At 48.6% G+C, this 70856-nt stretch overlaps 5 protein-coding genes and 1 long non-coding RNA gene across 7 annotated transcripts; 2 read left to right on the top strand and 4 right to left on the bottom strand.

The window, feature by feature from the left end:
* Positions 1-22920: 22920 nt before the first annotated feature.
* LOC103625905 (ankyrin repeat-containing protein At5g02620) lies at positions 22921-25157 on the bottom strand. Its single transcript, XM_008646301.3, has 2 exons — positions 24250-25157; positions 22921-24163 (listed from the first exon to the last, which is right to left on the bottom strand). Exons 1-2 carry the CDS (start codon positions 24881-24883, stop codon positions 23094-23096), a joined length of 1704 nt encoding a protein of 567 aa, XP_008644523.1. The 5' UTR covers positions 24884-25157; the 3' UTR covers positions 22921-23093.
* A 6221-nt stretch (positions 25158-31378) lies between these two features.
* Positions 31379-32475, bottom strand: LOC100275407 (uncharacterized). The gene has a single exon (NM_001149484.3). The coding sequence runs from the start codon at positions 32355-32357 to the stop codon at positions 31635-31637; it is 723 nt and encodes a 240-aa protein (NP_001142956.1). The 5' UTR covers positions 32358-32475; the 3' UTR covers positions 31379-31634.
* A 4987-nt stretch (positions 32476-37462) lies between these two features.
* Positions 37463-39107, top strand: LOC100284886 (uncharacterized). The gene is made up of 4 exons (NM_001157781.2): positions 37463-38065; positions 38170-38259; positions 38384-38661; positions 38798-39107. Exons 1-4 carry the CDS (start codon positions 37876-37878, stop codon positions 38993-38995), a joined length of 756 nt encoding a protein of 251 aa, NP_001151253.2. The 5' UTR covers positions 37463-37875; the 3' UTR covers positions 38996-39107.
* Positions 39108-39328: 221 nt separating this feature from the next.
* On the bottom strand, positions 39329-40416 carry LOC100281819 (ATP synthase F1, delta subunit family protein). Its single transcript, NM_001154797.2, has 2 exons — positions 40305-40416; positions 39329-40197 (listed from the first exon to the last, which is right to left on the bottom strand). Exon 2 carries the CDS (start codon positions 40188-40190, stop codon positions 39597-39599), a length of 594 nt encoding a protein of 197 aa, NP_001148269.2. The 5' UTR covers positions 40191-40197; positions 40305-40416; the 3' UTR covers positions 39329-39596.
* Positions 40417-42452: 2036 nt separating this feature from the next.
* On the bottom strand, positions 42453-43925 carry LOC103625904 (syntaxin-related protein KNOLLE). Its single transcript, XM_008646300.3, has one exon. It carries the CDS (start codon positions 43702-43704, stop codon positions 42760-42762), a length of 945 nt encoding a protein of 314 aa, XP_008644522.1. The 5' UTR covers positions 43705-43925; the 3' UTR covers positions 42453-42759.
* A 5531-nt stretch (positions 43926-49456) lies between these two features.
* On the top strand, positions 49457-53982 carry LOC103625903 (uncharacterized). 2 transcript variants are annotated; one of them, XR_002261874.1, is made up of 8 exons: positions 49457-49654; positions 50138-50259; positions 50353-50459; positions 51474-51520; positions 51639-51726; positions 51879-52025; positions 52167-52567; positions 53713-53982. It is a non-coding gene; the product is annotated as an uncharacterized lncRNA (long non-coding RNA). The 2 variants fall into 2 exon arrangements; XR_002261873.1 differs by lacking the exon at positions 49457-49654 and having other exon boundaries at positions 49959-50259.
* The last annotated feature ends 16874 nt before the right edge of the window (positions 53983-70856 follow it).

Below are 70856 nucleotides of genomic sequence, written 5' to 3'. Positions count from 1 at the left end.
GAAGCCTAAAAGAATTTTTCATGGGTCGAGCTCGTTACGAAAAACGGCCTGACACCGTGAAGGGGCTACTATTGGGGGCTGCTTCATCGCCGAAGGTCTTGAGAGAAGAAACACCTTTGGAAGGCCATAACACAATACCGAAGTTACCAGTCAGGGAGCTTCGTAGCGTATCTCCCGATGCACCGACTTAAAGATGAAATGACCAACTGGCCCATGACAACCTGTGTTATGATTATAACCATTTGTAAAGGACATGAATGTAATTTCTCATAGGCTGCGTCCTGTGCCTATAAATAGATGAACTGTACCCCGTACTGTTCACGCTTTTTCGCATCTTACTCTTGCCTCGGTCTTCTGTCAAGCTCAAGGTACAAATGTAATTTGATATTGTTTTCATGTATTCAAGATTAGTTCAGTAATAGATGTTCATGCTATTATGTTATTATTTATATTATTTTCCTATGTTTTATAAGCTTCATCCTTCGGTTATACATGTCAAATTTATGAAGGTATGTCCTTCATGACCTTCGTCCGAAGATCGTTATATCCTAAGGGAAATAATGCTTCGAAGGACGAAGGACATCTACATTTAACATTTTGTGTTGCCTTGTTCTTAATTCATAGCATTTGAGAACAAGTCCCCAACACACCTTATTATACTCCTCTCGACACAAGGAGGCGAGGAGTATAGTTGTGGCTTAGGAGTTAAAGTGTCGAATTTGGTCGGCCTCGTCCGAATCGTAGTCCTTGTCCCCTACCTTTGGTACCTGCGCTCCATACTCAACAATATCCCATATGCTTTTGTGGAGTGAGGTTAGGTGATGCCTCATTTTATCACTCCACATACAATAATCATCACCATAAAAATGGTGGTTTGCCTAGGGGAACAGAAAGTAATGGAGTGTGTTTAGAAATGTGAGGATAGCGGAGGGGCATCTTACTATACTTCTTGCGCTCATGGCGCTTAGAAGTGACGGATGACGATTCAGAGCCGGAGGTGGAGGGTGACAAATAGTCGGTCTCGTAGTAGACCACTTTTTTCATCTTCTTCTTCTTCTTCTTGTCACCTCTTCGTTATGACTTGATGGAGGAAGAGGATTCCTCCTTATGCTTGTGGCCGGACTCCTTCGAATGAGTTCTCCCCGAGCTTGCGGATTTGTCACCGCCGGTTACGATCTCTCTCTTGGCGTGATCTCTCGATATCACTTCGAGTGGTTAGACTCAAATGAAGCACCGGGCTCTGATACCAATTGAAAATCGCCTAGAGGGGGTGGATAGGCGGAAACTGAAATTTACAAACTTTAAGCACACTTCAAGCCGGGGTTAGCGTTAGAATAAAAGTTAAGTCCGAGAGAGAGGGAAAAACAAATCAACCAAAAATAAAGCGGATGACACGGTGATTTGTTTTACCGAGGTTCGGTTCCAAAGAACCTAGTCCCCGTTGAGGTGGTCACAAAGACCGGGTCTCTTTCAACCCTTTCCCTCTCTCAAACGGTCACTTAGGCCGAGTGAGCTTTCTTCCTTGACTTCACGGGTCACTTAGACACCGAAAGGACCACCACACAATTGATGTCTCTTGCTTCGCTTACAAGGCTTTAAGAGTAAGAATGAGAGAAAGAAGAAAGCCAACCAAGCAACAAGAGCAACAAAGAACACAAGACGATCTTCTCACAAGTCCTAAAATACTAGAGTTGAATTGTGGACTTTGATTGGATCAGAGGCTTTGATTTGTGTCTTAGAGTGTTGTGTATTGCTCTTGTATTGAATGAGGAGTAGTGAATGCTTGGATGGTTGGAGTGGAGGTGGTTGTGGGGTATTTATAGCCCCCAACCACCAATTCAACCATTGGGGCAGACTACTGTCGATGGGCGCACCAGACAGTCCGGTGCGCCACCGGACAGTGTCCGGTACGCCAGCCACGCCACCCAACCGTTAGGATTCTGACGGTTTCGACCGTTAGAGCTTTGTCGTCTGGTGGCACCGGACAGTCCGGTGCCGCACCAGACAGGTACTGTGCACTGTCCGATGCGCCTCTAGTGTCTGCTCTGACTTCTGCACGCACTGTTCTTCACTGTTCACATTGCAGGCGACGGTTGGAGTCGACCGTTGCGCTGCCTAGCCGTTGCTCCGCTGGTGCACCGGACATTCCGGTGAATTATAGTGGAGTGGCTCTTCTGAAACCCGAAGGTGGCAAGTTTGAAGTCGTACGGCCCTGTGGTAGTGTCCACTTAGATCTCCAAATCCTAACACATATTTTTGCAGGGTCCATGAGCCATCATCAGAAGAACACAAACCACGTGCAGACAATAAATAAAGTATTAACACACACAAATTATGTTCAGTTCTTAGCACAACAAAAAACTAACACCCAAAACAATAAAGGAACAACACAATAATTTTTGCAGTGACAGAAGAGTGGTTGATAGGTACATACAAGTGGTAGTGAAAGGGAATTAGGCTTACACCTAGTTCCTATATAATTTTGGTGGTTGAATTGCCCAACACAAATCTTTGGACTAACTAGTTTATTCAAGTGTATAAGTTATACAGGTGCAAAAGGTTCACACTTAGCCAATAAAAAGACCAAGCATTGAGTTCAACAAAAAGGCAAAGGAGCAACCGAAGGCTCCTCTGGTCTAGCGCACCGGACTGTCCGGTGTGCCACCGGACAGTGTCCGGTGCACCAGAGGACTCCAACTCCAACTCGTCACCTTCGGGAAAATCCGGAGCCGGCGCGCTATAATTCACCGGACTGTCCGGTGTACACCGGACAGTGTCCGGTGCTCCAACGGGACGCGGCTCTGGAACTCGCCAGCCTCGGGATTTCACGAAGGCTGCTCCGCTATAATTCACCGGACATGTCCGGTGTGCACCGGACTGTCCGGTGCATCCTCGGAGCAACGGCTACTTCGCGCCAACGGCTACCTGCAACGCATTAAATGCGCGCGCAGCGCGCGCAGAAGGCAGGCGCGCCCATACCGGCGCACCGGACACTGAACAGTTCATGTCCGGTGAGCCACCGGACATCGAGGCAGGCCCAGAAGTCAGAACTCCAACGGTCAGATTCCAACGGCACTGGTGACGTGGCTGGGGCACCGGACATGTCCGGTGTGCACCGGACTGTCCGGTGCGCCATCGAACAGACAGCCCCACCAACGGTCAAGTTTGGTGGTTGGGGCTATAAATACCCCAACCACCCCACCATTCATTGCATCCAAGTTTTCCACTTCCCAACTACTTACAAGAGCTCTAGCATTCAATTCTAGATACACCAAAGAGATCGAATCCTCTCCAAATTCCACACAACGCCCTAGTGACTAGAGAGAGAGAGATTTGCTTGTGTTCTTTCGAGCTCTTGCGCTTGGATTGCTTTCTTCTTTCTTGATTCTCTCATTGCGATCAAACTCACTTGTAATTGAGGCAAGAGACACCAAACTTGTGGTGGTCCTTGTGGGAACTTTGTGTTCCAAGTGATTGAGAAGAGAAAGCTCACTCGGTCCAAGGGACCGTTTGAGAGAGAGAAGGGTTGAAAGAGACCCGGCCTTTGTGGCCTCCTCAACGGGGAGTAGGTTTGCGAGAACCGAACCTCGGTAAAACAAATCCGCGTGTCACACTCTTCATTTGCTTGCGATTTGTTTTTCACCCTCTCTCGCGGACTCATTTATATTTCTAACGCTAACCCGGCTTGTAGTTGTGTTTATATTTGTAAATTTCAGTTTCGCCCTATTCACCCCCCTCTAGGCGACTATCAATTGGTATCAAAGCCCGGTGCTTCATTAGAGCCTAACCGCTCGAAGTGATGTCGGGAGATCACGCCAAGAAGGAGATGGAGACCGGCGAAAAGCCCACTACAAGCCACGGGAGCACTTCATCGGAAGAGTCCCGCACCAAGAGGAAGGAGAAGAAGAAGAGCGCCTCCAACAAAGGGAAGGAGAAGAAATCTTCTTCTCACCACAAAGAGAAGAAGGAGAGATCTTCCTCTCACAAGCCACATCGGAGTGGGGACAAGCACAAGAGGATGAGGAAAGTGGTCTACTACGAGACCGACACTTCATCAACATCGACCTCCGGCTCCGATGCGCCCTCCGTAACTTCTAAACGCCAAGAGCGTAAGAAGTTTAGTAAGATCCCCTTACACTATCCTCGTACATCTAGACATACTCCATTACTTTCCGTTCCATTAGGCAAACCGCCAACCTTTGATGGTGAAGATTATGCTAGGTGGAGTGATTTAATGAAATTTCATCTAACCTCACTCCACAAAAGTATATGGAATGTTGTTGAGTTTGGAGCACAGGTACCATCCGTAGGGGATGAGGATTATGATGAGGATGAGGTAGCCCAAATCGAGCACTTCAACTCCCAAGCCACAACCATACTCTTGGCCTCTCTAAATAGAGAGGAATACAACAAGGTGCAAGGGTTGAAGAATGCAAAGGAAATTTGGGACCTCCTCAAGACCGCACACGAGGGTGATGAACTAACAAAGATCACCAAGCGGGAAACGATCGAGGGGGAGCTCGGTCGCTTTCGACTTCGCCAAGGGGAAGAGCCACAAGACATGTACAACCGGCTCAAGACTTTGGTGAACCAAGTGCGCAACCTCGGGAGCAAGAAGTGGGATGACCACGAGGTGGTTAAGGTTATTCTTAGATCACTCATTTTCCTTAACCCCACTCAAGTTCAATTAATTCGTGGTAATCCTAGATATACTCAAATGACCCTCGAGGAAGTTATCGGGAATTTTGTGAGCTTTGAATGTATGATCAAGGGCTCCAAGAAGATCAACGAGCTTGATGAACCCTCCACGTCCGAAGCACAACCGGTGGCATTTAAGGCGACGGAGGAGAAGAAGGAGGAGTCTACACCGAGTAGACAACCAATTGACGCCTCCAAGCTCGACAATGAGGAGATGGCTTTAATCATCAAAAGCTTTCGCCAAATCCTCAAGCAACGGAAGGGGAAGGATTACAAATCCCGTTCCAAGAAGGTTTGCTACAAGTGTGGTAAGCCTGGTCACTTTATCGCTAAATGTCCATTATCAAGTGACAGTGACAGGGATAACGACAAAAAGGGAAAGAGGAAAGAAAAGAAGAGGTACCACAAGAAGAGAGGCGGCGATGCCCACGTGTGCCGCGAGTGGGACTCCGACGAGAGCTCCACCGACTCCTCCTCCGACGAGGACGCCGCCAACATCGCCGTCACCAAGGGACTCCTCTTCCCCAACGTCGGCCACAAGTGCCTTATGGCAAAGGACGGCAAAAGGAAGAAGGTAAAATCTAGATCCTCCACTAAATATGAAACCTCTAGTGATGAGGATGATACTAGCAATGAGGAGGATAACTTGCGCGTTCTTTTTGCCAACCTTAACATGGAACAAAAGGAAAAACTAAATGAGCTAATTAGTGCCATCCATGAAAAGGATGACCTCTTGGACTCCCAAGAGGACTTCCTAATCAAGGAAAATAAAAAACATGTTAAGGTTAAAAATGCTTATGCTCTAGAAGTAGAAAAATGTCAAAAACTATCTAGTGAGCTAAGCACTTGCCGTGAGATGATTGACAACCTTAGAGATGAAAATGCTAGATTAAATGCTAAGGTTGATTCTCATAATTGTAATGTTTCAATTCCCAATCTTAGAAATGATAATGATGATTTGCTTGCTAAGATTGAAGAGTTGAACATTTCTCTTGCTAGCCTTAGAGTAGAAAATGAAAATTTAATTGCTAAGGCTAAAGAACTAGATGTTTGCAATGTTACAATTTCCGATCTTAGAGATAATAATGATATCTTGCGTGCTAAGATCGTTGAACTTAATTCATGCAAACCCTCTACATCTAGTGTTGAGCATGTTTCCATTTGTACTAGATGTAGAGATGTTGATATTAATGCCATTCATGATCACATGACTTTGATTAAACAACAAAATGATCATATAGCAATATTAGATGCAAAAATTGTCGAGCACAACTTAGAAAATGAAAAGTTTAAATTCGCTAGAAGTATGCTCTATAATGGGAGACACCCTGGCATTAAGGATGGCATTGGCTACCAAAGGGGAGACAATGTCAAACTTAGTGCCCCTCCTAAAAGATTGTCAAATTTTGTTAAGGGCAAGGCTCCCATGCCTCAGGATAACGAGGGTTACATTTTATACCCTGCCGGTTATCCTGAGAGCAAAATTAGGAAAATTCACTCTAGGAAGTCTCACTCTGGCCCTAACCATGCTTTTATGTATAAGGGTGAGACATCTAGTTCTAGGCAACCAACCCATGCCAAGTTGCCTAAAAAGAAAACTCCTAATGCATCAAATGATCATGACATTTCATTCAAAACTTTTGATGCATCATATGTGCTTACTAACAAATCCGGCAAGGTAGTTGCCAAGTTTGTTGGGGGCAAACACAAGGGCTCCAAAACTTGTGTTTGGGTACCCAAAGTTCTTGTATCTAATGCCAAAGGACCCAAAACCGTTTGGGTACCTAAAGTCAAGAACTAAACTTGTTTTGTAGGTTTATGCATCCGGGGGCTCAAGTTGGATACTCGACAGCGGGTGCACAAACCACATGACAGGGGAGAAGAATATGTTCTCCTCATATGAGAAAAACAAAGATCCCCAACGAGCTATCACATTCGGGGACGGAAATCAAGGTTTGGTCAAAGGTTTGGGTAAAATTGCTATTTCACCCGACCATTCCATTTCAAATGTTTTTCTTGTTGATTCATTAGATTACAACTTGCTTTCTTTTTCCCAATTATGTCAAATGGGCTACAACTGTCTCTTCACTGATGTAGGTGTCACTGTCTTTAGAAGAAGTGATGATTCAATAGCATTTAAAGGAGTATTAGAGGGTCAACTATACTTGGTAGATTTTGATAGAGCTGAACTCGACACTTGCTTAATTGCTAAGACTAACATGGACTGGCTCTGGCATCGCCGACTAGCACATGTTGGAATGAAGAATCTTCACAAGCTTCTAAAGGGAGAACACATTTTAGGACTAACAAATGTTCATTTTGAGAAAGACAGGGTTTGTAGCGCATGCCAGGCAGGAAAGCAAGTTGGTGCTCATCATCCACACAAGAACATCATGACGACCGACAGGCCGCTTGAGCCACTCCACATGGATCTATTCGGCCCGATTGCTTACATAAGCATCGGCGGGAGTAAGTATTGTCTTGTAATAGTGGATGATTATTCTCGCTTCACTTGGGTGTTCTTTTTGCAGGAAAAATCTCAAACCCAAGAGACCTTAAAGGGATTCTTGAGACGGGCTCAAAATGAGTTCGGCTTAAGGATCAAGAAAATAAGAAGCGACAACGGGACGGAGTTCAAGAACTCACAAATTGAGGGCTTCCTTGAGGAGGAGGGCATCAAGCATGAGTTCTCTTCTCCCTACACCCCACAACAAAATGGTGTAGTGGAGAGGAAGAATCGAACTCTATTGGACATGGCAAGGACCATGCTTGATGAGTACAAGACTACGGATCGGTTTTGGGCCGAGGCGGTAAACACCGCTTGCTACGCCATAAACCGGTTGTATCTACACCAAATCCTCAAGAAGACATCCTATGAACTCCTAACCGGTAAAAAGCCTAATATTTCATATTTTAGAGTTTTTGGTAGCAAATGCTTTATTCTTGTTAAAAGAGGTAGAAAATCTAAATTTGCTCCTAAAACTGTAGAAGGTTTTTTACTTGGTTATGACTCAAACACAAGGGCATATAGGGTCTTTAACAAGTCCACTGGACTAGTTGAAGTCTCATGTGACGTTGTGTTTGATGAGACTAACGGCTCTCAAGTAGAGCAAGTTGATCTTGATGAGATAGGTGATGAAGAGGCTCCGTGCAACGCGCTAAGGAACATGTCCATCGGGGATGTGTGTCCTAAGGAATCCGAAGAGCCTCCAAATGAACAAGATCAACCATCCTCCTCCACGCAAGCATCTCCACCGACTCAAAATGAGGATGAGGCTCAATTTGATGAAGGACAAGATCAAGAAGATGACCACCTCAAGATGATGGCAATGATCAAGGGGGAGATGCAAATGATCAAGAAAAGGAGGATGAGCAAGAACCAAGGCCGCCACACCCAAGAGTCCACCAAGCAATCCAACGAGATCACCCCGTCGACACCATCCTCGGCAACATTCATAAGGGGGTAACCACTAGATCTCGTGTTGCACATTTTTGTGAACATTACTCGTTTGTTTCCTCTATTGAGCCACACAAGGTAGAGGAAGCACTACAAGATTCAGATTGGGTAGTGGCGATGCAAGAGGAGCTCAACAACTTCACTAGAAATGAGGTATGACATTTAGTTCCACGTCCTAATCAAAATGTTGTAGGAACCAAATGGGTCTTCCGCAACAAGCAAGATGAGCATGGTGTGGTGACAAGGAACAAAGCTCGACTTGTGGCCAAGGGATACTCCCAAGTCGAAGGTTTGGATTTCGGTGAAACCTATGCACCCGTAGCTAGGCTTGAGTCAATTCGCATATTATTAGCCTATGCTACTTACCATGGCTTTAAGCTTTATCAAATGGACGTGAAAAGTGCCTTCCTCAATGGACCAATCAAGGAAGAGGTCTATGTTGAGCAACCTCCCGGCTTTGAAGATAGTGAGTACCCTAACCATGTTTACAAACTCTCTAAGGCGCTTTATGGGCTCAAGCAAGCCCCAAGAGCATGGTATGAATGCCTTAGGGATTTTCTCATCACTAATGAATTCAAAGCCGGAAAGGCCGATCCTACTCTATTCACTAAAACTCTTGATAATGACTTGTTTGTATGCCAAATTTATGTTGATGATATTATATTTGGGTCTACTAACAAGTCTACATGTGAAGAATTTAGTAGGATCATGACACAGAAGTTCGAGATGTCTATGATGGGGGAGTTGAAGTATTTCTTAGGATTTCAAGTGAAGCAACTCCAAGAAGGCACCTTTCTAAGCCAAACGAAGTACACTCAAGATATTCTAAGCAAGTTTGGAATGAAGGATGCCAAACCCATCAAGACACCCATGGGAACTAATGGGCATCTCGACCTCGACACGGGAGGTAAGTCCGTGGATCAAAAGGTATACCGGTCGATGATAGGATCTTTACTCTATCTATGTGCATCTCGACCGGATATTATGCTTTCTGTATGCATGTGTGCAAGATTCCAAGCCGACCCTAAGGAAGCTCACCTTACGGCCGTAAAACGAATCTTGAGATATTTGGCTTATACTCCTAAGTTTGGGCTTTGGTATCCTAGGGGATCCACTTTTGATTTGATTGGTTATTCGGATGCCGATTGGGCGGGGTGCAAAATCAATAGGAAGAGCACATCGGGGACTTGCCAGTTCTTGGGAAGATCCTTGGTGTCTTGGGCTTCAAAGAAGCAAAATTCGGTTGCTCTTTCTACCGCTGAAGCCGAGTATATTGTCGCAGGCCACTGTTGCGCGCAATTGCTTTGGATGAGGCAAACCCTGCGGGACTATGGTTACAAATTGACCAAAGTTCCCCTTCTATGTGATAATGAGAGTGCAATCCGCATGACGGATAATCCAGTTGAGCATAGCCGCACTAAACACATAGCCATTCGGTATCATTTTCTTAGGGATCACCAACAAAAGGGGGATATCGAGATTGCTTACATTAACACTAAAGATCAATTAGCCGATATCTTTACCAAGCCACTTGATGAACAATCTTTTACCAAACTTAGGCATGAGCTCAATATTCTTGATTCTAGGAATTTCTTTTGCTAATCTGCACACATAGCTCATACGTATACCTTTGATCATGTCTCTTTTCTATGCTATGACTAATGTGTTTTCAAGTCTATTTCAAACCAAGTCATAGGTGTATTGAAAGGGAATTGGAGTCTTCGGCGAAGACAAAGGCTTCCACTCCGTAACTCATCCTTCGCCGTCACTCCAAGCAACTCTCCATCTTTGGGGGAGAAAGCAAAAGGACTTCGTCTTCGGTATAATCTTAACTCATTTATTTATGACCAAAGGGGAAGAAAGTACTTCGAGGGCTCTAATGACTCCGTTTTTGGCGATTCATGCCAACGGGGGAGAAAGTATTAGCCCAAAGCAAAAGGACCGCACCACCACCTAATTTTAAACTATAATTTTCAATTGTCAACTTGGAATCTTCTTATGTTCAAAAGAGGGAGAAAGTAGTATTTCAAAAATGATTCATCAAAACCCTCTTGAACACTAAGAGGAGGATTTCATTTAGGGGGCGTTCTGTTTAGTCAAAGGAAAAGCATTTGAAACAGGGGGAGAAAATTTCAAAACTTGAAAATACTTTGCAAACTCTTATTCATTTACCTTTGACTATTTGCAAAAGAACTTTGAAAAGATTTACAAAAGATTTTGCAAAAACAAAACATGTGGTGCAAGCGTGGTCCAAAATGTTAAAAATGAAGAAACAATCCATGCATATCTTGTAAGTATTTATATTGGCTCAATTCCAAGCAACCTTTGCACTTATATTATGCAAACTAGTTCAATTATGCACTTCTACATTTGCTTTGGTTTGTGTTGGCATCAATCACCAAAAAGGGGGAGATTGAAAGGGAATTAGGCTTACACCTAGTTCCTATATAATTTTGGTGGTTGAATTGCCCAACACAAATCTTTGGACTAACTAGTTTATTCAAGTGTATAAGTTATACAGGTGCAAAAGGTTCACACTTAGCCAATAAAAAGACCAAGTATTGAGTTCAACAAAAAGGCAAAGGAGCAACCGAAGGCTCCTCTGGTCTGGCGCACCGGACTGTCCGGTGTGCCACCGGACAGTGTCCGGTGCACCAGAGGACTCCAACTCCAACTCGTCACCTTCGAGAAAATCCGGAGCCGGCGCGCTATAATTCACCGGACTGTCCGGTGTACACCGGACAGTGTCCGGTGCTCCAACGGGACGCGGCTCTGGAACTCGCCAGCCTCGGGATTTCACGGAGGCTGCTTCGCTATAATTCACCGGACATGTCCGGTGTGCACCGGACTGTCCGGTGCATCCTCGGAGCAACGGCTACTTCGCGCCAACGGCTACCTGCAACGCATTAAATGCGCGCGCAGCGCGCGCAGAAGGCAGGTGCGCCCATACCGGCGCACCGGACACTGAACAGTTCATGTCCGGTGAGCCACCGGACATCGAGGCAGGCCCAGAAGTCAGAACTCCAACGGTCAGATTCCAACGGCACTGGTGACGTGGCTGGGGCACCGGACATGTCCGGTGTGCACTAGACTGTCCGGTGCGCCATCGAACAGACAGCCCCACCAACGGTCAAGTTTGGTGGTTGGGGCTATAAATACCCCAACCACCCCACCATTCATTGCATCCAAGTTTTCCACTTCCCAACTACTTACAAGAGCTCTAGCATTCAATTCTAGATACACCAAAGAGATCGAATCCTCTCCAAATTCCACACAACGCCCTAGTGACTAGAGAGAGAGATTTGCTTGTGTTCTTTCGAGCTCTTGCGCTTGGATTGCTTTCTTCTTTCTTGATTCTCTCATTGCGATCAAACTCACTTGTAATTGAGGCAAGAGACACCAAACTTGTGGTGGTCCTTGTGGGAACTTTGTGTTCCAAGTGATTGAGAAGAGAAAGCTCACTCGGTCCAAGGGACCGTTTGAGAGAGGGAAGGGTTGAAAGAGACCCGGCCTTTGTGGCCTCCTCAACGGGGAGTAGGTTTGCGAGAACCGAACCTCGGTAAAACAAATCCACGTGTCACACTCTTCATTTGCTTGCGATTTGTTTTTCACCCTCTCTCGCGGACTCATTTATATTTCTAACGCTAACCCGGCTTGTAGTTGTGTTTATATTTGTAAATTTCAGTTTCGCCCTATTCACCCCCCCCCTCTAGGCGACTATCAGGTAGAAGCATACCGAGTCGACACTGTGGTAAGGGAAAGGTTATGTACTTAGGTGATGTCGAGCCATTGAACGAGTACCATTGGCAGCAAATCAAAGACCCTCATCCCACATCTCCCCCACTTCCAAGGTTTCATAGAGCAGGAAGGGAAAACGAACGGGACATCTGGCGACGACGAAAACGATGGTGCGTGCATGCTATGAAATGTTCTCGTGGACGTGCAATAGCCACTGCGCGGGTCAGTGTCGGGGCTGGTGTCGGACGAATACGAGGAGGAGGTGCCTGCTCCCACGACTCTGTCGAGAATGGGGTGGCACAGAGGCAGAGGGATGAGAAGAGAGAGAAAAACAGGATGGTGAACAAGGTGGTGGCAACTGAGGCGAATAACCATCATTATCGTGTGGAGGTATAGATGGCCAAATGGACCGTGTCTGGCGGGCCAGCCCAGAGTACGACCATTTAATAGTGTCTGGGCTAGCCCGACACGAGCTCCATATTGTGCTTGGGCCATAGCCAGGGTCGTGCACAGGCATGTGCGCTCGAACAGGGCCTCCACTTTTTTGGGGCCCCCAAATATCTAGCACATTAGTGATACTAATTAGGTTTAGTCATTAGCATTTGCTATTTATCAATTTTGGAGATTATGGCGGCTGCTCGGCTGCTCTAGCACTCACGAATGGCCAGGCGACGACGCGCTTCTGCCTTCTACCGTTCTACGGTCCTCGCTGCACGTTGCTCGCTGCGCTGCCAGGTGCCAGACTCCCAGCGGTCAGCGCGCTTCTACGGTCCTTCACTCCTTCTGCTGTTCTTCATCGTCCACCATCGTTCATTTGTGATGTGCTCCAGCGGCTGCGCAGCCGTGAATCTTGCTCTGTCCGTGGTTCGTCCGATCGCTTTGTGTCTTCCTCTAAAATAAAGCCATCAAATCATAAGGTAACATCCTACATATGCATTGTATATTCAATTGTCTAACTTTGTCAATAAAATAAGATATTGATTATTTTATTCATCTCGTATGCATGCATATTAAATATTAATATTTCAAGATCCAATTATTGGCGTTATGTCTTCTGCCAATCGATCTAGAAAATATGATTCTGGTTATCAAAAGCGTAAGAGAAAACAAAGAATAGAGGATTTAACTCAATCTCAGAAGGGAGCTATAGATAGATTTATTATAAAATAATCACAAGTATCCTCTGATAATCATTCACTTGATCAAGACCCTGCAATTGGTAATAATGATATTATTAATGATACTATAAATGATCAGACAGAGACAGAGAATAATGTTGAGATTGAGGATATTATTATTGATGTTGATGATTCTTTTCAGCCTGATATATTTGATCCAAGATATTGGGATTCTCTTGATTCTAAACAGATTGATATTGTAGCGCAAAAGGGTCCTAGAAGGGACTTATCAATTCAGAAAGGTCCGAGAGATAAATATTCTAGAAGGTTTTCTGCATTATTCTATAATAGAATTCTACCAAATGGAGAACTTTGTGATAGAGATTGGCTTGTTTATTCTAAGGAACTTGACAGAGTCTTTTGCTTTGGTTGTAAATTGTTTCCGAAAGGTCATCAAAAAGGTCAGTTGGCAAATGACGGGTATAATGATTGGATACATCTTGGCGCTAGGCTTAAAGAGCATGAGACAAGTCCTAATCATAATTTGAGTACGGTCACTTGGTATGAATTGTGCAGTAGATTGGCAAAGGATGACACTATTGATAAAACTGCCCAGCGACTGTTGGATTAATGTGGGCTTGGCCCAAATTAATATTCAATAATAGTCAATGCTAATGGCCCACTTTAATGCTATGGTGTACTAATTATTTAGTACCATATTGGAAGTTCAAAGGACAAATCAATCAACTTAAATAGGTGGATCATTGGTGCATCTATTGAGAAGTTGAGAAAAGGATGAAGGACTGCCACACGCGCGCGCGCGCGCCGCCGCCGGCCGGGCCGTGGCCGTGGTAGATCGGACCTTGGTCCGAATATTCCTTTCAAACGGTTACGCATTTTGCCTGGAGCGATGACCGTCATGATAACCGTCCGTTTCCTGTCTTATGGCTAGTAACGGACGTCAGTTACTGTCATCAGTTTCCAGTTCTAATGCGCGACCGTTTCTGTCCGTTGTTCTTCTCCCTCCTTCTGACTGCCTATAAGAATGGAGAGGGAGGGCTCTTCCAGTGACGCGAATTATCTCACACGAATTGCAAACAACACATTCCCGTCCCATCTTCTGCGAGCACAGAGAGAGTGGGAGAGCAGGCCTCCGAAATCACCAACCGCAGAGATACACTTGCACGGGTGTGCGGGCGATCAGATTTTTGGGGAGCGTCTTCGCGACTGCTCGCGTGATCTGTTTGTCCAGCTGCTTCGTTCACAGCTTGCTGTTCGTCGCCTTCCCGAGTTGACGCGTGCTGCTGTTCTTCTTCCCGGCGACCGTTCGAGGGACTGCACAGCGTACATCTTCATGCACCGACTTCGTACGGCTACATCGAACAAACACACGAGATGTCTCGTGTGAATGGAGCCACTGATGCCTTGAGCATCGGTCCCTCCGCTGGGTACACTCTGTTCTTCGTATTTGTGCATGTTTCATTGCTGTTTACTACTTATGCGAGTAGTTATACACACATGCACATACATGTCATCACATATATCGCACTGTTTTTCTGGATTAAATTAAAACTAAAAATGCCTAACTTTCTAACAATCCAAAAATCTGATATTAAGCATTTTCTGTTAGTGGTTTTGCTGCTGCGTTAAAACCAAGTGAACCTTTTGATGGGACGTTTTACAAGAGATGGCGTAGTAAGATGATACTGTGGTTGACCGCAATGAACTGCTATCACGCCGCACAGGGGAAACCCGAACAGTTCACTCCTGAAGAGGAGAGAATGTTCGACGTTGCCGATAACCTGTTTCGAGGCGCCGTGATTGGCGCTCTTGCCAACAAGTATGTTGATTCTTATCTAACGTGCACATCTGCAAAAGAGTTATGGGATGCATTAGATGAGAAGTTTGGTGTTTCTGATGCTGGTAGCGAGCTGTACATCATGGAGCAGCTATTTGACTATAAGATGGTGGAAAACCGTCCTATAGTTGAACAGGCTCATGAAATACAGGCACTGGCTAAAGAACTCGAACAATTCCCATGTGTCTTGCCTGACAAGTTCGTGGCCGGCGGTATTATCGCTAAACTGCCACCTTCTTGGACGGACTTTGCTACCACTCTAAAACATAAGAGACAAGAGTTTAGCGTGGCTGAACTTATTGGTTCTCTTGATGTTGAGGAGAGGGCGAGAGCAAAAGACACTCGTGGAAAAGGAGTTGAGACTTCTAGTGCCAATATGGTACAAAGGAAGAACTCCAATGCATCACATAATAATAAAAAGAAGAACAAGCAACAGAATGCCACGAAGCCCAAGAAGGCAGCCTCGTTCAAAAAGAAGAACAAAGGAGCTGGTTGCTTTGTTTGCGGGAGTACTGATCATTGGGCAAGCGCTTGTCCAGACCGCAAATTTAAGCAAGAGAAAAAACCAGCTCAAGAGAAGAAAACAGTAAACATGGTTGTTAGCGAGACTGCAGAAGGAACATCGGGGTATGGTAATCTTTTACCTATTGTTCTTTCAGTGTGTCAATCCCCTGAGTGGTGGGCTGATACCGGTGCTAATATTCATGTGTGTGCTGATATTTCTTTATTTTCTTCTTATCAGTGCAAAGGGACTGGAGCCTTGCTGATGGGGAACGGATCACATGCGCGTGTTCTTGGTGTTGGTACAGTCATTCTGAAGTTTACTTCGGGAAAGACGGTGCTATTGAAGAACGTGCAGCATGTCCCCTCCATCAAAAAGAATCTAGTTAGTGGCTCTCAATTGTGTCGAGATGGCTACAAAATTGTCTTTGAGTCTAATAAATGTATACTGTCTAAGTATGGAACGTTTGTTGGAAAAGGCTATGACAGCGGAGGCTTGTTCCGCTTATCTTTGCATGATGCGTGTAATAAGTCTGTGAACAATGTTGTTTCGAATGAGTCGTATATTTGGCATTCACGACTTTGTCATATCAATTTTGGTTGTGTCTCGCGGTTAGCAGATTTAAATTTAATCCCGAAATTTGATTTAGTCAAAGGTTCTAAGTGCCAGGTGTGCGTGCAATCTAAGCAACCTCGCAAGCCTCACAAGGCTGCGGAGGCGAGGAATTTGGCACCACTAGACTTAATACATTCCGATTTATGTGAGATGAACGGAATATTGACTAAAGGAGGCAAGCGATATTTTATTACTTTTATCGATGACTCTACTAGATTTTGTTATGTGTATCTCTTAAAATCAAAAGATGAAGCTTTGCATTATTTTAAGACCTACAAAGCTGAAGTTGAAAATCAACTCGAGAGGAAAATTAAACGGTTAAGGTCTGATCGTGGTGGAGAATATTTTTCGGGTGATTTTTCTGATTTTTGTGTGGAACATGGTATTATTCATGAGAGGACACCGCCATACTCACCACAATCCAATGGGGTTGCTGAAAGAAAGAACCGTACTCTAACTGATTTGGTTAACGCCATGTTAGAGACTTCAGGGCTATCTAAGGAATGGTGGGGTGAGGCGATCTTGACGGCGTGTCATGTCCTGAATAAAGTTCCCTCAAAGAACAAAGAAATCACACCATTCGAGGAATGGGAAAAGAAGAAATTAAATATCTCCTATTTGCGCACCTGGGGTTGTTTGGCTAAAGTGAATGTGCCAATTAACAAGAAGCGCAAATTAGGACCGAAAACTGTTGATTGTGTTTTCCTTGGGTATGCTTTCCACAGCATTGGATATAGGTTTTTAATTATAAACTCTGGAGTACCGGACATGTTGGTTGGTACAATTATGGAGTCCAGAGATGCTACGTTTTTTGAGGACGAATTTCCCATGAAAGCTACACATGATACGTCTAATGATGAACCAACGATACCCCATGAGCATTTTATTCCGGTAGAACACACTGAGGAATCCCATATACATAATCATGTGGAAAATGACAATGTATCAACTCGAAAGAGTAAGAGACCAAGGATTGCAAAGTCCTTTGGTGATGATTACATTGTATATCTTGTGGATGACACACCAAGTACCATTGAAGAGGCATATTCCTCTCCTGATGCTGACTTTTGGAAGGAAGCAATAAGGAGTGAGATGGATTCTATTATGTCTAATGCAACTTGGGAGGTAGTTGAGCGTCCTTATGGGTGTAAGCCCATTGGAAGTAAATGGGTGTTCAAGAAAAAACTTAGGCCTGATGGTACTATTGAAAGGTACAAGGCGAGGCTTGTAATTAAAGGCTATTCACAGAAGGAAGGTGAGGATTTCTTTGATACTTATTCACCTGTGGCTCGATTGACCACAATTCGTGTGCTACTTTCTTTGGCTGCCTCTCATGGTCTACTCGTCCATCAAATGGATGTTAAGACAGCATTCCTAAATGGAGAGCTAGATGAGGAAATTTACATGGAGCAGCCAGCTGGGTTTGTAGCAAACGGTCAAGAAGGCATGGTGTGTAAATTATTGAAATCTTTATATGGCCTAAAACAAGCACCTAAGCAATGGCATGAAAAGTTCAATAGAACTTTGACATCTGTCGGTTTTGTTGTGAACGAAGCAGACAAGTGTGTATACTATCGGTATGGTGGGGGCGAGGGAGTAATTTTATGCCTATATGTTGATGACATTCTAATCTTGGGGACGAGTCTTGATGTGATTAAAGAGACAAAAGACTTTCTGTCTAATAATTTTGAAATGAAAGATTTGGGAGAAGTTGATGTTATTCTTAACATTAAGCTACTGAGAGAAGGCATTGGTGGGATCACACTTGTGCAATCCCATTATGTGGAAAAGGTTTTGAGTCGCTTTGGTTTTAGCGAATGTGAACCTGCTCCAACGCCTTATGATCCTAGTAAGCTATTAAAGAAAAATCGAAGGATAGCTAGGGATCAATTGAGATATTCCCAAATAATTGGTTCACTCATGTATTTAGCTAGCGCTACGAGGCCTGACATCTCATTTGCTGTGAGCAAACTTAGTCGATTTGTTTCAAATCCGGGAGATGATCACTGGCGTGCTCTTGAGAGAGTTTTGCGCTATCTAAAGGGTACTATGAGTTTAGGCATCCATTATACCGGGTACCCAACAGTTCTGGAGGGTTATTGTGATGCAAACTGGATATCTGATGCTGATGAGATATATGCCACAAGTGGATATGTGTTTTCACTTGGAGGTGGTGCTGTTTCATGGAAGTCTTGCAAGCAGACCATCTTAACGAGGTCGACTATGGAAGCAGAACTCACAGCATTAGATACCGCTTCAGTTGAGGCTGAGTGGCTTCGTGAACTCCTTATGGATTTACCGGTGATTGAAAAACCTGTGCCGGCTATTTCCATGAACTATGATAATCAGACTGTGATAATTAAGATAAACAGTTCTAAGGATAATATGAAGTCGACAAGGCACATAAAGAGGCGTTTGAAATCTGTCAGGAAATTGAGAAACTCCGGAGTAATAGCGTTGGATTATGTCCATACGTCTAAAAATCTGGCAGATCAATTTACTAAGGGGCTATCACGTAGTGTGATAGATAGTGCATCAAGTGAGATGGGCATGAGACCCACCTAAAGTTTATCATAGTGGTAACCTGTTCTATGTGATCGGAGATCCCGTGAATTAGAATGGTGAAACAAGCTAGTGGTAGACTGAGAGGAAAGACCCTTAATAAGGCTCATTTCAGATGCATATCTTTCCTTACTGTAAGGTAGGTTGGTGTTTACACCTTAATATGTTCCAAGTGGCTTTGTGAAGCAAAGATGTTGTCCTACAGAACATCTTTAGAGGAACATACCTATATGGGTTAACTGCTAGTCACAGTTTATGAGATCTGGGTGGTTTCTAGATACCCATGAAAGGCTATGGAGTTTGACTTATATGCTCCAACCAGAGGGGATGCGTTCAGCAATCTAGTACTGGTAAAGAGTTTAGATGAAACTCATTCCACGCAAAACTGCCAATTCAAGGCCTAGTCCATTGTGCAGTTGTGGTCAAGTGTAGTCTAAGTTCTAGGTGGATGTTCAACTTAACAGTCTCCATCGAAACACCAGTATATCAAACGTTTGAGATGATGAGAGCCTTTTTTGTGTGACTTAGCATTTGGTGGGGATTGTTGGATTAATGTGGGCTTGGCCCAAATTAATATTCAATAATAGTCAATGCTAATGGCCCACTTTAATGCTATGGTGTACTAATTATTTAGTACCATATTGGAAGTTCAAAGGACAAATCAATCAACTTAAAAAGGTGGACCATTGGTGCATCTATTGAGAAGTTGAGAAAAGGATGAAGGACTGCCACACGCGCGCGCGCGCCGCCGCCGCCGCCGCCGGCCGGGCCGTGGCCGTGGCCGTGGCCGTGGCCGTGGCCGTGGCTCGTGGCTCGTGGTAGATCGGACCTTGGTCCGAATATTCCTTTCAAACGGTTGCGCATTTTGCCTGGAGCGATGACCGTCATGATAACCGTCCGTTTCCTGTCTTATGGCTAGTAACGGACGTCAGTTACTGTCATCAGTTTCCAGTTCTAATGCGCGACCGTTTCTGTCCGTTGTTCTTCTCCCTCCTTCTGACTGCCTATAAGAATGGAGAGGGAGGGCTCTTCCAGTGACGCGAATTATCTCACACGAATTGCAAACAACACATTCCCGTCCCATCTTCTGCGAGCATAGAGAGAGTGGGAGAGCAGGCCTCCGAAATCACCGACCGCAGAGATACACTTGCACGGGTGTGCTGGCGATCAGATTTTTGGGGAGCGTCTTTGCGACTGCTCGCGTGATCTGTTTGTCCAGCTGCTTCGTTCACAGCTTGCTGTTCGTCGCCTTCCCGAGTTGACGCGTGCTGCTGTTCTTCTTCCCGGCGACCGTTCGAGGGACTGCACAGCGTACATCTTCCTGCACCGACTTCGTACGGCTACATCGAACAAACACACGAGATGTCTCGTGTGAATGGAGCCACTGATGCCTTGAGCATCGGTCCCTCCGCTGGGTACACTCTGTTCTTCGTATTTGTGCATGTTTCATTGCTGTTTACTACTTATGCGAGTAGTTATACACACATGCACATACATGTCATCACATATATCGCACTGTTTTTCTGGATTAAATTAAAACTAAAAATGCCTAACTTTCTAACAGCGACAACTTGAGAAAGAAAAGGACCATTGGAGAAAGGTTTTATTTAGAATTGTTTGCATTGTAAAGTTACTTGCCAAGCATAATCTAGCCTTTCGTGGTTCTAACAGTAAGTTGTTTGATGATAGCAATGGGAATTTCTTGGGCTTAGTAGAGATGTTGGCTGAATTCGACCTAGTTATTCAAGAGCATGTTCGTCGTATTACAAATGAAGAAACTCAAGCTCATTATCTTGATAATAAGATTCAGAATGAGTTGATACACTTGTTTGCTTCTGCTATTAAGTCTAACATTATTAAGAAAATAAAGAGGGCAAAATATTTTTCTATAATACTTGATTGTACCCCTGATGCAAGCCATCAAGAACAAATGTCCTTAATAATAAGATATGTGGATTTATCTTCAAATCATGCCAGCATTGAAGAGTCATTTCTAGGATTTTTAGATGTCAATGATACAACTAGACAAGGTCTTTTTGATGTGCTACAAAATGAACTAAAGAGTCTTGATCTTGACATAGATAATGTGAGAGGACAAGGCTATGATAATGGGTCAAACATGAAAGGATGCACAAACGGAGTTCAAAAGAAACTTTTGGATTTAAATCCTAGAGCTTTCTATTCTGCTTGTAGTTGTCATAGCCTTAATTTAGCACTTTGTGATATGGCCAACACATGTGGAAAAGCTAAGGATTTCTTTAGAATTATCCAACACATATATACAATATTTGCTAATTCCACTAAGAAATGGCATATTCTAAAAGATAACATAACATGATTGACTCCCAAGTCAGTATCAGCTACACGTTGGGAGAGTCGCATTGAAAGTGTTAAAGCTATCAGATTTCAATGTGCAGATTTTCGGGAGGCTCTACTTTAGGTGCTTTATACTTTTATATTTGTTTAATACTTTCATGTTTGTCCAATTATAACACATACTTTTTTATACTAGGTGGCAGATGCTGACAATGATGCGAAAACGAGCAGCGAGGCTACAGGTTTGGCTAATAACAAACTTGGAGAGTATGAATTTATAGTGGCAATAGTCATTTGGTATGAGGTACTATTTGTTGTCAATATAGTAAGCAAGCACTTGCAAGCCAAAGATATGCTCATTGATGATGCTATTGATAAAGTGCAAGGGTTGGTTTCTTTCTTCAAAAATTATAGAGAAATTGGTTTCTTAGACGCATTACAAACAGCCAAAGACATTGCACATGAGATGGATATTGACACATCTTTTCATAAAAGACGGGAGATTAAAAGAAAGAGACATTTTGATGAGAACCCTGATGAGACAAATATTGCTACACAGTCTGCAGAGGAATCATTTAGAATCACCTATTTTCTACCTATTGTTGATCAAGCAGTTTCCTCACTTACAAGGATATTTGAACAGTATCAAGGCTATCAGAAAATTTTTGGATTCTTATTTAATTCTGAAGTATTGCAATCATTAGATAATGAGAGCCTACATTGTTCTTGTGATAATCTGAAGACTGCCCTAAACAAAGAGGGACAATCTGATATTGATGCTAAAGAATTGTATGCGGAGTTGAAATTTCTTCGGAATTTCATTCCAAAAGAAAAGATGGGGCCTATGGAAATTCTAATTTTTTTTTAAAGCTACATGATTCTTTTCCTAATGCAAGTATTGCTTACAAAGTTCTATTGACCGTTCTTGTGACTGTTGCTTCTGCAGAACAAAGTTTTTCTAAACTGAAACTATTGAAGTCCTACTTACGTTCTACAATGACACAACAAAGACTTACTGATTTAGCCACAGTAGCACTTGAGAGTGAATTGTTAGATAAGATTGAATATGATCATATTGTTGAGGAATTTATTCCAAGGAACACAAGAAGAATGAAGTTGTTCAAGTAAAATTTATGTAACCAAGAGTTTAATAGGTATGCTTTCATAAAATCCATTTCTATGTTGTATTATAATATTTATATTATTATACGGTTAGTTTTTAGTGATTTTGTAAAAAAGGGTCTCTATTCGATAATTTTGTACATGGCCTTGCTTTTTCCCGGCACGGCCCTAACCGTAGCCTCAGTTTGTAGTGCTGGCCTAGCCCGGCACAACTATATTTTGTATTTTACAAAAAACATATATATACATATGTATAATTTATATTCAATATTTAAAACACTTGAGCATGATGTTATACTGGTTAGACAGTTTCACCTTGTGTCTCCCGTCCTTCTTCTATCAGGGCATAAGTTGAAGCCCCACCTCTTGCAACATTCTTTGTCATTTTATGCCGATTTAACTAAATGACCTAACGGGCTAATGGGCTGGCCCGATAGCCAGGCCAGCGTGCCGTGTTTGGGCCGAAACTGCGACCCGTGGGCGTTGGGGCTAGCGGGCCTACGCCAGGCCGTCTATTTGGCAATCTATATGCGGATGTGTGGTTTGTGACGCGGGTTAATTTAAAATAGATTGGACCGTCCGGTGATTTTTTTCACCTTATTTTAAATGCTCTTTGTAATCGTGTTTAAAAGTTTTAGGTTTTCTACACGGATAGTTATCTAGCATTTGATTATATTCTATCCGTTTTAAATTATAAGTTGTTTTAACCTTTTTAAGAAGTCAAAACATTTAAAGTTTAACTAAATTTACACAATAAAATTATAATATATATGATGTTAAATAAGGATTACTATATTCTTTACTAATTATATTTTTATAGTATATAAATTTGATACCATAGATCTGTGTAATTCTCTACATTATTTTGGTCGAATTCGAAATGTTTTGACTCTTTAAAAATTGTAATAATTTATAGTTTAGAATGTCTCTAATAAAATCGAAAAAACTTATAATTTAGAACTGAGGGAATAGATGATTGTTGTTACTAAGGTTTTTTTTTCACTGACGATCTTCGTAACTACTGCACTCCTGTTTAAGTAGTCAAAATAACACATAATATGGCCTGTAGAGAATGGGAAAAATTACACAAGCCGTGTAGGCACTTGATTACACCGGCACGAAGATCACCTCCTTGCCCAGCATGAGAACGACGACGGCCGGTGTGCTGGTGCCGATGGCGATGACAACGTAGGCCGGCCACCGTGACGCGGGTGCCACGGTGATATAGACGGCCGTCATGAGCGAGACGAGCATGGCGAGGCAGGCGATGACGGTGAGCCTGTGACCCCACAAGAGCTGGTCGACCTTGAACCTGACGGGGTCCTGCCAGGCCCAGATGAAACAGAAGACGACGACGATGGAGCTGCACATGGCGACGGTGTTGGAGATGACGAAGATCTGGAACGCGACGTGGTGGCCCTTAAGGGCGATGCCGTCGCTCTGGTTATAGCCGCCGGGCATGGTGAAGGTGGCGGAGAAGGTGACGGTGGCGATGAGGGTGGCGACGAGGATGTAGGTCTCGACGATGCGCTCGAAGTACTTGTCGTCGCCCCTGCGGCTGGGGTAGGTGGCGAGCGGCGGCAGCTGCTGCTTGCGGCACCTCTTGTACTCCTGGTGCTTGAGCTGCCGCCAGAGGTACATCTCGTAGGCGTCCATCTCGCCGGTGTGCAGCTTCTTCTCGACAAGGCTGCGCGCTGTGTGGCCTTTCTTGTCGCGGACGCAGGGGTCGACGCGCCTGTCCCTGAGAAGCAGCAGGGCGGAGTGGACGCGGCTGTTCTTGGCGGCGAGGTGCAGAGGCGTGTCGCCGTGGATGTCGACGCGGTTGAGCAGCTCCGCGGGACGGACGCGGCGGAGCAGGGACCGGAGCGCGGCCGCCTTGCCGCTGAGGACGGAGGTGTGGAAGGCGTTGCGGCCGTCCTTGTCCACCATCTCGGCCACGTCCGGGCAGTGCCGGAGCAGCGCCTTGATGGCAGCCGTCGAGCCGTACTGCGCGGCGACGTGCAGCGGGGACATGCTCTCGAGGTTGCGTTTGTAGGCTAGCTCCGTCCGCTTCTTGAGCAGCAGCTCCACCGCCTTCTGGTGGTCCTTCTGCGCCGCGTAGTGCAGGGCGTTGTTGCCTTGGGAGTCGGTGAGGTCGATCAGATCAGGCATCTTCTCCAGCAGGATCTCCACGATCCCTGTAGCGTGAGCGCGCACGCCATTTTGTTGTGAGCAATTAGTTACTGATGCAGGCGCTCTACATTTGGGGAAAGTTTTCGCTTACGGTGATGAGTGCCCAGCACGGCCTGGTGCAGAGCCGTGCCGCTGAGGGAGGCGGAGGGCAAGAACTTCTGGCCGACCCAGGGGTAGCTGACGATCTTCTCGACGACCTGGACGAGGCCCTCGCGGGCTGCCATGTGCAGCGGGGACTCCATCTGCTCGTTGAGGTCGTGGCCGCGGCTGGGGTCGGCGTCCAGCAGGACCACCGCCAAGGCGCCCCTGCGGTACTGCACCGCCTCGTGCAGCGCGGTGTTGCCCGCCTTGTTGGTCATGATGAGAGGGCTCTTCTTGTCCTCCGGCCACGCTATGGCGCGGTTGACAAGCAGCCTGGCCACCTCCAGCTTGCCCGCCTTGGCCGCCAGGTGCAGCGGGGTGTCGCCGTCGCCGTTCCGGATGACGAGCAGCTCCTCGTTCATGCCCAGGACCTCGCCGGCGAACTCGGCGTGGCCGTGCAGCGCGGCGAGGTGGAGCGCCGTGTTCAGCTGGGGCGTCGTGGCGCTGAGGACACTGGGTTCCTCCGGATCCGCCAGTTGCTTCAGGATCGACACTTTCCCCTGCGTCGCCGCCATGTACAACGCCGGATCCATGTGTATCTCTCCCTCGCTATCCACCATGCGCCTCTCTCCCTCGCCATCCATGCCTCGCAAACTGCTGATCGAACAGTGATCGTTTCTTTCAAGCTAATGTCAGTACAAGAAAGGTATGAGAGGGCCAGGGGCGCATGCAAAAACTAGTTCAGCTGGTGGACATGAATGTTTCAGCACTGATGACAGGGTACCCTAAGGATTAGGACGACAGTTCCTATATATATGACACGAGACGATGTATACTTAACTTGCACTTGAAACTGTCCAGCGAGTGAGGCTGCTTTGCACCTTTGGTAGCATCAAAAGAACTAGTTACTTGCAAAATCGACCTTGGTATAATTCCAGCCCTCCTGCTACTGCATCCGAAAGCTCTGCTTAAGCCCACATGGACCAAGTTTGGCATACGCACCGGATATATTCCAGCTCGCATGATGATGTCATCAACTTATTATCCTACACAAAGAAGACAGGACACCAGAACAGGGATAGGGAACACAGATTGTATCCTACAGTGTAAGTCAAGCCACCCGATCCGACCAACTCGACCTGACCAATGTAACGGACGGGAACGGACCATAATTTTTGACCCGTAATTCACATGCCGGGACGGGCTGTGATTTTTGATCAAAACACGATCCAACCCGAAAAAACCAACCCAAAGCTAAAAAACCCGACCTGTCAAACAGGGAGGCATGGACCGACTCGACCTGACACTAGGTACGGATCGAGTACGGGCCGTGATAAATGGCCCACGGCCCGACCTTGACCCGACATTTGAATAGGTCTAGTCTAAGGTCATTAGACCGACTATATTAGGCCTTGTTCGGTTATTCCTACAGTACGGGTCATTTGAATAGGTCTAGTCTACGGTCATTAGACCGGGACCCGTGGCCGGGAAGGCTTGTGCCACCCTACCTCCTGGAGACAGATGAAAAGTCTCGATCGTAAGGACCAAGGGCAATCCGACGCAGGGAGAAAGAAGGAACGGACACTCACCAGGGTCACACACCCGTGGTCGGGGCGCATCAAGGGCTGAGAGAAGGCGCTGGCGTCCGGTTTTCCCAACGCGACGGCCACCCACCCGTGGAGAACGTCGATGGGAAGGGGATCCGAGGACATCCGCGAGCCCTCCAAGTCAGCCTCCGGCGTCATCTCCCAAAGCGGCAACCGCCGCTCCGCCAAGGGAAGCACCCTACGGCGGTGAATGGCGGCAATCACTCCCGCGGCGGTGAGTCCTCCTTTCCGCAACGCCTCCAGGGCCTTGAGAAGAGGCTCGAGGTTCTTCTGTCTGTCGTGCGGGGTCCCGTAGCGCCAAGCATCGGCGGCGACGGTGACCACTCGCTGGGAAAACGGCGGGAGCATCTCGCCGTCATTCCGGAGGTAGAACCACCGGCGCTGCCACCCTTTATTCGAGGATGCAAGGATGGCGGGAATGTACAGCGACGCCCGCGACTGCCTCAGCTGGAGGATGCAGCCGCCAGCCCGCACTGCCGCACGGACCCTTCTCTCCCCCGTCGGCGAAGCAAAAAGCTCCACGGAAAAGAGATGAGTCCACAAGTCCCAGTGGGGGACGATCCCCAAGTATCCTTCGCACACCGCTACGAAGATGGCGGCTTGCGAGATGGAGTTGGGGCTGAGGTTGTGCAACTCCACCACATAGTTGTGCAGGATCGCCCGCATGAAGCGGCTTGCCGGCACACCGAACCCCCGCACGTGGAAGGAGACGAAGCTCACGACGTACCCTGGCAGCGGGGACGAAGCGGCTCCGCTCGCGGGGGGAATCCACTCCGGCTGCCTCTCATCAGAGAGAGGGCGGAGTAAACCCTCAGCAACAAGATCCTCCAGGTGGTCCGCCGTGACCGTGGAGAAAGGCCATGGGTCGCGCGGCGAGACGATGGTCACCCGGTCGGCCATCACTGAGCAAAAGGGGTGGCGGCGGAAAGGACTGGGTGGACGGTTTCCTTTTCTCTGGCTAAACCTCTCAGGTTGCAAAAACCTAAGAAGGAGGCGAGAAGTGGAGCAAAGAACCGTTGCCAGACCCTTCCTCGAGTATATAAAGACTAAGGCGAGACCCGTTCAACGTTTCACCCGGACCCGCCGCGGGATTCAAAAACTCCAAGCGAAACGGTCGTTCCTCGAATGGCTCGCGCACGCGCAACGGCCGCCCCGCGAACCACTCGCCCCGTCGCATTAACTCTGCGGTGGGACAGGCGGCGCCTCTGGCAGGGGGAGCGAGCGACGCTTCGCCTTCGCCATAATGACCGCGTCAAAAAAGGTACGCCACGTCATTCGATTTCGTATCCTTTTCCTCTTTCTCTCTCTTACAACAGGGACCGGGAAAGGGGGATGCCCCGAAAAGGATCCTTCTCCGTGAAGGAAACAGGCTCCGAGCCTCCCTACTGATTAGAGGTTCGAAGGCTGCCCCCTTGGAGGGGTTTAACGGCCGCCTCAGAGCGCGTGGGCTCCACACCCACTACTGGTCAGAGGTTCGAAGGCTGGCCCCTCGGAAGGGTTCAACGGCCGCCTCAGGCCACTCGGGCTCCGCGCCCACTACTGATCAGGGGTTCGTAGGCTGGCCCTTGAAGGGTTCACAGTCGCCTCAGACATCGAGCGAGGGATGACCCTGGGTACGTTCGATACATAACCAAGGCTCGGGCTACGCTCCCGAGGTACCCTAGGACATTTCCGAGACCAGCGGGAACGATCTTGTAACGGAATCCCGTCAGAGGGAGGCATCGAGCCCTCGGACCCCGTCGACAGGGGACCGGGTCCGGCAGATCACCCGCAGGTACTTTTGAGCGCGCCTCCGGGCCTCTAGCCGACCCCTAACAAATGGGGCACGGGCGCCCACTCGGATTACCCGCCAGCAGCTCACCGGAGACACCATGTTCGGCGCCCTCCGAGGGCAACATGGCGCTTTCCCCCCTCCTCCTTGCGGAAAGGCGACACAGGGGCGTATGTAAAAAAGTCGAGTCTGTACTTGACCGTCCTCTCGCCCTGTGCAGAGGCTCGGGGGCTGCTCTCGCAAACCTGGCTCCGGCCAAACCGTTGACAGCGTCAACATACCAGCCCGAGAACTTGGGACCCGACCGTGCACCCGGGCTACGGCCAGCTCGCATGAGGGAACGACCAGACCAGCCGAAGCATTGCGCGAGGCATTAAGACCTCGGAGGAGTCAAACCACTCCTCCGAGGCCTCGGGGGCTACACCCGGCGGGTGCACTCGCGCGCACCCACCGGAACAAAACGCAACCGAGAAAGGCTGGTCCCCTTGCAAAAAAGTGCGACAAAAGCCTCCAAGCGAGTGTTAACACTCCCTTCGAGGCTCGGGGGATACTGTCGGGGACCATAATTAGGGGTACCCTCAAGACTCCTAATTCTCAGCTGGTAACCCCCATCAGCACAAAGCTGCAAAGGCCTGATGGGTGCGATTAAGTCAGGGATCGGTCCATTCGAGGGACTCGATCACGCCTCGCCCGAGCCCAGCCTCGGGCAAGGGCAGCCGACCTCGGAGGATCTACGTCTCGCCCGAGGCACCCCTCCAGCGACGAACATACTTCCGGCTCGCCCGAGGCCCAGTCTTCGCCAAGAAGCAACCCTGGCCAAATCGCCACGCCAACCGACCAAATCACAGGGGCATTTAATGCAAAGGTGGCCTGACACCTTTATCCTGACGCACGTCCTCCAGTCGACAGAGCCGAAGTGACCGCAGTCACTTCGCCGCTCCACTGACCGACCTGACAGAAGGACAGTGTCGCCTCCGCCGCTCCGACTGCTGTGCCACTCGACAGAGTGAGGCTGACATGCAGCCAGGCCCGGCCTCAGACACCGTAGGGAACTCCGCTCCGCCCGACCCAGGGCTCGGACTCAGGCTCAGCCCCGGAAGACGGCGAACTCCGCTCCGCCCGACCCAGGGCTCGGACTCGGGCTTAGCCCCTGAAGACGACGAACTCCGCTCCACCCGACCCAGGGCTCGGACTCGGGCTCAGCCCCTGAAGACGATGAACTCCGCTCCGCCCGACCCAGGGCTCGGACTCGGGCTCAGCCCCTGAAGACGACGAACTCCGCTTCGCCCGACCCCAGAACTCGGACTCAGCCCTAGCCTCAGCCGACGGTCTCCGCCTCGCCCGACCCAGGGGCTCGGACTCGACCTCGGCCTCGGAAGAAAGACTCGACCTCGACCTCGGAGGAGCCTCCACATCGCCCAACCTAGGGCACGGACCGGCCACGTCAACAGGAGGCGCCATCATTACCCTACCCCAAGCTAACTCAGGCTACGGGGAACAAGACCGGCGTCCCATCTGGCCCGCTCCGCCAGATAAGTAATGATGGCGCCCCGCGCGCTCTATGACGACGGCGGCTCTCAGCCCCCTTACGGAAGCAAGAGGACGTCAGCAAGGACTCGATAGCTCCGACAGCTGTCCTTCCGTCAGGCTCCAGCGCTCCTCCGACGGCCACGACACCACACGAACCGGGTGCCAAAACCTCTCCGGCTGCCACGATGGCATGTACTTAGGGTGCTAGCTCTCCTCCTCTAGACACGTTAGCACTCTGCTACACCCCCCATTGTACACCTAGATCCACTCCTTACGCCTATAAAAGGAAGGACCAGGGCCCTCTTACAGAAGGTTGGTCGCGCGGGGAAGAGGACGGGACAGGCGCTCGCGTGAGGCCGCTCGCTCCCTCCCGCGTGGACGCTTGTAACCCCCTACTGCAAGCGCACCCGACCTGGGCGCGGGACAAACACGAAGGCCGCGGGATTTCCACCTCTCTCTCGCTCCGGCTGCCTTTTTCCCCCCTTTCGCGCTCCGTCTCGCGCCGACCCATCTGGGCTGGGGCACGCGGCGACATTTCACTCGTCGGCCCAGGGACCCCCCCCCCCGGTCTCGAAATGCCGACAGTATTATATTTGGCAACATTGAAAGTAAATTTAACTTCTTGCTGATTCTTTTGAATCAGATGCAAAGAAGAACATGCATAATGTTAAGTATGTGCTGGTCAAACAAGTTTGGTAGTATATACCTCTATGGATTCATCGTCCAAATTATCGCGCCCCACTAGATGCATCGTCCAAAGGAGACTCATTTGTAGCCGATGTGTTTGGCACGGGTGGCTCCGTATTCGATTCATGCGAGGGAAAACTAGGGGCAGTATATTTCTCATATGAACACACCCATTCCTTAATAAATTCATCTACGTATACCTTTAAGAGTTCTCCTCGATGTTCCATGAAAGCCCTAAAAGATGGAGCCTGAGGCGGAGGTAGGAGAGATGTTATATCGGAGTCATAAAAAATATCGAAATCACTAAAAAGTATGTTGGCGTCGATCTAGACGCTAATCACCGGAACGAACCACCTGGCGGTGCTTTCTGTGGAGACGTGGACGATCCGTGATACAGAGATGGACAGTTCGTGACTTGAGCGCAGGAGCGAATCCTTTTCTGCACGTTTTCGGACGGTCCGCGTCTGGGACCGGAAAGTCCGCGATGTTAGAACTATGCGATGTTAGAACTATGAGTGCATTTGTTTCAATAAGTGAACTTGTATCGGATTGTAGCGCCTGTTTCGTATGGTATCTGCTTGGACACCTGTCTTGAACTTATTTCTGTGCCAGACTACTACCTTTGCTTGTTGGACTGCATTACCACCTTTTTTGGTACCGTGTGCGCAGTGGTCTGGATTCTACAGCAGGTAGTTCTTTCCTTGCACGATGTATGCCTCACATATTGCTTTGTGTATGAGAAGCATGTGGCGTGTGCGAACTTCATATCTTGTCCATGCATCCCATACGCCTGCAGAGCAAGTGAGCAACACGTGACCAGAGCTTGAGAGCTTCCATGGCAACTTCGTTGGTGCGCTTGTTCTAACATCGTGATTCGTGCAGCTGCTGGCACTTGGCGACCAGAGTTGCTGTCAATATTGACATCTTCATTGTCATGTCAAAGTCGAAAAAAACATCCATTAAATGCTTGGATCATGCTGATGCCGAACTGGATCGCAAATCCGGGACGGTGTTAAATGGCCGAAACTGATAGGCAGCATGCCCACAGCTGCTCGCCTGCTGCAAACGCTGGAGCCAGAAAAAAGATCTCCCGGAGCAATGGGGCCGCCCGCCCACAAGTATTATTATCCCCACGTTCTTGCCACTGATTATTGTCTCCAAGTCATCATTATCTTCCCGTCAACACGATTTGTTCAGTAAAACCACCGAACCAATACTGACGTCATACCAAGTCTCACTCAAAAGTCAAAAAGAGGAGGGGAAAAAAGTAGTAGTAATAAAGAAGCAACTTTACGGCGCGATCCAAATCGATGGAATCGTGATCATGCCGTCACTTCCCTTCCCTTGCAACGATAGGAAGACGCTGCGATAGATTAGGCCTTGTTCGGTTATTCCTACAGTACATAGATTGGATGGGATTGGAAAAAATTTAGAACAACTTTGACTTGTTTGGGATTTAAACCCACCCAATTCCACTCAATCCACATGGATTGAGAGCTAAACGAACAAGCCCTTAGGTGGTCGGGCAAGGAATTGTAATTTAATTTGACTCGATGAATTGCTTCTTGATTGAATAGGCAAATTTACATTCAATAATCTGTACAATTGATATCCAATTCCGGGAGAACCCCAAGTGAACGAAAAGATATGTTCGTCTCCCCTGCTTCAAATCCAATCTGCAAGCTTCTCTTCCTCGTTCTTGCCAGCGAAGAGGAGGCATCATTGCATTTGGTCCTTGGAGCATCGATTCGAATCCTATTAGTAGTATCAGTAGCACTAGCAGCAGCAGCCGACGGGCGGCTACCGGCGGCCGGCCAGGCGGTTGAGCCAGGCGTTGCGGAGCTGGAGCTCGACAGGGTCGCCGAAGCACTGCGCCCGCGCGAGGCAGAAGTGCGTGCAGAACCCGGCCGACGAGCGCACGCGGCAGGTGGAAAGCACGTAGCACGACGCGCGCTCCATGCCGCGCGCCTGCACCACCAGCCCCCACACCTGCCGCGCCGCCTCCGAGGCGGCGGAGGCCCCGCCGCCGTCCGAGGCCACCTGCTCGACCAGGATGATCCCGTCCGGCCTCCGCGCCCCGCCTGGCCCCCACCGGCGCCGCACGTCCGGCCAGCTCTCCGGCGCCGCGGGCTCCCGCCGCACCGTCACGCGCTCGCCCTCGCCGCTGCTGAACAGGTGCACCAGGAACGGCGCCTCCCCGACGTGCCGCACGATCTCCGCGATCGAGTCCCGCATCCACCTCTCCACCTTCTCCTCCCCGACCTTCTCCGACACCTCATCGTCCTCCCCTCGGCCCAACACGGTCCCCGGCAGCCCCTCGTCCTCCTCCCGCCGCTGGAGCTGCAGGCCGCCGCGGGGAGGCGTGTCCGCGCCCGCCGCGCGCAGGCGCACCGACGGCGCCCCCCGCCGCGTCGTCACGGGCACGAGCGGTGCGGGCACCCGCGATCGCGGCCGAGGCAGCGCCACCGACGACGACGACGGCGACGCTGGCCCGTAGCCCCGCACGGTAGGCGCCGCCGCCATCGCACGCTGGACCACCGATCCTGCCGCCGCGACCTCCTGCGGTAGTTGATAATCCGAGGCGCCGGGAGCGGCGGCGGTTCCGAAGTAGTAGTAGAATTAGCACGATCCGAGACGAGTCACCGGCGACGAACGGGTGGGGCGCGTAGAAATAGGTTGCGCGAGGGGAGAGAAGTCTCCGACGCGGAACCGCCCGTTCCGCGTGGCGTCCTACGTGGACGCGAGTTTGGGATCCCGTGCGGGCGAGGAGGGTCTGTTGGTGGGTATGTGGCCGATCGGCGGGCGACGATTGGTGTGGATCCGTGGTCGGTGTGCTGCGGGGGCGAGGGAGCGTGGGGCGCGCGGGCTCGCGCGCCTCGGCACGCTCCGGCACGCAGCGGGCGGGAGGCGGGCTCGAGGCGTGGTGGACGGGGCGGACAGCTCAGCGCACCACGTCACGGACACGTCGGACGGTGGGCGGGGTTTCGGCCTTCCGCTTCGCACCACGGAACCATCGTGGTGACGTGTTTGGTCGGGCTCCGGACCTCCGGTGGCTGCCTAGCCGAGAGCCAATGTGGGCCTGAACCGGCCTGCGAGCTAACGCGCACGGCGTGGCCGCGTGGGGATCTCGTTTTGCTCGTGATCCTGGCGCGCCCGCGTCTCGTGAAACACGGGCACACTCTGGTGCGGGTTTTCCAAATCTTTTTTTCTCGCTTTTCCAAGGCAGTCGGTGATACGCAAACTCCACACCATCTCAATTGTTTTTCTAACATGTGTTTATATCAATATGATGCACGTTTGCGCTAGTATGCATGTCATGACAAACAATTTGAAATGAAGTCAGGGCGTAAACAGTACCAGTGCGTGAACGCATACTCACATGCACACCGTAGTATGGAATTTGGAGTGATGTCACGTGCTCACACAGCTACGTGGAGGTATCCGGACAATAGCAAAGCTAAATTAAGGTCTTGTTCGTTTGTGCTGGATTGATGGGTTGGAACGATTTCTAACCGGATTGCTTCTCTAATTTATATAAACTTTGATTAACTGGAACGATTCCGGGTGCAATCCGATACAAACGAACAAGATCTAAAGCAGATTAGAGGGGTATGCTCTTCTTTTGTAAACGCATAGGCTTGTGCCGTACAAGGTATAGGTATATCACAAAACATACTTACGTATTTGATTTAACATTTTTAAAGGTTGTAGTAGCACTGGCGATTTAACATTTTTAGGGAGAGTATTTGCATCCATAGTTGCAACGTGGTTGTGGCCCTATATCTATGTCTTCAAAATGCTAAATTTATGGGGCATTATCAACTAGAGCTACTAAGAGTATGCTTGGTTTCTCGTTTTGCTTAACTAGCGAAAATTTTAATAAGCTTGCTACGAGAGACCAATCAATTTGTTGTAGTTATAGGCAGCTTAAAACAAATACTACTTAAGCAATCACAAAGTTTGACAACAAATACTCCAAAGCCATCCGGGATGTCAGACGAGTCAGAAATGATCTATAACAACATAAAAGGATTTTGCACCAACACATTCTTAGCACTCGTGTCATTTGTGACCCTTATGAGATTTTTTGAACCATGGAGCTAACCAAAGGGTGAATATTCATTTTTAGAACTTGTCGCCTGACTAGAATAAACACGAAATTAAAGTAATTAGTCTATCCTTAGTTGCACCTCTGTATCTAAGTTCATAAGCACCTTATAAAGCTCCTAAGATTAGCAACTAAGCAGTCGAGCTAGGTTAATCTCACATATATAAGTCTAGTAAGTAAGGTCACACAAAAAAATATGTAACTAGTATATTAAGCACACCATGAGTTCCTACACATACCAGTGAGCAAAGCGCATAAAACCTAAACACCACTAGCACTATTCACTAGCAATGCTACACAAGCTAAACTAGAGAGCTACCACTACTTAGTTATACAAACTAAGCAAGGCAAACATAGCTACACTAAGCTATGTCCGAAACACTTAGCGCTCTTGACACCTCACTGGACTAGTGTAGTGTTCCGCCAAAAATGATTCGTTTACTGTAGTGCAGCGTTCCTCATTGTGTCTATTTTCGGGTGAGCATGGTACCCCCTAACAAAAGTGTTTCCTATAGTCAAACCCAACTTCATGGGGGCTAGAGATGGCAATGGGTACCCGAAACCCGAAACCCGATGGGTTTTTACCCCATTAGGGTACGGGTTTGGGTCAATTTTCATACTCATGGGTTTGTTAATGGGCATAAATGTATACCCGACGGGTTCATGGGTACGAGTTTGTTCCTATAGTACCCAAACCCGTGAACCCGTGGGTTTTTTAAACCCGACCAAACCTAGTGTATATTGTCATTTTATTTTATAAACGAACAACAAACTTGTTATCTACCTATTTACTTCCTATTTTTTATCAAATAGTGAATGTATAAGTAGTTGGTGAGAGTGTTGCTTGCTTGCTATTATAGTTATTACTAGCGTTATATATGTGGTAGATGTATAACTTAGTGCAAGGTAACTTGATTATACAACTTATTATTTGTATTTAATTCTCTCTACTAATATTTTTTATACCAAATCATGAACTCGTTGTTCATTACATAAATTTTGGACCATGATCTCATTAATCATTACGATACTTATTGATTATAGAAAGAATAAGTATATTGGAGATAAAACCCGCGGGTAACCCGTGGGTACCCGCTAACCCGATGGGTACGGGTTTGGGCAAAATTTCAAACCCGTCACGGGTACGGGTTTTTTAATGGGTGTAAATATTTTTCACGGGTACGGGTTTGGGATAGCAAAACCCGGCGGGTTTGTACCCGTTGCCATCTCTAATGGGGGCTTCACAATGGAGACCATGAGCTATAAAGTCGTCTAGAAAATGGCAACTTGAGTAACAAGCACCCTAAGATTATAACTAGACCACATCTTGCAATCTCTTAATCCAATGCACTAACGATATCTTACTATCAATCGTATGCAATCTCTATAAGCACAAATTGAGTTAGAGTGTTCCCAAGTGTTGACGCCTTTTTGGGCCAAATAATAACGTACCCTATGGCTTCACGTGACATGCAGGATCTTGGAGTTAGCTCTGCGAGATGCCAGACGGTCTGTGGTAGGTCGTCGGACCATCCGTAGTAGGTCACCAGGCAGTTCGTTGTAGGTCATTGGATCATTCGTCGTAGCGCAGATAACTCTGATCTTCTCTATAGGCGCGTGGACCTTCCGCCTGTAGACGACAAACTGTTTGTGATGGCGCAAAGGGATCTCAGGTAAACCTAGACCTCATCTCCTCAGAGTGTCCCTGTTGGGGATAAAAAATCATAGGGTTGATTCGGGATTAACATGCCACCCAAAGTGTCTATAGATGACATAGAGCCGAAGAGAGGAAAAGATTAATAGTGTGGGACTACAAATAGAGCTAGGCATGAAGACAAATAATATAGATATATTTGTTCGATTTGATTGTTCTCCTTCATATTAATAAGGAAAGAGGTTTGGACCTTATCGTAACTGAAATCCATCAAGACACCACAAAGAAACAAGGAATATCTCGCAACAAATCAAGACTCTCGCTCGAACAAATCTAATATTGGGTGGTCTGTCCTAACAAGCCGGACTATCAGAGGGTCGAACCATTTGATAGTACTAGTGCCGTCGAATTTGGTGTTTAACACCAAGCACCCTGACATATGGGTACTAAGTCCCCAATATGGCGAGTAACCCCTCTCGACTGACCATGTCTCTTTTTGTAAAAGAGGGGAAGAACTAGTTGTTTTCCCCTTGCTATCTGAGATGGCTAGGGTTAGAAATGAGTCGAGTCGAGCTTGGCTCAATGCGGCTTGCTAGCTAATCAAGTTCGACTTTGCTCGGCTCGCTCACTCAACGAGCTGCGTAAGGAGGCTTGGCTCGATGTTGGCTTGCGAGCCGGCTCGGCTCGACCCGCAAGCTGCACCTTTTAAAATAATATTGTATTATATATTGAATTAATAATCTATAAATGTAATATATAGAATCATCATTCTATATTGAGAGTAATCTAAATTAGAAATTGTCATATATTCATCATTCAAGATTAAAGAATGAATCAGACATTTATAATTTTGTTTAATATACTTCATTATTGTGTAGGTTGAATAATTTGGTGCACCTTGCGAGCTGAAATGAGCCGGCTTGGTTCGGCTTATTGCGCCGACGGGCTAAAAATTTAGGCTCGACTCGACTAGTTTATGGCTTCCAAGAGACTGACGACCCAAAGTAGTCCCATCGCCAGGGCTAGCGGTCCAATCGTTACCGCTGCCAATGACTCTCTAGCTAGCACCAATGGTCGCCTGCACAAGGCAACCCGCAAACCCACACGTCATAAAACCCACCAGGCAGTCTCACCATAGGATGTCATGGTCCCACCGTTAAGATGCACTAACACATTTCGTGTGTAGGGTAGTTTAAAATTCAAATCCCCTGTCATTTGAGGGGAATAAGGAAGAAATGAACTAATTTCCCTATTACTCCTTCATTTTTTTTTGTTTCGTTGGAATTGAATTCCATTTTAATAATTATAATTTAGACAAAACTAATTAAGTTTATATATTTATATATGTAATATATTTGTATATTATCCTAAATCATATGAGAGAGATAGTTATATACTACATTTATGTTATAGAGGCGCAAGTAGAAGAATATTCTATAAGTTGTACATCGAAAAAATAGCATGTAAATCTATAGAATCCATTTCAATCGCTCACCTCATGAATTTGAGGTAGGTTTATATGATAACTTTAGAAAGTGGTGGAATGTCATATTCTACAAAAGTAGTCTATTCCATTAGTAAGATTCCAATTCCTCGAAATGAAAGGAAACAAACGGGGCCTTAGGGAATTCGAGTTTTCAAACGTGGTCGTCCGGCCTATATCAGACATGGTCGGTCGGTTTTAAGCCCAAAGCACCCTCTGTTTTACTGGGCCACTGAATAGGTCCGATGGGACAAGTCCACTAGTGCATTCCATCTTCAAACAACTTGCTTCCAAGGCTCAACTCTCGTAGGCCAGAAGCCCACAACCATCAGCCCAGTGCTGACCAGAACCCGATGTCGTTCCTGTCTCGGTCAGCAGTTCCTTTTCCTTCCTCATGAAGGCGCCGCGCCGGCGTGGGGGCATCGATCGCCGCGCCGGTGATTCGGCGCACCGCCCTGCCCTGCCCGCCCAGCGGATTCGGTGCGGCAGACGTACGCGGACAGCCGGACCCGGACGCGATGTGAAGTGCGAACCCCAAAAATATTCCACTTGTCTTCCCCCCTCGTCGACCCACAGAACCTTCGACTCGTCGCCACTGGAGAAGTGGCTGGCTACCTCCGATTCAGCACGTAAAGAAAGCAAACCGCCCGCAGTTCCGTTCCGCAAGACCAGATCGCCCGCTTTTCTCCTCCGGTCCTCTCCTCCCTCCCCTCTCCCCTGAGCCCTGATCGAATCGATCCACGGTGCCGGCGGACGCCTCGACCCCTCCAGTTCCATCCAATCCGCCAGTGAACAGATGGCGTCGCAGTGGGCTGCTCCGCCGCCGGGCTACCCGGCCGGGCACGGGCAGGCGTACGGCGACCAGCAGCTGGCCACGCCGCCGCCTCAGGCAGCGACGGCCGTGGCCGTGACGGCGGCGAGCAACGGCGTGGGCAACCCCTACGTCGTCGTCACCCCCGCGTCTGCCGCACCGTCCACCTGCCAGAGTGCGCGCCTGAATCTGCTCTCGCTCATCCTTTGCGCCCCCCTTGAAGCAAGAGAAATCCTCAGCCTGCTTACGTGTTTTGTTCGCTTGGATGCGTCGTTGCAGCCGTCAGGAAGGCGCTGGGCCGCTACGGCAAGCTGCTCGAGGACGGAACCCGCAAGGCCGCCGACGCCACCGGCAACATCTGGCACCACCGTGCGTGCCCCATGCTTTGATCCTCTCTATCTCTCTCTGTCTGTCTCTGATCAGTTCGCCAATCGTCATGATACGCACGCTATGGCTTCCGATGTGTGACTTGCTGCTCCCCCTTGGCGGACAGTCCGGACGGCGCCGAACATGGCGGACGCGGCGGTGGCGCGGCTGACGCAGGGGACCAAGGTGTACGCGGAGGGCGGCCACGACAGGGTGTTCTACCAGACGTTCGGCGCCATGCCCGGGGAGCAGCTCCGCAAGGCCTACGCCTGCTACCTCTCCACCTCCTCGGGGCCCGTCATCGGCACGCTCTACCTCTCCACGGCGCGCCTCGCCTTCTGCAGCGACAGCCCGCTCTGCTACCAGGGCCCTGCCGGCCAGCCGCACGAGTGCATGTACTACAAGGCGAGTAGCAGCCTGCCTTTCAGTCGCATTCAGAAATTCAGTTCAGTTGCCTGCATCTTCTTCAGTTCCCTGTGAGTCGTAGACGACTGACAGAACAAAAAAAAAAAGGGTAACCATATGCGAAGTATACCTGCAGGTGGTGCTTCCTCTGAGCCAGGTGACATCCGTGAACCCTTCTTCCAGCATGCGCAACCGGGCAGAAAGGTACATTCAGATCAGGACCATGGATAACCACGAGTTCTGGTTCATGGGGTTCGTGAACTACGACAAGGCCCTCAAGAATCTCTACGAGGCCCTGCAGCACCGCGATGTCAGCGCCCACCAGCGCTGCTGATGCTGATCAGGCTTGGGTTAGGTCCGACAGTCCTACTGCTACTTATTTCGTCCATGATGAACTGTGATACCTTTATCTCATCTGATGTTCTTGATGAATAAGAGAACCACCGAAAACTCCTGGTGTGCTTGCGTCGCTAATCTGATCGGTGCAGAGAGAATATGGTGCATCTCACAAAATAACATTTCTTTAATCCTTGATACATTCTCATTTAGCCAAATTTTTTTCATGGTCATGGAGTCCATTACAATGCTGCAGGCCTGATCCTCCATATACAAACTTCAACCTTGCAATAGCATATTAGACTTTACACCATAGAGGCTGCATGCTGTCTCCACATCGATCAAATATACAATCAATAGCGTTCGTTTCTTTAGCAATAGAAACGTATACAAGCTCAGCAGGAAGGAAGGTAGCAGCAATTAAGTTTTCTCGCTATCGATTTACAACAACATTACCTAGGAAAACTGTTGTTGCCATGGCGCGCGTTCGGTTCTGTTCTGTCATTCTGTGCGTGTACAGTATAGGCTTGTATTGTAAGCTGTAGCACGGTGACGGCGCGCTGTGCTTTGCTCCGGTGCCTCAGGTGTTGGATCGACGGTCAGTGGTGGTGTGGGTGTCCGTGGGCATGCGCGGTCTGGTCGATGGAGTCGACGCGGCTCTTGAGCGCCGCGAGCTGGCCCCTGACGCTGAGGTCGATGACGTGCGAGTCGTCGGTGCCGTAGCAGACGACGAAGCCGGCGATGAGGGACGCGTCCACGGCGGTCTCTACCTTGAGGTCGACAAAGCCGGTGAGGCGGCGCATCTTGCGCGCGATGCGCTCGGCCTGGCGCGCGTCCAGCTCCACGGCGGAGGTCACCAGCACCCGGAGCGCGACCATCTGCGGCGGCGGCGGGGCGCTGGCCTCGCCGTCCGGGACGGCGGGGGCCATGCTGCAGTTCCGGTCCAGGAGCGACCGCAGGAAGTCGAGCGTGAGCGGCTTGAACGGGGCCGCGACTGGGACTGGGACTGGGACTGGGACGGACGCGGTGGTCCCGTCGATGTGCTCGACGCCGACGTAGCTGCTGTCCCGGCGCAGCGTCTGCGCCTGCCACCGAGGGCAGTGCGCATGGGACCGCCCCGCGGCCGCCGTGGTGCTCGGCTGCGCCGGCACGAGATGGCCGCCTGGGCTGATGGGCTGGTTCAAGATCTTCATCGCTACCCTGCACGTGAACAATAATAGTTCAAAATCTATAGCAGCAAGCACAAAGAAGAGGAACATGTATGGGACTGAGCAAGGACTCGAACAATGAAACGCGGTGGTTCTTGCCTCAGCACTCAGCAGCACAAGCAGCTGGTGATCGGAGGGAACGGCAGGGAAGCTGAGGCGAGGGTGGGGAGAAGCAGAAGACTGCGCGGCGCAGCAGTGTGGGGAAGGGTAATAGCTGCCAGAGTGCCAGCGGGGGGGATAAGATAGCTGCTGCTGCGTAGCGTCGCTAGCTTGGTGTCGAGGAGGGGAAGAGGACGGGAGAGTTTGGCGTGCACACGATGCGGCCCCGGCAGCCGCACACGCCCCATCCGGGGAAATCTGCATCTGCGTGCCGCACACGCCCCAGTCCCCGCCCCGTGTGGTCACCACCGGTCATTCCATCACGCGCCCCCGCCCGGCCGCCCCCTATCCGCTGTCTGTTCCATGCGCGCGACGGGGCGCCACGGCTTTGGTCGGCCGCGCCTCGCGTCGGGCCCAGCCTTCCGGTTCCGGGCCGCCTCTGGCCTTGTTCGTTTGTGTCGGATTGGTGGGTCGGAACAATTCCCGGCCGGATTGCTTCTCTAATTTATATAAACTTTGATTAGCCGGACCGATTCCGGGTGCAATCCGATGCAAACGAACAAGCCTTCATGCAATGGACAAAGGACGCGGTGCGCAGGGAGCTGTGTTTTCCACGGACGCGGAGGCATGGGCGGGCGCAGCTGCATGTGGCCACCACATGCTATGGCATGCTTTGCAGAAGCTCTGCGGGTTGCGGATATTCCGTGGCGGCATAGCCCACCTGTTGGAGATTCGAATTGTTTTTTGCAAAATTCCCCGTCTTGTTTTTGAGAAGCAAACATTTAGATTTAAACTTTTCTTAAAAGCTGTATAAGGTTTATGTATGCTGACTTAACAACACATTAACCAAGTGCGCTCGCAAAAGTTCAGAAGGCTTTTCTTTTCGTGTACAAAGGAGAAGTGTCGTCTAATCTTTTTTCCTTTTATCAGCAACAAATCTCAGCCATTGGGTTATGATTGTAGTTTTACTGATAGTTTGTTTCGTCTTTCTTCTTTTTTTTACTCAGCTTTGTAGCGTACTATAGCAATTGAACCCATGCTCTATCCATCGCCTCTTCTTAGATTATGGCTAGCAGATTGATCGTGCATATCAGCATATAGCTGTATAAAGCACTATTTTATATTGTAGTGTTCACAGAGTGACGTTTGAAACAATAGATATAGAGAGTAAGTGAAGTCAACTTAGTTGTTAGCAAATCCATTTTATCCCCATGATTAGGTTCTTGGGTCAATGTCAACTTTACATCCCTCTCTACTCATTGTCCCAGCATGACACCATCCTCTGAACCTGGCGTCGAGTGAAAAAAAATCTGGAAGTTCAATTCCCTCAAAAAAAAAAACCTGCAAGCTGAAAAACAATCTAGTTTCTCCTAGGTGGATCACGTTTTTTCAGTCATTTGATTTTCAGACAATGTGAGCGACATATCTAAACACGGCCATTACGGTGGAAACGGCATCCGCGTCCAATTTTCGCGTGATCGCACACATTTGCGGCATTTTCGCGTGATCCACTGGTATTGTGCAAGTCTGCCACCGGCGATATATAATGCGCATCCAGCAGTAAACCAGTACAGCTGCAGACCACGGACTTTCGGCCTATAGAGAGCATTTGACAGGCTGAGGAAACGGCCGAGATGCAGGGGCGAGCAGTCTGGGCTTTCTGGAATCCATTGCAGTCTTGCTGGCCTTATGGGCCAAAAAAGAATTGTTCGGTTTTTTCTTTTCAGGATTGTGTAGGCGTGTGTGGCCGATGAAAACTAGAGCAGGAATGCTAGGGCAATCCTGCTACTGCTGAGTCCAGATTATCTGCCACCGTAGATTCATATAAAACACGTCATCTCACAGGAGGTCACTTCTCAGATTCAGATCCGAGGAATCAACTAAGGCCTTGTTCGTTTATGCCGGATTGGTGGGTCGGAACGATTCCTAACCGGATTATTTCTCTAATTTATATAAACTTTGATTAGCTGGAGGATTCCGGGTGTAATCCGATAGAAACGAACAAGACCTAATAATGTTTGATTTCCTAGTGACAGGACAAAACTTGAGAACGGAAAATTTCCTGCCAAGCACCATCCAGCCATCCATCTCATGCAAGGAATGACAAAGGATTTGGCAATTGGCAGACAATGGGAAACCCAAACAACAAGCAATCAAGCACCATCCATGTCATGTATGAGAATTTTAAATTCGAACTGCTAAGTACGAATTTGTTTCACCGAATCTCACACCATACAATACAACCCAGTAAGAGATAGCAACTGCAATTGCCGGTGGTATCATCAGCAAATCCTGATGGATACGGAAACATTCAGGCTCAAATTAACGAATACGAAATCAAGCAACACGAGACGAGACACAACTGCAGAGTGTCCTGATCACTAGGACCACCGACCCACCCGATCGGATTCGAACCCCTCATTTTTTTTCACAGTTCTTCCCATCACAAACTCGATCAACTCTTCCTGAGGCTGGTGGCAATGGGCACGATGACGAGCAGTACGAGGAGGAGCAGGATGATGATGCCGATGCAGAGGCACTTGCGGCTGCTCCGCTGGTACTCCTTGGCCTTGCCAAGCTCCTTGTTGCCGCCCTGCACGTAGTGGGAGGCGCTGGCGACGTGGCTCTCGATGTCGTCGAGCTTCTCCCCCTGCATCTCCACCATGACGGCCATGTCGAGGAACACCTGGTGGAGCTCCAGGAGGCTGCGCTCCACCTCGCGCGCCGCGTCGTGGCGGTCCTGGATCTCGTGCACCGCGGCGAGCACGGCGCCCTTGCCGTGCTCCGCGACGGCTGCTCCCAGGAGCTCCTCGCCGCGCCCGTCGGAGATGATGCGCTCGATCACCTCCTCCTCGGGGACCTCCCCGGTGAGCGTGTAGTAGCGCCGCTGCACGGTGTCCTTGTACTCGGACATCATCCGCTGCCGCAGCGCCTGGAAGTCGAGCATGAGGTCCTTGAGCTTCTTCCGGAGCCCCGAGGTGACGGCGGTGCGCGTGCGGTCCAGCGGCGTGCCCTCGCGGCACCCCGCGGAGAGCCTCCGCTGCGCGGCGTTGGCGCGGTCCAGGGACTCGAGCCTGGCGCGGATGTCGCGGGCGCGGCGGAGCACGGCGACGATGTCGGCGTTCACGCGGCCGCGGTGCGCGCGGAGGGCGTCGACCTGGTGCAGCGACTTGCCCTCCTCGTTGGCGGCGTGCAGGCGGTCGAGCGCGTCGCGGATGGCCGCCATCTCCGCCTTCACCGCCTCCGCCTCCTGGAAGAATCCGCGCAGGCGCTCGTCCGTGACGCCGCCGGCGCCCGACTCCGGGAGCTCGATCCCGTCGCCCCCCGCCTCCAGGTCCTTCATCGCCGCCTTCTTCAGGTCGACGTAGCTCATGAAGGACTTAGTCATGAGGTCGTTCATGGCGCCGATCTCTCTGGATTGTCTCTCCTGCTCTCTGTGTGGCTTTCGCGGTGGTGGAACGAATCGGCGGGCAAGAGGAAGAACGATCTGGATCCCGGCGATGAGAAGTGAGAGGAAGGAGTCTCGAGAGGAAGGGGATGCTTTAAACTCGCAACGGTCAACGTGGAGCGGCGTGCACAATAGAGCCGTTGGGCGAGGCGATGGCCGGGGAGGGAAGCGATGCGGGGACAACGGCTATGAGATGAACCCCTCTTTATTTTGGAAAAAAATTTATTTTCCCCAATCGTTGAAACCGTTCGATAACAGGGCGGGAAGAAACATTTACTGGATACATGTTTGACTGCTGTATAGCTAAAATTTTGTGGGTAGATCTAGATAATTTTTTAGCTGAAATGTAGGATATAATTTTGAGTCAACTGTTTGTCTCCGTCTAAGTCCTAAAAATATGAATTACAAAATACGGTGTGACCAGCAATTATGTGGGTCTCATGGAAAACACAAAATAAATTACATTTTCAGGGGAAAAGCTGGATTGGTGTGCTCAAGCTGACGGAGAGAGTGGGCCAGACTATGAGCTGCTGGAAGATGGCCTTCAAGACAAGTGTCTGGAGGAAGATCGATTCATACATTGGTATCTTGGAGAAAAGGGCGCAGGAACCGGAATACATCATGTGGAGAGAGGCGTATAGTTTGGAAGGTTTGACTGATGAAGATGGAAAACCTGAGTCACGTTAGGCCCTGTTCGGTTGCCTTGGAAGACTTCCAGGTCGGAAACGGTTTCAGGCCAGGAAAAAGTGGACCACTCAATCCAGTCCAGGATTTAATCCAGATGGTAAGGGACCCGGATTTTTACTGGGCCGTGGAGGAAGGAAAAACTTTCAACCAGACCGTTTTCATTTTTATTTCGAGTTGAAACGAACAACTCAAAGCGGATTCCAAACTGAATATTTTTTTCGACCGGAAAGACTCCTGGAACGGCCGGATCAGACCGAAACGAACGAGGCCTTAGGGGTTGTTCGGTTGCTCAGGAACGGTTGTCTGGAACTATTCCTGCATGGATTATTTACCTATTTTATATAAGATTTCATCAGGTGGAATAATTCTGGCTCCAATCCTGTACAACCGAACAGGGCCAGCTGTGTGGGTTGTGGAAAAAACAACATTTGGAGAGCTAGGGCTAGGTGAACCTTTTCATGACTTTTTGTGAGGTGTTGTTGTTTGATAAGCGGACGTATTTGGAATACACTAAAACCCTAAATGCTGTAATAACCGGTACGCTTCTATACTACTTATTAAGGCTCTAAAGGTAGCCTGCATTTTCTCGTTCTGCCTTCCAATGATCTCAACCGTCCATCCATGACTCTGTTTTCATCGTCCGTCGGATGCAACCCTGCAGCAACCAACGCCGGATGACGCCCACGCCTCGCGCGAGCACCGGCTCCCCCGATCCATCCCTCCTCCCCACGCCCCTCTCTCACCTAACTGCCCCGCTTCGATCCCGTCGCCGCCGCCGACGCCCTGGCCCCGCACAAGCACCAGCTCCGACCCCGCCACGTCTCTCATCCCGCTGATCCCTCCTCCCCTTCGTCCCAACTCTCCTCCTCGCGCCCTCTCTGACCTAACCACCCTCCATCGCCACATGAGCACCGCGAGCCTGAGCTCGCCTCTCGACGCGAGGACTTCCTGGAGTCGTGCCTGGCGCACACCATCGCACTCACCTCGCCACGCCATGGGGGAGGAGCAGATATCGCCTATAAAGGCCGACTCCAGAACTCCAACTCGCGCGCTGGATCCTAGTGAGCAGCTAAGACCCCACGTGTGTGCAACTGCAGAAGATGGACGATGAAGCGCTGGATCAAGGAGATGGAGGCGGAGGCCGCCGCGGCCACCTCGTCCAGGTCGAGTACGCCCTCGAGGGTCGTACGCAAGGGCAACGCCACTGTCAGCGTCCGCGTCGTCGAGAAGAAGTCCACCCCAAGCTCTAGGACTCCAGGTCGGTACCTCTCCGTCCCTCCCTTCCACCAGATCTCTTGATCCCAGCAAGAATTTTCTTGGACCTATCGGCGAGTTCATCGACTCATGATCAGAACACGGTAGCAAGAATATATCTTCTGTGATTACGCGCTGATGGCTCTACTCCTTGGCTCCAGGTGTTCGCGGAGCCACAAGCATGTTGTCCCCCGATACAGAGAAGAAGAGGAAGGGCATGTGGATCCAGATCGATGGCGTGCACGAGGTCAATCGGTTGTTGCACCTTGGAGAACGGCGAGCTCGTCGGCGTGCATAAGGTCAATCGACTGCCACGCCTTGTTGTCTGACCACGACAGTGGGCATAGGGCACGCCGTCGGCATAGATCCCCTTCAACAACCGGTCACCTCGGCAGCAAACTTCGGCGGCCACATCGGTATGTCTCTGCTCAACCTTCTGTAAGTTCATTAGGCTGCCTATGCGCAAGTGGTTCATTCCCTTAGTCACTATACGAGGATTGTGAAATGGCTTTTGTCACACTTACGAATGAAAGGGAGGCTCAACAGACATTTACGGGAGGAGTCTGATGTGAGCTGGGTAGCAGAGTGCTCCCAGTCTGTTGACCCACACTTAAGAAATACTGAGAACATTGTAGTTGTATGATTAATTTTTTTTGCTCTGCTTTGCAGTTTGCACGCACAACTCGATCACCCCCCTTCGCTTCTCCGAGTTCTTAATAATGGTGCACGGAGTGCAGTACCACCAGACGACCGTGGTGCCCCGGGAGTCCATCCTTAAGACCGAGGCGGAGTGGCTCAACTCTATCAAGGCCGACCTTGTGGTACCAATACTATGATCACTGATTGTTACCGGTTTATGTTGTCACTCTTCTATCTGAACATCTCTGCACACCGAGTAGAGCTTAACTGAACCCACTTGAGCAAACGCTGACAGGTTTCAGATGTTGTACCTGTCGTGTGTAGGGCAGCTACAGTTGCTGGCATTCGATCCATGTGCGTCACGAATTTCAGGTAAGCGGTGGTCCCGTTGCTTCTTTGTTTCCGCGTGTCGTTAAGAGCATGGAGGAATGCTGATAAACACTAGAATACGCTATAGTCTGTTATATTTAATTTTGATTCGTCAGGTAAGTGTCTGGGCGATCTGCCTGTAGTTACTACAGGCAACATGTAAATTTGGGGATCAGATCCCGTGACGTCGAAGTCACCTGATGCACCTATATTTTCTGCAGATGGGACTTCACTTATGCAGAGTACGTTGTAGCTGCTGGACATCATCATCGCTCAATTGTGTGGCAGGTACCTTACTCACATAGTTCATGAATTGTGACACCTACGTAAGATGGTTGGGCTGGTGGGGTGTAAAGCAGCACAAATGATAAAATTCAGATCCAAGCTTCTCTCTAGGAGCAAATTTAAAAACGCATGGGTTAAAAGGCACACTTTTCAGTAGTGAATCTGAGTTATACATGTAATCACCTAATGCGCTTTCCGCGAGATGCACATGGTCACAGACATGTGTTCTGCCCTTCTGGGTGCTCAGTGGCCGACCTTCCGGTGTTTCACGGCCTGTGTGTGAGAAGCAATGTTTACAAGTCGGGCGACCAACTGGTCGAGTGAGAGGGGCGACCAGGCGACTAATCGCGATTAGGGCGACGATTAGTCAACCTAATCGGTCCTGGTCGACCTCTGGTCGTCCGTTAGTCGTCCTATGGATTTAAGGACATATGTATATGTATATAACTATATAAACACTGCATTTCTGCAATAATATAGGCATAATTAGTAGCAGACTAGCAGTAATTCAGTAAAAGTGTAAAACTGAATCCATCCAAAGTCCAAACTGAAAGTAATACTGGCATAATTACTTGCAGTAATTCAGTAAAAACTAAAAAGTACTGCATAGTCTGCATTACCTGCTGGCTGCTACCTAGAGTAGATCAGCATCCAAACAAAATGCATCAGCAGCAGCACTGACGTCGTTGGATGGCTGGAGCACTTGGAGGCTGGACTGCTGGAGCAGAGACATCGACAAGGACAGAGGAGAGGAGAGAGACGTCGGCAACGACAGAGGAGAGGAGTAGGGTTTTCTGGCGGCTGGGAAATGTTCTGGCGGCTGGGAGCCTGGGAGGGTTTTTGAAGGGGCGGCTACTGTAGATGGGCCAAAAACAAGAGAGAAGCCCAGTACCAAAAGTCCAAAACTGCAACGACCAAAAACGACTAGACAGTGCTCGACCAGACGACTAATCGTCCAGGTCGACGACTAGGATGACTAGAAACCCTAATCGTGTCGTCTTCCTAATCGCCCACTTCCAGGCGACCAGCCCGACTAATCGCGATTAGTCGGACGACTTATAAACACTGGTGAGAAGTATCTTCTTAGTGCAATGCAGCTGAAGCTGTTTTCTCCCTCCGTAGGTTTTTTTATAGTTAAAGCAAGATTGCTGGCTACAATTGCCTAACCTTGCTAAATTCCAACATTCATGAACATAGAAGTTTTTTTGGAAAAAAGAATTGCAGATAGTTCTTGTTTAGCATCTGGTTTGTTCGATAATGTCGCTTTGATTATAGTGCAGCTTTAGCCCATTCATTTGAGCATGGTGGATCTGTTTCTCTGGCAACATGACAGTATGCAACAGCATCCAAAATGTTGATAAAATTCATAAATTATTGCTTGTTGAAAATATCCACAGAGAGTGTCAGTGATGTTGGGTTCCACGATCAAGAATATGCAAATGTGAGACTTGGATTTGGAGTGCTACTGCACTGCAACATGCAAATATCTTAGTTGAAGATTGCTTGGGCGCACACTTCCTTGTGTGGAGTTTTTGTTTTTTAATTACGAAGGATGTGCTTGGATCATTAGCTGTATTTTTGCACTAAACAGAACTACTACCGATGTATAGAAGTAATCTACATAATGTGTTAGGTTTCCAATGTTGCATATATAGAGGTGTGATGTGAGCTGGCTGGGCCACTTGCACTTCTATTCATTTGGGTGTTGCTGTTGCTTTTGCTTTTTTTGGTTGACAGAGAATGTCAATTAGCTAGGAATTCAGATTTTGCCTTGTTTTACATTAATCCTTCTGCCTTGTTATTACCCCCCCTCTCCTTGTTTTGGCTAGACTATATCTCTTCTCTCTATCTAAATTAAAAGATAGAGCTCCTAATGTTAATAAAAATATATATGCCTTTGAGACAAGAAACTGAAGTTGTTTTTACTCATAAAACGTGAACTGTGCCCCCTTTTCCATTGTTTATTATTCTACAGATCCTTTACATATCATAACAATTCACTGGCTAGATTACTATGACTCCTTATATGCACTCAAGAAAACCTGCAGTCCCTGATATACCATCGTTATGCCTAGAACACAAGGGGCCTATGACACATTAGGTTGTTTATCACTCTGTATGTCACGTACCCAAGTTTGGTGTGTATTGGTTATGCTATCCTTCACTTTGGATGGCATGACCTTAGGTATGTGCACACTCTCTAATGTAGAAATGATCTAATTATGACTTATCATTATGCAAAACTACCTAATTCTTATGTGCTACTTTTAGAGTAGATGTGTTCGGGATTTTGTTGTCACATCTACTCTAAAAGTAGCAGGTATAAGGAGAACCGGTGGGACGCGAAGCAGCTGGTGGGCTCCGGCGGGATGCCGTCCTCACACTCGACCACCGTCACAACGCTCGCCCTCGCCGTCAGCCTGTAAGAGGGGTTCGCCAGCTCGCTGTTCGCCACCGCCGTCATCTTCGCCTCCGTGGTTGGTTCCCCTCCCCGCTCCCCCTCTCCCTTTCGACACCAAAAAACGTGTTGACCATCTTTGGCAGGCGGTGGATCTGATAGGCAACCTTATCATTTTGGGACGCGTTGTGGTGATCTGGGGGAGGCAAATGAGTGTCCTTTGCACTTCAAAACTCCTGCTTGATCAAGTATGGACCTCAGTCATGGAAGGTACATTCCTGCCGTGTAGATTGTAGACAGAAGTACAAGTACTGTGTACATACAAGGACAGGACTTTACGATATTGATGGGAGTTGAGTACAGTGTAGGACATTAGTGTCAGCTTGTTGCTGAAGTTTCAGACTTTTCCAGTTGATATATACAAAATGATAAATGTGATTGGGGTTATGGTGGAAATCTGATAGCCAAGATCTACTGCCTGACCAGATGAGGATGAAACCTGCAGAACAAAGGATTAATGCAAAATGATGGCATACAGTGCCATAGCACTTAGGCATGTGTGATGTGCTTTAATTCCAACAGTCCGTCCCTACTTGCCCCATGTTTTATTTTTTTGGTATCTCAGAAATACTGATTAGTTACTGTGGCTTTTTCATCACCTTTTTTTCAGAAACACAACTTCTGCACCCCGGTTTCACTGCATGCATTGCTTATCAAAATACAGACTTGACTGTTTCTTGCGGCACTTTGCAGGTGATGTATGATGCCTTTGGTGTTAGGCTACATGCAGGGAAGCAAGCAGAGGTATGACAAGCTTTCTATGTTGCAGCCACTGACAGGCAAAATAACGAAGTTGTGACCCAAATAAGAAAATGGTAAAGCGAGTTCCCTTTTCGAATCATGTGAACATCTTTCTAAGCGGCAAATAATGACAAACCACTAAAACTGGGTTTCTCTTATTCAAGCAGAATGGTTAGCACCTACGCGACCAATGACAACAATTTTGTATTATCAGGTGCAGTCATTTGTGCCTGTAGTGTTGTTGTTGCCCAATCATGCAGGGAAGCAAGCAGAGGTATGACAAGCTTTCTATGTTGCAGCCACAGATAGGCAAGTTAAATCAAAATTGTGTTATAAGTCGATCTGCACAATGGTTTTGAAATTGATTATTCTTCAGTGATTCACAAAAGGTTTCTTATCTAAAACCAACAATGTAAAGCATAATAAGTTATGACCTACATTAAGCAAGTTAAATCAAACAGCATGGAATACCTCAACAAATGAACGACCTCCAGGATTTCGCATATCACAAACACAAAAGTAAGGGTGGCTGCTAAGAAGGCTATCATCACTTATTTTAGGATTTCCGAGTGTAGCCTTTATGCTGAATGATGATGTGAACACCTTGAGTAATGCCAAAGATATACACATGTGGGCATTAAACAAATCAACCCAAAATAGATCACACAAACTGGAGATGATCACATTACCTTTATATCAATCGAGAGGTTATTTTATGATAAAGTAGCAAGTCGGTCGCCATTTTCATTCATCAGTAATATATGTGCCTCTGCATGCTGGATGTAAGATGAAAAACTATTCTGTTTTTACCTTTAGCCAGTAAGGGTTTTATTGATGGCTCTGATTCCATATCAGACTTAGATTCCTCAATTGCACTATCTTCTATAGTAGCAGGATAAGTGCTTTTATCTTTATCAGTATCAGATCCGTTTGCAAGGTTGATGGCATTCATAAATTCCATGATTGCAATAATAGTTGGCTGATGGCAAAAGAAGGATAAAGTGGCAACAGTTACAACTACCTGGTAAAACAAAGAAAATATGAAATAACACACATGATCAATAGCTATTAGGAATAACTACATATATACAGAAAGCCTAAACATGTCCAAGGCACTAGGAGGAATAGTTGTACCTATACAGAAACCATAACCATATTATGTAGTGTAATGGGATTTTGGAGATATTTACCATGTTATCCAAGCTGTTGTACTATGAAATTACTTGTATGCATGATTGCCAAATTCTCATTTGACATATTTAACCTGAAATCTTTTCTCTCTTTATAGGATCAGAAGGTCGATGAAGCTATTTTGGAAGTGTTAGACCTTCGATGGTATGTCATTGGACTATGATGATGAGGGACAATTTTGATAACAAAGAGAGAGCTATATGATTCTGCAAAATCTATTTGGATATGAAGTTAAAATTGTGACTTCTGTTTTGCATTCAAGGGGAGCACAAATGACGCAAAGCAGGCCGACTTGTACACGATGCTAAACAAGCAAAGCTCCAGAGGGCAGAATGGCAGTGGCGTCACAGGTAGTTCTAGGTATTCCTGTCCATTTGATATATTTCTCTTCGATTTAGGGTGTTCATAAACAAAACGATACTTAGAACCCATTTATGACCATCTTAGCTTAACATTAGTCTGGAGCATTGACGTAACTATGGAAGTTTGAATTCATGGTCAGATGGTAAATCCCACGCCCCCTACTTACGAGGATGGAAAACATGCATATCCAAATGAGTCATCCGAATCCCCTTACTTTGGCTCATCTGTGGATTACGGTGTTCGGCAATTCTACAGCAGCAATTTACAGTGGTCGATTACTTAGCAGGTATAACCTCTTTTCTCCTGTCAATTTTTGAATATATGTCGGTAGCCGATTTGATATACATCAATAAAAATCGCCCCTTTATATTTCGAAGCAAAATAACAAGCTTACATGCTGTTACTAATATTGTCCCTGTGCTTACAGCCAGGGTTTCATGGCCTACGTGCAGACGGACTCCGGGAAGACGACGACCTTCTACTTCCCCATCACCGGCATCATCATGCAGCCCGCTAGAATGCCACAATAGGGCGGGAGCATGGGGATGAGAACCGCGTACCCATCTGCCCTCATACTCCCCCCCACGAGAGAGCTCTCCATGCAGGTCATTCTCTCGCTTGATTGCTTGTTTCTACATCTCTTGCTTTTTTCTATCATTCTATATCGTTCTTGAGGATGCTTTGAAAGTTCCATGCATGTGGTGGTTGGTGGGTAATATTACTCTCTTCTTTTTTACGCTACAAATTCATGAAGAGGCGAGGAAACTTTCGTATCAGACTGGTGTTAGGGTAGTTGTCGCTTATGGTGGAGTGTCGATTACTCAGCAGGTACAACCTCTTTTTCTCCTATCGTTTTTAATATATGCTGGTAGCCGATTTGATATTGTTTATCGTATTGATTGATAGGCTATTGGTAGCCTTTAGTAGCTTGATTGGTTTTGTGAAAGTAGTTTGTTTGGCATATATATGGCTTCATCATTTTTGTTTTTATTTTTCCCACAATCATTCTATAGGTATTTCAACAATATTATGTTCATCAATAATAGCACTTCATTCCGCTTTGTTGCAATTGGCTTGTGGCTTTTTTATTTTAGTGAAACAATAAAAAAGTATCAAGTTATCCAGGAAATTACTAATGATTTCTTTTCATCTGTAGTGATAGATGTACAAGTACCCATATTCTAATATGAAGCCAAATTTAGAAGTTTGTTTTTTTGCTGAAATACCTATATAATGACTGTGGGAAAAATGAAAACAAAAATGATGATATATACCAAATAACAAGGAAACCTTAACATGCTTATGGAGGCACATTGCACCATACTGAATTTATTGTCTCATATAAGGATCTTGCAGCTATGACCCACATGTTTATTTTTCAAACATAGAAAACTAGGATTGATAGCAAGCGTTAAAAACAATTGCATCTCCATATTCCCCTGACTGTCATGCGAGTATGGTGCTGGACCAACCACTAAAATGAATGGAAAGGTTCTGTGCAAACAAAACGAACAGGGGAAAACATGAGGAGGGAACATGGGATGAGCCTTGGTTGCAGTGAAAAGTAAAGCAGGCTACCAGGGTAGAAAAAGTGAACAGACAATGTAGCCTTTGGTATATTCAGAAATAATAAAATCCACTCTTTCATCAGTAGAAAACCAGACATGGCCAATATAATCAATACAGTCAAGTCCCTGGTTGAAATCTTCCTTTTCTTAAGAATCAGTGAGGTTTTAGGGTAATCTTAGTGAGCCATACGCCATGTTTTCTTCTGTTGATTTTGCATGTAGAAAACACAAAACAATTTGAAGTTGTGTAATCTTCACATGACTAGGTCGATATTTATCCCGAAACTGGTACCTACTGCGTTGGTTAAAGTTTGGTTATGCTTGGATTAAAAAAACACGATGAGATCTGCTCTTGTAGATAGGCTACAATTTGTTACTGACACATTTTTTGCTACTGGCTTCTAGGAAACAACCCACAAGATTGGTGTGGTGATAGCCAAATCTTCAGGCGATTTCAAACCATGGCCGCGTAAAAGCTCTTGTTGATTCTGCTAGAGAGCACATACTTGAGTTCTGAATTGGTCCAAATGCCTGTTCGTATATCTCTCGAGGATCACATGTAATATTCTCCTTTTCCTTTTCCTCCATACATCGAGCAAGATTGTTTTTTAGTTAATATTTCGTCTTGTTGTGAAGGGTGCGGACATGGCAAGACTCTTTGATCTTGTGTTCTAATGTTTCTTTACTTGATACTTACTGAGAGCACCTAGAGGGGGGTGAATAGGTGGCCTGTAAAACTTGAACTTAATGCCACGAAAACTTGGTTAAGCGTTAGCACAGTATTGCCAAGTGGCTAGAGAAGAGTCTTGGCGAAACACAATAACCACAAGAGAATCAACACAGATAGACACAGTGGTTTATCCCGTGGTTCGGCCAAGTACAACACTTGCCTACTTCCATGTTGTGGCGTCCCAACGGACGAGGGTTGCAATCAACCCCTCTCAAGCGGTCCAAAGACCCACTTGAATACCACGGTGTTTGCTTTTCTTTTCTATATCCCGTTCGCGAGGAATCTCCACAACTTGGAGTCTCTCGCCCTTACAAAGATGTTCACAAAGAAGCACGGAGTAAGGGAGGGATTAGCAACTCACACAAGACACAAAGATCACAGCAAATACGCACACACAAGACCCAGACTTAAGCTCAAAAGACTAGCACACTAGAATGGAGCTCAAATCACTAGAATGTCGAACAAGTGCGCAAGAATGAAGTGTGAGTGATCAAGAGTGCTCAAGGAATGCTTGGTATTATCCTCCATGCGCCTAGGGGTCCCTTTTATAGCCCCAAGGCAGCTAGGAGCCGTTGAGAGCAATCCGGGAAGGCAATTCTTGCCTTCTGGCGCCTGGCGCACCGGACAGTCCGGTGCACCACCGGACACTGTCCGGTGCTGATTTCCTTCCTTATTTGACGAAGCCGACCGTTGGCAGCCTTAGAGCCGTTGGCGCACCGGACACTGTCCGGTGCACACCGGACAGTCCGGTGCCCCCTCCCGACCGTTGGCTCGGCCACGTGTCTCGCGCGGATCGCGCAGCCGACCGTTGGCCTGGCCGACCGTTGGCTCACCGGACAGTCCGGTGCACACCGGACAGTCCGGTGAATTATAGCCGTACGCCGTTAATTCCTTCCCGAGAGCAGCAAGTTCGCCTCAGCCAGCCTGGCGCACCGGACAGTCCGGTGCACCCAGACAGAGCTGGCTTTGGCTGAAACAAAGCTATCTCTCTCCAATTTGTTTTCTCCTGTTTCCAGCACTTAGACACAATACATTAGTCTCTAAAACAATGTACTAAGTCTGAGAAACATACCTTTATACTTGATTTGTACTTTGTCCACCATTTGACACTTAGGCACTTGTGTTGGACACTTAAATCACCAAAACACTTAGAAATGGCCCAAGGGCACATTTCCCTTTCAATCTCCCCTTTTTTGGTGATTTATGCCAACACAACATAAAGCAAGTAGAACAAGTACAAAATCAATTCAAATAAGAACTCAAATTTGTTTTGAATCAAATTTGGCATATATGGATCATTCTTTGCCACTACTTGGTTTGTTTTTGCAAATCGACCTCAATTTCCTAACTCTAAGTCAAACACACTTGTAGAGACATAAAGAGAGTTGTTCCAATAGAAATTGATCACAGTATCAAAAACTCCCCCTATTTCCCATAATCCACCATTCTCCCCACAAGAGACTAACTTTTGATAATAAGAAGCAAACAAGAGTATTTTGACAAACAAAAACTCTAACTCTATTTTTTCAAAATTCTCAAGTGGTAGCTGATCCATTTATTGCTTTAGCCTTATTTTCTCCCCCTTTGGCATCAAGCACCAAAACGGGATCAATTTTGGCCCTAGAATCCCATTGCCTCACCAAAATCTTCAAATAAGAGTACAAAGGCAATAAGGTCATAAAGATGAACTTGGAATAAGTTACCCTCTCATCGGAGTGCAGTGGAAGTCTTGCATGGTCCAAGTCCACATTTTCCTTTTCAACCCACCTTTGAGACTAAATCAAGCAAACTCAAGCACACAGTTAGTCTCAAAGGGTCAAGTTGTAACACATCTCCCCCTAAATGTGTGCATCACTTGCAAATGGACTTGTAAGGTCCGGGGAGTGCTTGTACAACTTGAGCACCATAAGTAAACAACAAAATGCATAAGGAACATGATCAAAGGCATAAACACATGTATGCTATAAATCAATCCAAGTTCCGCGAATCTAAGACATTTAGCTCACTACGCAACCTGCAAAAGGTCTTCTCATCTAGAGGCTTGGTAAAGATATCGGCTAGCTGGTTCTCGGTGCTAACATGAAACACTTCGATATCTCCCTTTTGCTGGTGGTCTCTCAAAAAGTGATACCGGATGTCTATGTGCTTTGTGCGGCTGTGTTCAACAGGATTTTCCGCCATGCGGATAGCACTTTCATTATCACATAGGAGAGGGACTTTGCTAAGATTGTAGCCAAAGTCCCGAAGGGTTTGCCTCATCCAAAGTAGTTGCGCGCAACACTGTCCTGCGGCAACATACTCGGCCTCAGCGGTGGATAGGGCAACAGAGGTTTGCTTCTTAGAATTCCATGACACCAGGGACCTTCCTAAGAATTGGCACGTCCCCGATATACTCTTCCTATCGACCTTACATCCAGCATAGTCGGAATTTGAATATCCAATCAAGTCAAAGGTAGACCCTTTTGGATACCAGAGCCCGAAGCAAGGCGTAGCAACTAAATATCTAAGGATTCGCTTCACCGCCACTAAGTGACACTCCTTAGGATCGGATTGAAATCTAGCACACATGCATACGCTAAGCATAATACCCGGTCTACTAGCACATAAATAAAGTAAAGACCCTATCATAGACCGGTATGCTTTTTGATCAACGGACTTACCTCCTTTGTTGAGGTCGGTGTGTCCGTCGGTTCCCATCGGAGTCTTTGCGGGCTTGGCGTCCTTCATCCCAAACCTCTTAATCAAATCTTGTGTGTACTTCATTTGGGAGATGAAGGTTCCATCCTTGAGTTGCTTCACTTGGAACCCAAGGAAGTAGTTCAACTCGCCCATCATCGACATCTCGAATTTCTGCGTCATCACCCTGCTAAACTCTTCACAAGACTTTTTATTAGTAGAACCAAATATTATGTCATCGACATAAATTTGGCACACAAAAAGATCACCGTCACAAGTGAAAGGGAAATGTGCCCTTGGGCCATTTCTAAGTATTTTGGTGATTGAGTGCCAACGCAAGTGCTTTTGTGTTAATCTATGCAAAGTGGTGGACAAAGTGCAAATCAAGTCAAAAGGTATGTTTCTCAGACTTAGTACATTGTTTTGAAGACTAATGTATTGTGTCTAAGTGCTGGAAACAGGAGAAAACAAATTGGAGAGAGATAGCTTTGTTTTAGCCAAAGCCAGCTCTGTCTGGGTGCACCGGACTGTCCGGTGGTGCACCGGACAGTGTCCGGTGCGCCAGGCTGGCTCAGGCGAACTTGCTGCTCTCAGGAAGGAATTAACGGCGTACGGCTATAATTCACTGGACTGTCCGGTGAGCCAACGATCGGCCGGGCCAACGGTCGGCCGCGCGATCCGCGCGAGACACGTGGCCGAGCCAACGGTCGGGAGGGGGCACCGGACTGTCCGGTATGCACCGGACAGTGTCCGGTGCGCCAACGGCTCCCAGGCGCCAACGGTCGGCTTCGCCAAATAAGGAAGGAGATCCGCATCGGACAGTGTCCGGTGGTGCACCGGACTGTCCGGTGCGCCAGGCGATAGAAGGCAAGAATTGCCTTCCCAGAATTCTCTCAACGACTCCTAGCTGCCTTGGGGCTATAAAAGGGACCCCTAGGCGCATGAAGGAACACACCAAGCATTCCTTGAGCACTCTTGATCACTCACACTTCATTCTTGCGCACTTGTTCGACATTCTAGTGATTTGAGCTCCGTTCTAGTGTGCTAGTCTTTTGAGCTTAAGTCTGGGTCTTATGTGTGCGTATTTGTTGTGATCTTTGTGTCTTGTGTGAGTTGCTAATCCCTCCCTTACTCCGTGCTTCTTTGTGAACATCTTTGTAAGGGCGAGAGACTCCAAGTTGTGGAGATTCCTCGCGAACGGGATATAGAAAAGAAAAGCAAACACCGTGGTATTCAAGTGGGTCTTTGGACCGCTTGAGAGGGGTTGATTGCAACCCTCGTCCGTTGGGACGCCACAACGTGGAAGTAGGCAAGTGTTGTACTTGGCCGAACCACGGGATAAACCACTGTGTCTACCTGTGTTGACTCTCTTGTGGTTATTGTTTTTCGCTAAAACTCTTCTCTAGCCACTTGGCAATACTGTGCTAACGCCTAATCAAGTTTTTGTGGATTAAGTTTCAAGTTTCACAGAATCACCTATTCACCCCCCCTCTAGGTGCTCTCAATTGGTATCAGAGCCGTTCTCTTCAAGAAAGGGACTAACCGCCCGAAGAGATGGATCCTAAGGGCAAGGGGATTGTGATCAATGACAAGGAGAAGGAGTCATTCGTCAACGAGCCCAAGGATGACAAGCCTACCGACTCGGGCTCGGGCCACAAACGCAAAGATGGGAAGAAGAAGAAGATAAGACGCATCAAGGAGATCGTCTACTACGACGACAGTGATGAGTCCACTTCTTCCCAAAAGGACAACGAAGACAACGACTACGAGAGAAGGAAACCGGTTAATTCGAACTTTTCTTTTGACTACTCCCGTATTCCGCAAAGTACAAATGCTCATTTGCTCTCCATTCCACTTGGCAAACCTCCTCACTTTGATGGAGAGGACTACGGATTTTGGAGCCACAAAATGCGTAGTCACCTGTTCTCTCTCCATCCGAGCATATGGGAGATTGTGGAAAGTGGAATGGAATTTGATAGCTCAGATAGTCCTATGTTGATCAATGATCAAATTCATAGAAATGCACAAGCTACTACTGTGTTGTTAGCCTCTTTGTGCAGGGACGAGTATCATAAGGTGAGCGGCTTGGACAATGCCAAGCAGATCTGGGACACCCTCAGGATCTCACATGAGGGGAACGACGTCACCTTACTCACCAAAATGGAGTTGGTGGAGGGCGAGCTTGGAAGATTCGCAATGATCAGGGGAGGGGAGCCAACCCAAACATACAACCGGCTCAAGACCCTCATCAACAAGATAAGGAGCTACGAAAGCACACGATGGACGGACCACGACATCGTTCGTCTAATGCTAAGGTCATTTACTGTACTTGATCCACATTTGGTGAACAATATCCGTGAAAATCCTAGGTACACCAAGATGTCGCCTGAAGAAGTTCTTGGGAAATTTGTAAGCGGGCGAATGATGATCAAGGAGGCAAGATACGTCGACGACACGTTGAACGGTCCAATCCATGAGCCTCAACCCATTGCTCTCAAGGCAACGAGGAGCATGGAGGCACTACCTAGCAAGGTGGCGCAAGTTGAGGTGGTCGGGCTCAATGATGAAGAGATGGCCCTCATCATCAAGCGCTTCAAGACGGCGCTAAAGGGTCACAAGGGGCAGCCAAGCAAGACCAAGACAAAGGGGAAGCGCTCATGTTTCAAATGTGGTAAGGTTGGTCATTTTATCGCTAACTGCCCCGATAATGATAGTGACCAGGAATAAGGGAACAAGAGGGAGAAGAAGAACTATAAGAAGGCAAAAGGCGAGGCACATCTTGGCATGGAGTGGGACTCGGATTGTTCGTCATCCGACTCCGACAATGAAGGACTTGCCGCCACTGCCTTCAACAAGTCATCCCTCTTCCCCAACGAGCATCACACTTGCCTCATGGCAAGGGAAAAGAAGGTAAGCGCTCGTAACACTAGTACTTATGCTTCTTCAAGTGAGGATGAGTCTAGTGATGATGATGAAATAGATTATTCATGTTTATTCAAGGGTCTAGATAGAACCAAGGTGGATAAAATAAATGAATTGATTGATGCTTTGAATGATAAGAATAGATTGCTAGAAAAGCAAGAGGATCTCTTATATGATGAACATGATAAGTTTGTAGAAGCTCAAAAATCTCATGCTTTAGAAGTTAAAAGAAATGAAATGCTCTCTTGTGAACTATCTTCTTGCCATGAGACAATTTCTAGCTTAAGGAACATAAATGATGATTTGAATGCTAAGTTAGAGATAGCTAGTAAATCTAACTCTTATGTAGAACATGTTACGATTTGCAATAGGTGTAAAGATTTTGACATTGATGCTTGTAGTGAACACCTAGCTTCAATTTCCAGATTGAATAATGAATTGGCTAGTCTTAATGCCCAACTTAAGACTAGCAAGAATGAATTTGACAAGCTAAAATTTGCAAGGGATGCCTACACGATTGGTAGACACCCCTCAATTAAGGATGGACTTGGCTTCAAGAGGGAAGCCAAGGACTTAACAAGCCATAAGGCTCCCATCTCCGCCAAGGAGAAAGGGAAGGCTCCTATGGCTAGTAGTGCTAAAAAGAACCATGCTTTTATGTATCATGATAGGAGACATGCGAATAGAAGTTATGATTCACATGTTTATGATTCATACGCTATGTTTGCTTCTAGTTCTTCTTATATGCATGGTAGAAATGTAGCTAGGAGAAATGCTATTAATCACATGCCTAGGAGAAATGGTGTTAATGTTCCTAGGAAAGTTAATGAACCTTCTATAATATATCATGCTTTAGATACTTCCTTTGCTATTTGTAGAAAGGATAGGAAGATAGTTGCTAGAAAATTAGGGGCAAAATGCAAGGGAGACAGAACTTGCATTTGGGTCCCTAAGACAATTGTGACTAACCTTGTAGGACCCAACAAGAGTTGGGTACCTAAGACCCAAGCCTAAATTTGCCTTGCAGGTTTATGCATCCGGGGGTTCAAGCTGGATTATTGACAGCGGATGCACAAACCACATGACGGGGGAGAAGAAGATGTTCACCTCCTACGTCAAGAACAAGGATCCCTAAGATTCAATCATATTCGGTGATGGGAATCAAGGCAAGGTGAAAGGCTTAGGCAAAATTGCAATATCAAATGAGCACTCTATTTCTAATGTGTTTTTAGTTGAGTCTCTTGGATATAACTTGTTATCTGTTAGTCAATTATGCAATATGGGATACAATTGTCTTTTCACAAATGTAGATGTATCTGTCTTTAGAAGAAGTGATGGTTCACTAGCTTTTAAGGGTGTATTAGACGACAAACTTTACTTAGTTGATTTTGCAAAAGAGGAGGCCGGTCTAGATGCATGCTTAATTGCTAAGACTAGCATGGGCTGGCTGTGGCATCGCCGCTTAGCACATGTGGGGATGAAGAACCTTCACAAACTTCTAAAGGGAGAACACGTGATAGGTTTAACTAATGTGCAATTCGAAAAAGATAAACCTTGTGCAGCTTGTCAAGCAGGCAAACAGGTGGGAAGCTCTCATCACATCAAAAATGTGATGACCACATCAAGACCTTTGGAGATGCTTCACATGGACCTCTTCGGACCCGTCGCCTATCTAAGTATAGGAGGAAGTAAGTATGGTCTTGTTATAGTTGATGACTTTTCCCACTTCACTTGGGTATTCTTTTTGCAGGATAAATCTGAAACCCAAGGGACCCTCAAGCGCTTCCTCAAGAGAGCTCAAAATGAGTTTGAGCTCAAGGTGAAGAAGATAAGGAGCGACAACGGGTCCGAGTTCAAGAACCTTCAAGTGGAGGAGTACCTTGAGGAGGAAGGGATCAAGCACGAGTTCTCCGCTCCCTACACACCACAACAAAATGGTGTGGTAGAGAGGAAGAACAGGACGCTCATCGATATGGCGAGGACTATGCTTGGAGAGTTCAAGACCCCCGAGCGGTTTTGGTCGGAAGCTGTGAACACGGCTTGCCACACCATCAACCGGGTCTACCTTCACCGCCTCCTCAAGAAGACTTCGTATGAGCTGCTTACTGGTAACAAACCCAATGTGTCTTATTTTCGTGTATTTGGGAGCAAGTGTTATATTCTTGTGAAGAAAGGTAGAACTTCTAAATTTGCTCCCAAAGCTGTAGAAGGGTTTTTATTAGGTTATGACTCAAATACAAAGTCGTTTAGAGTCTTCAATAAATCATCGGGTTTGGTTGAAGTCTCTAGCGACGTTGTATTTGATGAGACTAATGGCTCTCCAAGAGAGCAAGTTGTTGATCTTGATGATGTAGATGAAGAAGACGTTCCAATGGCCGCAATGCGCACCATGGCGATTGGTGATGTGCGACCACAGGAACAATTGGAGCAAGATCAACCTTCTTCCTCAACAATGGTGCATCCCCCAACTCAAGACGATGAACAGGTTCATCAGGAGGAGGCGCATGATAAAGGGGGAGCACAGGATGTTCAAGTTGAAGAGGAAGAAGCACCTCAGGCACCTCCAACCCAAGTTCGAGCGACGATTCAAAGAAATCATCCCGTCGACCAAATTTTGGGTGATATTAGCAAGGGAGTAACTACTCGCTCTAGATTGGTGAATTTTTGTGAGCATTACTCTTTTGTCTCTTCTATTGAGCCTTTCAGGGTAGAAGAGGCCTTGCTAGATCCGGACTGGGTGCCGGCCATGCAGGAAGAGCTCAACAACTTCAAGCGCAATGAAGTTTGGACACTGGTGCCTCGTCCCAAGCAAAATGTTGTGGGAACCAAGTGGGTGTTCCGCAACAAACAGGACGAGCACGGGGTGGTGACGAGGAACAAGGCTCGACTTGTGGCAATAGGTTATGCCCAAGTCGCAGGTTTGGACTTTGAGGAGACTTTTGCTCCTGTGGCTAGGCTAGAATCTATTCGTATTTTACTAGCATATGCCGCTCACCATTCTTTCAGGTTGTACCAAATGGATGTTAAGAGCGCTTTCCTCAATGGGCCGATCAAGGAGGAGGTGTACGTGGAGCAACCCCCTGGTTTCGAGGATGAACGGTACCCCGACCACGTGTGTAAGCTCTCTAAGGCGCTCTATGGACTTAAGCAAGCCCCAAGAGCATGGTATGAATGCCTTAGAGACTTTCTAATTGCTAATGCTTTCAAGGTTAGAAAAGCCGATCCAACTCTTTTCACTAAGACATGCGATGGTGATCTTTTTGTGTGCCAAATTTATGTCGATGACATAATATTTGGTTCTACTAATCAAAAGTCTTGTGAAGAGTTTAGCAGGGTGATGACGCAGAAATTCGAGATGTCGATGATGGGCGAGTTGAACTACTTCCTTGGGTTCCAAGTGAAGCAACTCAATGATGGCACCTTCATCTCCCAAACAAAGTACACGCAAGACTTGCTAAAGCGGTTTGGGATGAAGGACGCCTAGCCCGCAAAGACGCTGATGGGAACCGACGGACACACCGACCTCAACAAAGGAGGTAAGTCCGTTGATCAAAAGGCATACCGGTCAATGATAGGTTCTTTGCTTTATTTATGTGCTAGTAGACCGGATATTATGCTTAGCGTATGCATGTGTGCTAGATTTCAATCCGATCCAAGGGAGTGTCACTTAGTGGCTGTGAAGCGAATTCTTAGATATTTAGTCGCTACGCCTTGCTTCGGGATCTGGTATCTAAAGGGGTCTACCTTTGACTTGATTGGATATTCGGATTCCAACTATGCTGGATGTAAGGTCGATAGGAAGAGTACATCAGGGACGTGCCAATTCTTAGGAAGGTCCCTGGTGTCGTGGAACTCTAAGAAACAAACTTCCGTTGCCCTATCCACCGCTGAGGCCGAGTATGTTGCCGCAGGACAGTGTTGCGCACAACTACTTTGGATGAGGCAAACCCTCCAGGACTTTGGCTACAATCTGAGCAAAGTCCCACTCCTATGTGATAATGAGAGTGCTATCCGAATAGCGGAAAATCCTGTTGAGCACAGCCGCACAAAGCACATTGACATCCGGCATCACTTTTTGAGAGACCACTAGCAAAAGGGAGATATCGAAGTGTTTTATGTTAGCTCCGAGAATCAGCTAGCCGATATCTTTACCAAGCCTTTAGATGAGCAGACCTTTTGCAAGCTGCGTAGTGAGCTAAATGTCTTAGATTCGCGGAACTTGGATTGATTTATAGCATACTTGTGTTTATGCCTTTGATCATGTTCCTTATGCATTATTGTTGCTTATTTATGGTGCTCAATTTGTACAAGCACTCTCCGGACCTCACAAGTCCGTTGCAAAGTGATGCACATATTTAGGGGGAGATGTGTTACAACTTGACCCTTTGAGACTAACCATGTGCTTGAGTTTGCTTGATTTAGTCTCGAAGGAGGATTGAAAGGGAAAAGGTGGACTTGGACCATGCAAGACTTCCACTGCACTCCGATGAGAGGGTAACTTATTCCAAGTTCATCTTTATGATCTTAGCCTTTTACTCTTAGTTGAAGATTTTGGTGAGGCAATGGGGTTAAAGGACCAAAATTGATCCCGTTTTGGTGCTTGATGCCAAAGGGGGAGAAAATAAGGCCAAAGCAATAAATGGATCAGCTACCACTTGTGAATTTTGAAAATAATAGAGTTAGAGTTTTTGTTTGTCAAAATACTCTTAATTGCTCTTATTGTCAAAAGCTGGCTTTGAAAATAATAGAGTTAGAGTTTTTGTTTGTCAAAATACTCTTAATTGCTCTTATTGTCAAAAGCTGGCTTCTTGTGGGGAGAAGTGTTGATTATGGGAAAAAGGGGAGTTTTTGAAATCTTGAATCAATTTCTCTTGGAATGACTCTCTTTATGTCTTAACAAGTATGTTTGACTTAGAGATAGAAATTTGAGTTTGATTTGCAAAAACAAACCAAGTGGTGGCAAAGAGTGATCCATATATGCCAAATATGATTCAAAACAACCTTGAGTCTTCATTTGCATTGATATTGCACTTGTTCTAGTTGCTTTATGTTGTGTTGGCATAAATCACCAAAAAGGGGGAGATTGAAAGGGAAATGTGCCCTTGGGCCATTTCTAAGTATTTTGGTGATTGAGTGCCAACGCAAGTGCTTTTGTGTTAATCTATGCAAAGTGGTGGACAAAGTGCAAATCAAGTCAAAAGGTATGTTTCTCAGACTTAGTACATTCTTTTGAAGACTAATGTATTGTGTCTAAGTGCTGGAAACAGGAGAAAACAAATTGGAGAGAGATAGCTTTGTTTCAGCCAAAGCCAGCTCTGTCTGGGTGCACCGGACTGTTCGGTGGTGCACCGGACAGTGTCCGGTGCGCTAGGCTGGCTCAGGCGAACTTGCTGCTCTCGGGAAGGAATTAACGGCGTACGGCTATAATTCACCGAACTGTCCGGTGTGCACCGGACTGTCCGGTGAGCCAACGGTCGGCCGGGCCAACGGTCGGCCGCGCGATCTGCGCGAGACACGTGGCCGAGCCAACGGTCGGGAGGGGGCACCGGACTGTCCGGTGTGCACCGGACAGTGTTCGGTGCGCCAACGGCTCCCAGGCGCCAACGGTCGGCTTTGCCAAATAAGGAAGGAGATCCGCACCGGACTGTCCGGTGCGCCAGGTGACAGAAGGCAAGAATTGCCTTCCCGGATTGCTCTCAACGACTCCTAGCTGCCTTGGGGCTATAAAAGGGACCCCTAGGCGCATGAAGGAACACACCAAGCATTCATTGAGCACTCTTGATTACTCACACTCCATTCTTGCGCACTTGTTCGACATTCCAGTGATTTGAGCTCCGTTTCAGTGTGCTAGTCCTTTGAGCTTAAGTCTGGGTCTTATGTGTGCGTATTTGCTGTGATCTTTGTGTCTTGTGTGAGTTGCTAATCCCTCCCTTACTCTGTGCTTCTTTGTGAACATCTTTGTAAGGGCGAGAGACTCCAAGTTGTGGAGATTCCTCGCAAACGGGATATAGAAAAGAAAAGCAAACACCGTGGTATTCAAGTGGGTCTTTGGACCGCTTGAGAGGGGTTGATTGCAACCCTCGTCCGTTGGGACGCCACAACGTGGAAGTAGGCAAGTGTTGTACTTGGCCGAACCACGGGATAAACCACTGTGTCTACCTGTGTTGACTCTCTTGTGGTTATTGTTTTTCGCTAAGACTCTTCTCTAGCCACTTGGCAATACTGTGCTAACGCCTAATCAAGTTTTTGTGGATTAAGTTTCAAGTTTCACAGGATCACCTATTCACCCCCCCTCTAGGTGCTCTCAACAAGTCTTAGTGAAAAGAGTTGGATCGGCTTTCCCAACCTCGAAAGCATTAGCAATTAGAAAGTCTCTAAGGCATTCATACCATGCTCTTGGGGCTTGCTTAAGTCCATAGAGCGCCTTAGAGAGCTTACACACGTGGTCGGGGTACCGTTCATCCTCGAAGCCAGGGGGTTGCTCTACATACACCTCCTCCTTGATTGGCCCATTGAGGAATGCGCTCTTCACATCCATTTGGAACAACCTTGTCGGGGACCATAATTAGGGGTACCTTCAAGGCTCCTAATTCTCAGCTGGTAACCCCCATCAGCATAAAGCTGCAAAGGCCTGATGGGTGCGATTAAGTCAGGGATCGGTCCATACGAGGGACTCGATCACGCCTCGCCCGAGCCTAGCCTCAGACAAGGGCAGCCGACCCCGGGGGATCTCCGTCTCGCCCGAGGCCCCCCTCCAGCGGCGAATGTGTTCTCGGCTCGCCCGAGGCCCTGTCTTCGCTAAGAAGCAACCCTGACCAAATCGCCGCACCGACCGACCAAGTCGCAGGAGCATTTAATGCAAAGGTGGCCTGACACCTTTATCCTGACGCACGCCCCCCAGAGCCGAAGTGACCGCCGTCACTTCGTCGCTCCACTAACCGGCCTGACAGAAAGACAGCGCCGCCTGCGCCACTCCGACTGTGGTGCCACTCGACAGAGTGAGGCTGACAGGCAGTCAGGCCCGGTCGAAGGCACCATAGGAAGCTCCGCTTCGCCCGACCCAGGGCTCGGACTCGGGCTAAGTCCCGGAAGACGGCGAACTCCGCCCGACCCAGGGCTCGGACTCGGGCTAAGTCCCGGAAGACGGCGAACTCCGCCCGACCCAGGGCTCGGACTCGGGCTAAGTCCCGGAAGACGGCGAACTCCGCCCGACCCAGGGCTCGGACTCGGGCTAAGTCCCAGAAGACGACGATCTCCGCCTCGCCCGACCCAGGGCTCGGACTTGGGCTCAGCCCCAGAAGACGACGAACTCCGCTTCGCCCGACCCCAGGGCTCGGACTCCGCCCCGGCATCAGCCGGCGACCTCCGCCTCGCCCGACCCAGGGGCTCGGACTCAACCTCGGCCACGAAAGACAGACTCGACCTCGGCTTTGGAGGAGCTTCCATGTCGCCCAACCTAGGGCGCAGACCAGCCACGTCAACAGGAGGCACCATCATCACCCTACCCCGAGCTGACTCGGGCCACGGGGAACAAGACCGGCGTCCCATCTGGCTCGCTCCGCCAGATAGGCGATGATGGCGCCCTGCATACTCTGTGACGACGGCGGCTCTCAGCCCCCTTACGGAAGCAAGAGGACGTCAGCAAGGACTCAACAGCTCCGACAGCTGTCCCTCCGCCAGGCTCCATCGCTCCTCCGACGGCCACGACATCACACCAGCTGGGTGCCAAGATCTCTCCGGCTGCCACAATGACATGTACTTAGGGCGCTGGCTCTCCCCTGTTAGACACGTAGCACTCTGCTACACCCCCATTGTACACCTGGATCCTCTCCTTACGCCTATAAAAGGAAGGACCAGGGCCCTCTTAGAGAGGTTTTGCCGCGCGGGGACGAGGACGAGACACGCGCTCGCTTGGGGCCGCTCGCTCCCTCTCCCGCGTGGACGCTTGTAACCCCCTACTACAAGCGCACCCGACCTGGGCGCGGGACGAACACGAAGGCCGCGGGATTCCCACCTCTCTCACGCCGGTCTCCAGCCGCCTCGCTCCCCCCCCTTCGCGCTCGGCCTCACGCTCGACCCATCTGGGCTGGGGCACGTGGCGACATTCACTCGTCGGCCTAGGGACCCCCCGGTCTCGAAACACGGACAGTTGGCGCGCCAGGTAGGGGCCTGCTGCGTGTTGACGAACAGCTTCCCGTCAAGCTCCAGATGGGCAGTCTCCGGCAACCTCTCCAACCCGGGACGGTGCTCCGTTTCGGGAGTCTTGAGTTCGTGTCCCTCGACGGTAGCTACGACATGATACTCCTTCCACCGCCGTGCGACAACGACAATGGCGGCCGACAACCCGCCCGCCGGCGGCGGAATCGACGACGTCTTCCCCGCATGGTGGAAGAACAACCTTCGAGCTCACCTCGTCCTCTCCCCCGCCGACGGAGGAGGAGGCGGGGCAACCAAGGCCAAGCAGGAGGCAGTGCCTCGTCGGCTGTCGAGCGAGTCGACGGCCCCAGCGCCCCAACGGGGGGCGCACCGAGCGTCGATCTCGCGTTTGAGACGAAGGTGAGCGCCGTCTCCCCGCGACACGCCAATCTCGAGCAAGCGGACGACGCCGGCACGCTCGCGAAAAGCTTGCTGGACGTCAACCTTGTACCTGAGACGACGGCGCAGTCAGTCCACGACGTGACCTCATCGCCGCCCGTCGACCAGAAGGTACCGACCGATTCCCATCCCACGTCTTTCGGATTCAGCCTCGACCCGCCTAGCGGCTTCGCTTTGGCGGGTGCTCTCGTAGAGGCAAGTCCAAACCCTCTGGGGTTTCGTACGCGGTCACCTTGGGACCGGCTGACGGACGTCTCGACCTACGGGCCCTTTGGGTCCGAGGAAGACGACGAGCCCAGCATCTGTTGGGATTTCTCTGGACTTGGCAACCCCAGTGCCATGCAGGACTTCATGACCGCATGCGACTACTGCCTTTCCGACTGTTCCGACGGTAGTCATAGCCTCGGCGACGAGGACTGCGGCCCAAGTCGCGAATGCCTCCACGTCGATCTAGGGGGTCCCTCCGAAGGCAACCATCTCGGCATGCCGGACGACGGTGATCTCCCTAGGCCGGTGCCTCGCGTTGACATCCCACGGGAGCTAGCTGTGGTCCCCGTTCAGGCGGGGGGCCATGACCCACAGCTCGAGCAAATCCGCGGGGTGCAGGCCAGGCTCGACGAGGGAGCAGGAGCGCTTGAGCCGATCCACCGGGACGTCGGGCAGGCATGGGCGGGCCAACCCCCGGCCGGAGAAATACGTCATCTACCCCAGGGCTTCTAGCACCGCGTCGCCGACGACGTCAGGGTCAGGCCACCACCCGCATCTAGTGGGGTCGGCCAGAACCTGGCTGCAGCAGCGATGCTTCTCCGCGCGATGCCGGAGCCATCAACCACCGAGGGGCGGCGAATCCAGGGGGAGCTCAAGAATCTCCTGGAAGGCGCCGCGGTCCGATGGGCCGAGAGCTCTGCCTCCCGAAGGCAGGGGTACCCCTCGGAACCTCATGTCGTGACTTCCCGATTCATGCGGGAAGCCTCGGTCTACACCGGACGCACGCGCAACACAGCGCCTGTGGCCCCGGGTCGCCTCGGCAACGAGCACCATCACCGCGATCGTCGGGCCCACCTCGACGAGAGGGTGCGCCGAGGCTACCACCCCAGGCGTGGGGGACGCTACGACAGCGGGGAGGATCAGAGTCCCTCGCCCGAGCCACCCGGTCTGCAGGCCTTCAGCCGAGCCATACGACGGGCGCCGTTCCCGACCCGGTTCCGACCCCCGACTACTATCACAAAGTACTCGGGGGAGACGAGACCGGAACTGTGGCTCGCGGACTACCGTCTAGCCTGTCAACTGGGTGGAACGGACGATGACAACCTCATCATCCGCAACCTCCCCCTGTTCCTCTCCGACACCGCTCGCGCCTGGTTGGAGCACCTGCCTCCGGGGCAGATCTCCAACTGGGACGACCTGGTCCAAGCTTTCGCCGGCAATTTCCAGGGCACGTACATGCGCCCCGGGAATTCCTGGGACCTCCGAAGCTGCCGACAGCAGCCGGGAGAGTCTCTCCGGGACTACATCCGACGATTCTCGAAGCAGCGCACCGAGCTGCCCAACATCACCGACTCGGATGTCATCGGCGCGTTCCTCGCCGGCACCACCTGCCGCGACCTGGTGAGCAAGCTGGGTCGCAAGACCCCCACCAGGGCGAGCGAGCTGATGGACATCGCCACCAAGTTCGCCTCCGACCGGGAGGCGATCGAGGCTATCTTCCGGAAGGACAAGCAGCCCCAGGGCCGCCCTTCGGAAGATGCCCCCGAGGCGTCAACTCAGCGCGGCGCCAAGAAGAAGGGCAAGAAGAAGTCGCAAGCGAAACGCGACGCCGCCGACGCGGACCTTGTCGCCGCCGCCGAGTACAAGAACCCTCGAAAGCCCCCCGGAGGTGCCAACCTCTTCGACAAGATGCTCAAGGAGCCGTGCCCCTATCACTAGGGGCCCGTCAAGCACACCCTTGAGGAGTGCGTCATGCTTCGGCGCCACTTCCACAGGACCGGGCCACCCGCGGAGGGTGGCAAGGCCCGCGACGACGACAAGAAGGAAGATCACTAGGCAGGAGAGTTCCCCGAGGTCCGCGACTGCTTCATGATCTGTGGTGGGCAAGCGGCGAACGCCTCGGCTCGGCACCGCCAGCAAGAGCGCTGGGAGGTCTGTTCGGCGAAGGCGGCGGCGCCAGTCTACCTAGACTGGTCCGACAAGCCCATCACCTTCGACCAAGCCGACCACCCCGACCATGTGCCGAGCCCGGGGAAATACCCGCTCATCGTCGACCCCATCATCGGCGACGTCAGGCTCACCAAGGTCCTCATGGACGGAGGCAACAGCCTCAACATCATCTACGCTGAGACCCTCGGGCTCCTGCGTGTCGATCTGTCCTCTGTCCGGGCAGGCGTTGCGCCCTTCCATGGGATCATTCCCGGGAAGCGCGTCCAGCCCCTCGGACAGCTCGACCTTTCCGTCTGCTTCGGAACACCCTCCAACTTCCGAAGGGAGACCCTGACGTTTGAGGTGGTCGGGTTCCGAGGAACCTACCACGCGGTACTGGGGAGGCCATGCTACGCGAAGTTCATGGCCGTCCCCAACTACACCTACCTGAATCTCAAGATGCCGGGCCCCAATGGGGTCATCACCGTCG

The sequence above is a fragment of the Zea mays genome, chromosome 5 (assembly GCF_902167145.1).
Source record: "Zea mays cultivar B73 chromosome 5, Zm-B73-REFERENCE-NAM-5.0, whole genome shotgun sequence".
Classification (NCBI taxonomy): Eukaryota; Viridiplantae; Streptophyta; class Magnoliopsida; order Poales; family Poaceae; genus Zea; species Zea mays.
This window is presented reverse-complemented; position numbering and strand designations above follow the sequence as displayed.

Coding starts and splice junctions, on each gene's coding strand:
- LOC100275407 (NM_001149484.3), bottom strand. CDS start 32,357: ATGGCGGCGGCGCCTACCGTGCGGGGCTACGGGCCAGCGTCGCCGTCG.
- LOC100284886 (NM_001157781.2), top strand. CDS start 37,876: ATGGCGTCGCAGTGGGCTGCTCCGCCGCCGGGCTACCCGGCCGGGCAC. Junction 38,066..38,169: donor CGCACCGTCCACCTGCCAGA/GTGCGCGCCTGA, acceptor GCGTCGTTGCAG/CCGTCAGGAAGGCGCTGGGC. Junction 38,662..38,797: donor ACGAGTGCATGTACTACAAG/GCGAGTAGCAGC, acceptor GTATACCTGCAG/GTGGTGCTTCCTCTGAGCCA.
- LOC103625905 (XM_008646301.3), bottom strand. CDS start 24,883: ATGGATGGCGAGGGAGAGAGGCGCATGGTGGATAGCGAGGGAGAGATA. Junction 24,164..24,249: donor CGTGCTGGGCACTCATCACC/GTAAGCGAAAAC, acceptor CTCACGCTACAG/GGATCGTGGAGATCCTGCTG.
- LOC100281819 (NM_001154797.2), bottom strand. CDS start 40,190: ATGAAGATCTTGAACCAGCCCATCAGCCCAGGCGGCCATCTCGTGCCG.
- LOC103625904 (XM_008646300.3), bottom strand. CDS start 43,704: ATGAACGACCTCATGACTAAGTCCTTCATGAGCTACGTCGACCTGAAG.